Here is a 72,089-nt window from a genome sequence, read left to right as displayed (position 1 = left end):
TGAGGCTCAGCTGGTAAAGAATCCACCTGCAGTGTGGGAGATCTGGGTTCAATCCCTGGTTGGGAAGATCCCCTGGAGAAGGGAAAGGCTACCCACTCCAGTATTCTACCTGGAGAATTCCGTGGACTGTATAGTCCATGTACTCACAAAGAGTTGGACAAACTGAGCGATTTTCACTTTCACATGTTCTTGAGGTTATTTGTGCCTATTGCACATTTGATAGAAATATTATATAATACTTTGTTTCTTTACCTTTTCTCTCAATTCTGTGTCTAGTGATGTCATGTTGGTAGTTTGAAATTTTTCATAGTAGGAATTTATACCACAGAAGAAGGCAAATACAATTAGTTGTTTGTTTGTTTCTTTTTAACCTGGAAAGCCAAATGTTAAACATCCTGAAGACCAACATGCTCCTGCACGAGCCAAAAAATAAAAATTAAAAAATAATGTGGACTGTTAGAGATGTAAGACACTATCAAGGAAGAGCAAGAGAAAGGAATCAGACCCAAAGAGGTATGAAGTTTCTGCTAACTATGGACCTCTACTCCTGAAGCTGCATTCTGACTAGTTCAGTTCAGTAACTCAGTTGTGTCCAATTCTTTGAGACCCCATGGATGCCAGGCTTCCCTGTCCATTGCCAACTTCCAGAGCTCGCTCAAACTCTTGTCCATTGAGTTGGTGATGCCATCCAACCATCTTATCTTCTGTCATCCCCTTCTCCTCCTGCCTTCAATCCTTCCCAGCATCAGAGCCTTTTCCAATGAGTCAATTCTTCACATCAGGTGGCCAAAGTATTGGAGCTTCAACTTCAGCATCAGTCCTTCCAATGAATATTCAGGCCACTTCTGAAGGAGCATCCCCCTCCTCCCCAGTCAGAACTTCCCCTACACCTGAACCAGTCTGCTTCAGTGCTTTTCAAGGAGGAGATCTATCACTGGGCCTCCTTACAGCCAAACACCTGGCTTTTAGGGTCTCTGCCAATTACTTGCCATTTTGACTTGCCTTGACATGCTACCCCATCATTACTTAGCACAGGTTGTGGATCCTGTTTCTGGCACAGCTACAATGGTTGCTTTCCTCTTCTACTTCATGCTTGGTTTAATCTCAGATTTTTTTTCTGATAATAAATTCTTGCTATTTCTATCCTGATCTTTCCAGGTGGTTCAGCAGTAAAGAAATCGCCTGCCTTGCAGAAGACTCAGGAGACATGGATTCCATCCCTGGGTTGGGAAGATCCCCTAGAGTAGGAAATGGCAACCCACTCCAGTATTCTTGCCTGGAAAATTCCATGGACAGAGGAGCCAGCAGGCTACAGCACATAGGGTGGCAGGGACTGGACGCAAATGAAGTGACCAAGCACATCCCTAGGCCAGTGGGAACTTTGTCTTGCTGCACTCAGGTCCTGGCAGCCTGAGTGTCTCACCCTAACCTTTACTGTTTTGGATAGTCCTCTTGAGGCCCTTTCCTAATCTCTTTCCATTGCAGCTACCAAATTATAAACAAAGTTTTTATGGAAGGCAAAGGAAGGTTGGCCTCAAAACAAAAAAAAAAAATAAAACAAAAAACCTTTAATGGCAGCTTACCAAAAGATTAACTTTCATGGTTACATTTAAGTTTGAAGAAAGTATTTTTATGAAAATAGAATGACATTTTCAAGGGGCTTAGAAGAAATTAACTGTTATAAGTTTTAAACAACTTAGTCTAAGCATAAACAGCGGAAATGAATATATGTATTGTATTAAAGGCAATTCACAAAAGATTAAATTAAAGAGATGCATAATACAGAAGCCAACAGGAACAAACTCACTTAGCTCTTGACACAAATTATTAAGCATCATCTCTTTCTTGTGACCTGATCTGTACACTGTCATGGATCAAGGGAGATTAGCCACGTGGCTAGAGTGAGGAATTAGATGTTCTTGTTCTGAAGGAAACCACCAAAGCGGAGCACATCACTCACATGTAATTATAATGGTTACAATGAGAAGCCCTTGAACTAACAAGGAAAATCATGTAATATAAGAAGTCACTATTTTAAATAAATATCCCAAGTTGAGAAAAGGGAGGAAAATTTTAGGAAAACAGCTGTAAATAATTCAAGTACAGAAAACAATTAAGCAATTGCATTAACAGCTTATTGATAAGAAAATAATATTGTACTAAAGTTTTATTATTTTTCCCCATTGTATGATCTAAAAAGTTGACTTTTATTCCTCTTATTTTCCTTACTTATAAACTGTTTATAAAATAATAAATTAGCTAAATAAAAAGATATTTTTATGCAGTCTTTCAAATTATTTATATTAGAATTTCTATAGAACTAGGATTTGGGAACTTTTTAAGGTACACTTTTTGATTCTAAACACTTAACACTTCCTGTTGTGTGACAGTAGCAATAATTTACTGTATATAACACCTTGCATTAGCCAACAAGCTAAAGAAATATGTCATAGCTTCAGCCTTGACATAGTGAAAGCACAGTCATAAAAAGATAAAAGGAGTATTGCAGTAGCCTTAAGTATTTAACTTTTAGGAAGCATTGGTTTTGTGTGTCTGTACCTGCCAAGTGATGCTGCTGTCTTTCAATATTGATTGGAGCCATAACACTGATAACAGTTACGATGTACAGCTGCCTACAGTATGTCTAGCATATTATTAAATAAAAAGTCAATATTATTTTTATTCTTGTTGGGTTCCCTTTGCCTAACTTGGAGCACCATCCAAAGAACAGATATTTCATGCTTTGTAGTATTTTTGTCCTCATTTTAAAATAATCCCTTGCACATATGCTATCTATGCCTCTATAAGAATGTGCTTTAGCCAAAGTAACTTCACGGACAGGACCCCCATCTGCCTTCAGTCTGGTATGTTGATAACACTCCACCTCTTCCATGGATGGTTATACATGTGCATGTCCTCTCCCTCCAAACTGTGTACATTCTTACAAATATCTGAAACTAAGAATAATCTTGAGTTTAAGCTTCAAGATATAATTTAATATCGATCCATAAACATAATAAATGAGAAAAGGCAGTGCCCATTGAAAATTAAGATATTAAGATTTATGTGAGTCTATCTACACGCTAAAAGAAACTTTTTTTCCTCCCTTTTTCTCACAGTCTGTAGCACTAATCAATTTTTCAAAGATCAGCAATTAACAGTGTAATTGTTTTTTATTTATAACATTCTTTGTTTCAAAGGGGATTTAGAAAGCATACAAAGATGTGTAGATAGCAATAATGGTATTAGAACAAAGTGAAGTCACTCAGTCATGTCCGACTGTTTGCGACCCCAGACTGTAGCCTACCAGGCTCCTCTGTCCATGAGATTTTCCAGGCAATAGTACTGGAGTGGGTTGCCATTTCCTTCTCCAGGGGATCTTCCCAACCAGGGCTCGAACCCTGGTCTCCCGCATTGTAGACAGACACTTTACCGTCTGAGCCACCAGGGAAGTCCTATTAGAACAAAGGTAAAGTTAAAGCTAAGACTTCTTGTTGGGAGACTTCCCTATAGCTCAGATGGTAAAGAATCTGCCTGCAATGCAGGAGACCTGGGTATGATCCCTGGGTCAGGCAGATCCCCTGAAGAAGGAAATGGCAACCCACTCCAGTGTTCTTGCCTGGAGAATTCCATGGACAGAGGAGCCTGGTGGGCTACAGTCCATGGGGTCTCAAAGAGTCAGACACAACTGAGTGACTAGCACACAAAGTAAGTTAATAAATAAAGGGGAAAACAAGAATAAGAAAATAGTACATATGTCATAATCAATTTAGTGCATCAGAGTTTAATAATCTGGAATAGACTTGAGATGGCTTTAAGGTAAGAAGAGTCAGGGAAGCAATGGGTGAATGAGTCACTGTGTGTTTGTGCAGAATGTGGTGAGTATGTTTGGTATTTGATTTTTCTGTTCCTTCCCCCTTCATAAATCTTCTCTACAATGGCAGATCCTCAAGGCTAGATATATAGTCAGTCCTTAGATATCTGCAGAATGTCTATACTGTGCCCTAGGACCATGTAAGAGTGATTCAGTAATGATGCAACACGATTTCACTTTCCATTCTGGCTGTTTCTGTTTCCTTTTGTTTCTTTTCTCCTCTGGATGGTTTCTGCCCATTTTACCTAATCATTATTATGTGAACTAGAATCAGCAATCCCCAGCCTCTTTGGCACCAGGGACTGGTTTCATGGAAGACAATTTTTGCATGGACTTGGGGGCGGGGATGGTTTTGGGATGATTCAAGTGTGTTACATTTATTGTGTATTTTATTTCTATGATTATTACATCAGCTTCACCTCAGATCATCAGGCATTAGATCCTGGAGGTTGGGGACCCCTGAAAAGGAAAAAATCCACTATTATCACAGCACATACATTACACCAGGTAGAAAACCAAAAAAAAATTTGCTGTAAATCTTACAGTGAAACCACTGAAGAAATAGTTCTTCTCTAGAACACCCTGCCGTTTCATATCACTCTAAAGAGATAAGCGTTTTCTTAATATTAGGAAAGACATGTAGATTTCTACTCTCTCCCCTTTAAGTTCAAAAGGAACTCTCTCCTATAAGTTTATATTTTATGTATAAATAAATACATAAGTGTTTATATACATATGTACATATATTTTTGTTTTCTTTTTCTCCTTTCCCCATCAGGACTTCTGAAGTATAAAAATCAAATACTATTTCAAAGAAAGAATTCTTGACAGCAGCATATTCACTAGCTTTCTTAATGTCACCTCTAGCTTTTCCATTTCTTGAATTTTAATGGTGTCTGTGCTATAAAATATGGGATTTTTCAAAAGAGTACAAAATAATGCATTTCTCTCCAAGAATTGTCACTGCCTTGGCCATTTTTCTTTCCATCATCTTAGGAATGCATGAGTCTTTTTACCCACAGGAATTTCCCTACCTGCTACCTGAAATAAGGTAATTAAGGGTTAGGTTCTCCTAGGAGCACGTTGAAGGATTTTTAAATTCTTTGAAAATTGGTTTCACACTCAGTCACCAGATTTAGTCCCTCTTTCCTTTTGCCCCCTTCAGGGGGCTATCTTGAGTTCATTTCAGTGAAGTCCCTGAAATCTTGGGCCATTTTTAAAATTACATTCAGGGGAACTGGTCAGAGTCTTATTTTCAGAAACTTTTATAAGAGGAAAAAAAAAACACTGTATTATCTTTACCAAGAAGAGCTTTAAAAGTGAGCTACTTTTCAATGAAATAATAGGGGAGGAAGGCCTAGAATATAAAATGGTTTTTGTTGCGTTGCCTGGATGTAAATAGCCTGAGCATCCAGTTTTGTTTGTTTATAATATAGTGAGTGGCCAGAAGATGTATGAGCATCTTTCAGGATAGATGGAAGCACAATAAAGAAACTCATTAAGCTGTTTTAGCCATTTTCTGGTGTTAGCTGAACAGATTCTCAAAGCTCAAACTAGAGAAACCATTTTATTTGTTCTTAGTTCCTGAAAAAAAGCTTTCCATAGCCCTGCCAGTGACTCTAGCTGTGTCTGTGTCTGCAAACTGGTTTTGTTGTTTTATCTTGGTTTGGTTACTTAAAAAAAAAAACAAAAACAAAAACCAAACCTTAAAATCCTTTCTAAACTTTCCTGTTTGCTCTGCATGACATAACATCACAAAAAGGCAGTCCAACTACTGAGCTTCTTCAAAATGCATTCTTAGATAATAAAAAAACTTTAAAAAGATAATTGAAAAGTGAGGGGAAAAAACCAAACTATTTTATAGACCCAAAATATCTTAAAAAACTGGAAATATGAAAATAGCCATATAAGGTAGTTTACATCAGATTAAATAGCTGTGAGTTAAAGTTCAGTTCATATAACATATTGTAACCATATCAGAGAGGATATAGTTTTCATTCAAAAGCTGCTCAAATCTTCTTGTTATAGGTTTTATTAAGACAAGGTAGTAGTGTTTCTTTGTAAAAAATGCTGTGAATTGTAGCATTTAAAAATTTTTTGTCCTTGCTTTTCTTTTTCTTCGTCTCCTTCTTTACATCTCCCTTCCTCCCTCTTTCCTTGCATCCCTTCCACCATTTACATCTCTGACTATTTCAATGCATTTGCAGGATTCCATCCCAACCTTTCTTCAGAGAGGGGAAGAGGTCCACTTTTGAACAGTACGCAGGCTTAATGTTTTAAGAAAAAGACCCAATCATTGATGATGGCCTCAAAATGTACTTTCTCCCCTCAGGCCTGTGCATTTTCACTGTAGGAACAGCTGTTACATAGTGCACTTTTCCAGAAAGGTGCCTAAAAGATGCCAGTGCCTTTTTAACCAGCACCTGTATAAATGAGCAAAATTTGGATCTGAAGACTGGTGACCTGATGAAAATATTTTTGACATATTTACAGTATACTTAACCCCATATGGGTCCAGGAGAAGCAGATTTTCTAAATGGCCTACCTTATTTTCAGAAAACACAGACAGCACCCAAGTGACTTAGCATGACCACCATGATGCCATTTTGGCCTCAGCAATATCTCCAGTCTGGATAGCTGCTGCTAAGTCACTTTAGTCGTGTCCAACTCTGTGCGACCCCATAGACGGAAACCTACCAGGCTCCCCCGTCCCTGGGATTCTCCAGGCAAGAACTCTGGAGTGGGTTGCCATTTCCTTCTCCAATGCATGAAAGTGAAAAGTGAAAGTGAAGTTGCTCAGTCGTGTCCAACTCTTAGCGACCCATGGACTACACAGCCCACCAGGCTCCTCTATCCATGGGATTTTCCAGGCAAGAGTACTGGAGTGGGGTGCCATTGCCTTCTCCACCAGTCTGGATGGGGGGAAATAAAATTCTTTTAGTTTCTGGCAACATGACCCATAGAGAGTTAGAAGAGAATTTTTGCATTAACCTTTTCTTTTACTTACATATAAGGTGCAGGTGTAGATGATTTGATGAAAAGAAAAGGGAAATATGGTCTGGGTAAACATTTACATTTTAATTTTCTCTTAATTTCTTGAGGCCCATTATGTGTTTATCAAGGCGTGTAACAGCTTTAAGTTAACAATGCAACAATGCATCGTTAAATGTACACCAGATGTTCCTTTTCTGGCACCTATTACTGAAAGCCCTCAACTTGCCTGTCAAGGAGAGGGAAAAAAATGTGTGTTCTCCTTTAATAACGAACACTAACCCATCAAAACAAGAAGCAATAACAGAAAGGCTCTGACACATTGCTTTGATAAAATACTGCCTGGAAACTCATTAGTGTAACAGACTGCAGATGAACCAGCGTACCCACTCCTCAGCCATATTCTTGAGGAGCTGAGTAATAAAGACACTCAGCAGAAGGTTAAGCCTAAGAATTGAACCGCTGATGGGGTTTCAAATGATGGGCACATCGGGTGCCCTTGTGAATTACAAATAGAGAGGACTTGGGAGCTAGATGAAATTGACAGCGATGAGTATGCACAAGCCCATTCAGAAAACGGGTAATGTGTGTTTTGGAGATCGTAAAGTACTATGTTACGAAGAAAGTTGGAGCAGATGGCTAGAGGGGCATAAATGTTCTAAAATGTGGTGGGTTTTTTTAAGGATCTTTTTATGGAAGATATGCAGTTGGATCTTGGAATGGATTGAAAGTGGAGGAGTTATAACTAGTTCTTTGCTTTTCGTGTCTGATTAATTTACCTCCCAGAGGGAAGTTACTTAAGTGGGCTTTCATAGATCCACCGTAGCAAACCTTGTGAAAAGTTGGCACATTTCCCCTGTGGTTGATAGATTCATGGATATTTCTACATATCAAATCTCAGCCTGGAAAACTGGGGTAAGGGGGGAGGTGGAGAAGGGAAGTGGATGGAAATAAATGCACAAGTGAAACGTGCTGTTCTTTCATTGAACCAAATTAATTGAGACACATTGGCTTTCCTGTTTTGTAGGCAATTATAATGACTTTTGGATTGCAAATGTCTTCTAAGTAAAGTAGAACTGAAATCTCTTAAAATGCTGAAATATTCCATACAGCTTGCTTTCTATGAGGGAAAGCATTCCCTTTTACCCAAACTGAAAAACTCGGAGTTTATTCAGGGAGAAAGAAAATCAGAAATAATAAAGTTAAAAGGAGCTGTAAAATTGCTTTGAAATATGTAAAGCACTCATTTCAAGGCTGAAGCTTTGCCCAGCTACAATTTATGGATAAAGTTCAGAGCTCTAAGATGTTACAGCATGAAAGTGGTACTGGCAGTGGAATATTTGGGATTTCACTTCTCTTCTTTAGTTCTGTCCTCCTCTTTTCCTCTATAAATGAAAACAAAGTGCATCAAAGTTCCTTTAACATTGTATTAGTGAATCGAAACTCAGAGCTCCACAATGAAATGCAGAAATCCTCTGTTGGGCAATATCCAAAGGTCGTTTATCCAGCCTTTCAAAGTGCTATTTAGTTTGTGCCAGATAATGCTGGGCCCTCTATGAAAGGAATCCAGGAATTGAGTTGGTGATAACAGGAATCGTGCCACCCACAGGACCATTCGGCATGAGGCATGATGGCATGCTTAATGATAAGTTATATCCTCCCACAAAAGAATTTCTGAACCTGCCATTTGAGAGCCATCCCTTTGAGCTATGATTCCTGTAATTGAGAAAATGAAGCTCTGCCTCCCACTGAGTGATCTGTTGAGTCTTTCAGTGCCGAGGTGAAAATAAAGAAATGAATACAAATAGTTAGATTACAAGTATAGCTGTTTCTGTAACAAAATTAATAAAAGCAACTGACCCAGGTGTTTGGATCATTTCCAAATTCTGTTGGTCTGAATGAAGTTGAAAGACTATTATTCTGAGCACTAGGAACTAGAATGCTAAAAGAATTGCCTTGAATAAAAATGAATCCTGAGTATTATATATGTGTGTGTGTGTGTGTGTGTGTGTGTGTGTATTCCTCTGTAGGAATATATATAGCTCACATACATACAGAAGAAGCATAAGTGAACAAATTGATGAATAAACTGAACACATCCAAGAAACCACAAATTAGATCTAGAAAGAGAACACTAAAGGTATCCATTACTCTGACTTATATCACAATAGATTAGTTTTGGTTTTGAGTTTTATATTACTGCCATCATGCATTGTATTTTGTATGTACGTGTATCTGAACTCCTTGATTCCATGTTATGTTCAAGAGATTCCTCCAGGTAATAGCTTTTATTTTCGTTGCTATAAAGTTCCCATCAAATGAATATATTATAATCTATCTATTCTAATGTTTAAGGATATTTGGGCTGGCCTTAGTATTAAGGTACTATGAACAATGCTTCAAGAGCACTCTTACATATACTGGAATTGCTAGGAGTAGAAGGGCTCAGTGACGGAATATGCACACGCTCAGCTTTAGTAGATAACACTATACCATTTTGCCATGTGTGCAGCAGTGCACAGTTCCACCATCAGTATATGAATACCTGTTACTCAGCATCATTGTATGATCCATTTGCTTAAGTTTTAGCTATTCTGATAGGTAGGTGTGTAACACTGCTCATTGACTTAATCTACTGATGATTGATGCAGTTGAGTATCATTTTTTGTGTTTACCAGCAATTTGAATATTCTCTCTTATGTAATCCCTCTTTAATTTTCTGACCAACTTTAAAAATTGCATTGTCTTTTTCTTACTGACATATGGGAATTCATTATACTAAATATAGTCTACATGTGTGTCCTTATTTATATGTACTACAAATACCTTTTCTTATTATGTAGGTTGCTATTTTACTTTTTAAATGTGTTTCTGATGAAAAAATATTATTCATTTTAACAAGGTCATTTTTTCACATATAGTGTTTTTGGTGTCCTTTTCAAGAAATCTTTGCCTCCTCAAGATCATAAAGATATCCTCCTGTGTTATTATCCTGCTTGACAATATGTTTATATTATAAATGCTTGATAATATATTTATATGTTATATAAAGCTTTAACATTTTACTTTCATATTCAAACTAGTAATCCATCTGGAATTGATATTTGTAGATGACAGAGACATTTTTCTCATATAGATATTCAATGTGCCCAATATTGTATGCTGACAAGATTATGTTTTATATACTGCTAGGTAGTACCTCTCTAAATGTCTGTATATGATTAATTACAGAGTGTTGTGTATGAAAAATTTTAGTGATAATTTATTGTCCTTCAATAAGGATTTACTTTTCTTTTGGGAGTTATTTGCAGAGGAGTCATTTACTTTTCAAACAAGGACTGAGCCTATTTAAAACTGAGCTCCATCCTTTGATCAATTTCCATTTCACCCTTAATCATGGGGGATAGCCCCTTCAAGCGTCCAGCTGGATGTCTGGAGTGTTTGGCGGGGTTCCTCATTCTTGGTTAGCCCTGAACTGCAAATTTCTGTGCCCTCAGTCTCATTAGCCTTCCAAAATTCTGCTTGCCTTCTCCACCTATCGGCTGGCACATTAAAATTGCCAAATGGTTTGCCAAACATCACACTCATCTCTCTAATCTTTCTTTCTCTCTTGGATCACAGCCTCTCAAATTCTTTTTTTCAAATCAATTTTTCAATCTTTATTTTTCCTTCAATTTTCTACTTTATCACACTGGTAGGGCTCAACTTTTGCAAGTCAGTCTACCAGAAGTTTCCAACATATTTTAATTAAAAAATGTGTTTTAAACCTTAAGATTTTATCAGGCTTAACCAAATCAAAAACTAAAAATTATACTTTGATTTGTATTAAAGAATTAAATGCTAATCTTTCTCTGAATTTTGACAAAATTTGTGTAAATACAACCAGTAAAATGTTAAAGCAATGACCTTTATTTTTTTAATAACTTCAGCAGATGTATTTTGGTTATTAACATGTGACAAATATTCCTCCAGGAATTGTGGCTTCAGTAGTGCACAAGAGGGTTCCATCTCTCACATAGCTTAAGATTTTCTAACGCTGGTGAGCTGAAAAGTCCATATGGTTTTAGCAGAGAAATGGCTGTTGCTGCTGCTGCTGCTGCTGCTAAGTCGCTTCAGTCCTGCCCAACTCTGTGCGACCCCATAGACAGCAGCCCACCAGACTCCCCCGTCCCTGGGATTCTCCACGCAAGAGCACTGGAATGGGTTGCCATTTCCTTCTCCAATGCATGGAAGTGAAAAGTGAAAGTGAAGTCACTCAGCCGTGTTCGATTCTTAGCAACCCCATGGACTGCAGCCCACCAGGCTCCTCCATCCATGGGATTTTCCAGGCAAGATTACTGGAGTGGGGTGCCATTGCCTTCTCCAGAAATGGCTGTTACAAGGAGGGAAATATAATGGAATCCATCTTTCCTTCATTGTGCAGTCAGTCTCAGCTTCGAACCAACTACTAGTAACTGTAAAATCACCCTGTCATCTTTTCAGAATAGGCATAGTGTGGAGGTGCCTAGATGGGTCACATACAGGCCCAAAGCAGAAAGGTGATTACCCCATTTGCAGTGAAAAACTCTGACTTGATTAGAAGGGGCGGGGTAGGGGGGGTGGGGAGAGATGGAAAAAAAAAAAATAGAACATTCTGTTGACCATATTATCAAGCAGAAAAATTTAACAAAATCAATTGAACCTAATTCTATACTTAGGTGAACTTTAAATAATTAAACCCATAGAAGCAGGCTTATTATTATAAGAAGAACTACATCAAGAGGAAATGATGCCCTGACAGACAACATGCAAAAAGACTAGTATGTGCCCCACATTAAAGGTTAAGCCAAAACTTAATACAGCAGCTAAAGAAATCTGGGCCAGACCAGGAAACCATTAGAAATTAACATCACCCCCACCATACAACTGGGGGCTTCCCTGTTGGCTCAGGGCTTCCCTGGTGGCTCAGACGGTGAAGCATCTGCCTGCAATGCAGGAGACCCGGGTTCAATTCCTGGGTCGGGAAGATCCCCTGGAGAATGGCTCAGACAGTAAAAAATCTGCCTGCAAGGCAGGGGACCCAGGTTTGAACCCTGGGGCAAGAAGATGCCCTGGAGGAGGGCATGATTACCCACTCCAGTATTCTTGCCTGGAGAAGTCCATGGACAGAGGAGCCTAGGGGGCTGCAGTCCATGGAGCTGCAAAGACTTGAACAAAACTGAGCAACAAACACTTTCACTTTCACACCATACAATTATGGTGTGAAATATTCACAAGGAAAGCTCAATACAATTATATTTGCGTAAATCAGTTCAGTTCGGTCGCTCACTAATGTCCAACTCTTTGCGACCCATGGACTGCAGCATGCCATGCCAGGCTTCTCTGTCCATCACCAACATCCAGAGCTTACTCAAACTCATGCCCATTGAGTCGGTGATGCCATCCAACCATCTCATCCTCTGTCATCCCCTTCTCCTCCCACCTTCAGTCTTTCCCAGCATCAGGATCTTTTCAAATTAGTCAGTTCTTTGCATCACGTGACCAAAGTATTAATGTTTCAGCTTCAGCATCAGTCCTTCCAATGAATATACAGGACTGATTTCCTTTAGGATGGACTGGTTTGATCTCCTTGCAGTCCAAGGGACTCTCAAGAGTTTTCTTCAACACCACAGTTCAAAAGCATCAATTATTCAGTTCTAAGCTTTCTTTATAGTCCAGCTCTCACATCCATGCTAGACAGAACTTTGTTGGCAAGGTAATGTCTCTACTTTTTAATATGCTCTCTAGATTTGTCATAGCTTTTCTTCCAAGGAACAAGCGTTCTTTAATTTCATGGCTACAGTCACCATCTGCAGTGATTTGGGAGCCTAAAAAAATAAAGTCTCTCACTGTTTCCATTATTTCCCCATCTATTTTCCATGAAGTGATGGGACAAGATGCCATGATCTTAATTTTCTGAATGTTGAGCTTTAAGTCAATGTTTTCAGTCTCCTCTTTCACTTTCATTAAGAGGCTCTTTAGTTTCTCTTCACTTTCTGCCATAAGGGTGGTGTCATCTGCATATCTGAGGTTATTGATATTTCTCATGGCAATCTTGATTCCAGCTTGCACTTCATCCAGTCCAGCATTTCACATGATGTACTCTGTATATAAGTTAAATAAGCAGAGTGACAATATACAGCCTTGATGCACTCCATTCCCAATTTGGAACCAGTCTGGAACCATGTCCAGTTCTAACTGTTGCTTCCTGACCTGCATACAGATTTCTCAGGAAGCATGTCAGGTGGTCTGATATTCCTATCTCTAAGAATTTTCCACAGTTTGTTGTGATCCACACAAAGGCTTTGGCATAGTCAATAAAGCAGAAGTAGATTTTTTCTGGAACTCTCTTGCTTTTTCTATGATCCAACAGATGTTGGCAATTTGATCTCTGGTTCCTCTGCCTTTTCTAAATCCAGTTTGAACTTCTGGAAGTTCACAGTTCACATACTGCTGAAGCCTGGCTTAAAGAATTTTATGCATTTCTTTGTTAGCATGTGCTACTGCTGCTGCTGCAGCTAAGTCGCTTCAGTTGTGTCTGACTCTGTGCAACCCCATAGATGGCAGCCCACCAGGCTCCCCCGTCCCTGGGATTCTCCAGGCAAGAACACTGGAGTGGGTTTCCATTTCCTTCTCCAATGCATGGAAGTGAAAAGTGAAAGTGAGGTCACTCGGTCATGTCTGACTCTTAGCGACCCCATGGACTGCAGCCTACCAGGCTCCTCCACCCATGGGATTTTCCAGGCAAGAGTGCTGGTGTGGGGTGCCATTGCCTTTTGAATGCAATTGTGTGGTAGTTTAAACATTCTTTGGCATTGGCTTTCTTTGAGATTGGAATGAAAATTGACCTTTTCCAGTCCTGTGGCCACTGCTGAGTTTTCCAAATTTGCTGGCATATTGAGTGCAACACTTTCACAGCATCATCTTTTAGAATTTCAAATAGGTCATCTGGAATTCCATCACCTCCACTGGCTTTATTCATAGTGATAGTTCCTAAGGCCCACTTGACTTTGCATTCTAGGATATCTGGCTCTAGGGTTGTGATCACACCATTGTGGTTATGAAACATTAAAGAAGGTGGCAGAGTAGAAGGGCATGCATTCATCTCCTGCAAGAACTCCAAAATTACAACTCACTGCAGAACAACCATGGACAGCAGAACATTGGATTCCACCAAAAAAAGATACTGCATGTCCAAGGACAAAGGAGAAGCCCCAGCTAGATGGTAGGAGGGGCAAAATCTCATTTAGAATCAAAACCCATACATGCCAGAGACACTCAGAGGGCTCAAACAAAACCTTGTGCACAACAGGAAACCCCACAGAGACTGAGCCAGACCTGCCTTTGAGTGCTTGAGTGTCTCCTGTGGAGGTACGGGTCAGCAGCGGCCTGCTGCAGGGGCAGAGGCTCTGGGTGCAGTAGACCTGGGTATGGCATAAGCCCTCATGAAGGAGGTAGCCATTAACCCTACCATAGAGCCACCAGGGCTTATACAGGACTGTGGAAACAGACTCTTGGAGGGCACAAACAAAACCTTCTGCACACCAGGACTCAGGAGAAAGGAGCAGTGACCCTACAAGAGACTGACCCAGACTTGCACGTAACTGTCCAGGAGTCCCCGGCAGAGGTAGTGGGTTGATGGTGGCCTGCTGCAGGGTCAAGGACACTGAGTGCCCTTTTGAAGGAGGTTGCCATTATCTTCATTTCCTCTACCACAGTTTGGCCTCAGGTCAAACAACAGGGAGGGAACACAGCTCTGCCCATCAACAGAAAATTGGATTAAAGATTTACTGAGCACCACCCATCAGAACAAGACCCAGTTGTCATAAATAATTTACTTATGTAAATAATTCTACTTATATTTACTTGTTGTAAATAATTATTGTGTTGGGAGTTAACTTTGTATTTTTTTCTTCCATAAATTATTTTTTATTCTCAATGACATCTTTTTATTCTGTTCATAAAGTCTCAAGTTAAAGAACCACTCCAACACATTATTATTAACTAACACACCAGCAGTTGTTAACTTGAAATCTGCAGACCCCCTTTAATAGCTATGGGGTTCCCTTGTGTCTCAGATGGTAAAGAATCTGCCTGCAATGTTCAATCCCTGGGTTGGGAAGATCCCCTAGAGAAGGGAAAGGCTACCCATCCCAGTATTCTGGCCTGGAGAACTCCATGGGCTGTATAGTCCATCGGGTTGCAAAGAGTCAGACACAACTGAGTGACTTTCACTTAATAGCCATGGCAAGTTAAAATCTTATATTAAATTTTGTGTAGATATGTAATTAAGTATTTTCCTGGGGAGAAGGTTTAAAGATTTTACGTGTTTCTTGGAAGAGTCCATAATCCCCCAAAATTTAAGGACCACTATTATTCCATCAGTATGTGAATTGAGATGCCCACAGTGAATGAAACAGGGAAAGTAATTTCTTTACAGAACCCTGCATTCACAAGGTTTACATTTAAGAGATTGCACCGAGCTTTACCATGGAATATGATAACATACACCATACTAAACCTCATTGGAACTCTTATTTCAATCAAGCCACCTCAAATAGCCTGCTATTGTAGCAGTTTTTTGTTTCTGTTTTGTTTTAATAAACTTGGGTTTTTTTCCTGTCTTATATCAGCAACTTTGGTTTACTGAAAAAAAAAATCAAGATTGGGATACTGTTATTATAAAGGAAAATTAAGACTTCTTCCAGTAGAATTGTTATCTATAAAAATTGTTCTTTCACTGAATTAATATTGTAAAATGGTCATACTGCCCAAAGCAATCTACAGATTTAATGTGATCTCTGTCAAATTACCCATGAGATTTTTCACAGAACTAGAACAAATAATCCTAAAATTTGTATGGAATCATAAACAACCCAGAATTGCTAAAGCAATCCTGAGGGGAAAAGAACAAAGCTGGAGACATAATCCTCCCAGTTTTCACACAATAATACAAAGGTACAATAATCAAAACCATGTGTTATTATCTTAAAGACAGATATATGGATCAATGGAACAGAATAGAGAGCTCAGAAATAAACCCACACACCTATGGTCAATTAACCTTTGACAAAGCAAGCAAAAATACACAATAGAGAAAAGACAATCTCTTCAGCAGATGTGCTGGGAAAGCTGGACAGCCATGTGTAAATCAATGAAGTTAGAACACACCCTCACACTGCACACAAAAATAAAATCAAAATGGCTTAAAGACTTAAATATAAGACATGACACCCTAATAATCCTAGAAGAGAACATGGGCAAAACATTCTCTGACATAAATCATACCAATTACTTTTAGGCCAGTCTCCCAAGGCAATAGAAACAAAAGCAAAAATAAATAAATGGGACCTAATTAAACTTATAAACTTTTTCAGAGCAAAGGAAACCATAAACAAAACAAAAAAACAACTTATAGACAGGGAGAAAAATTTGCAAATGATATGAATGACTAGGGCTTAATTTCCAAAATATACAAACATCTCATACAACTCAATTTAAAAAACCCAAACAACCCAACTGAAAAATAAGCAGAAGACCTAAATAGACATTTCTCCAAAGAAGACATACAGGTGACCAACAGACATATGCAAAGATCTCAACATTGCCAAATATTTGAGAAATGCAAGTAAAATGACTATGAGATATCACCTCACACTGGTCAGAATGGCCATCATTAAAAAGGATGGAGAAGATGTGGAGAAAAGGGAACCCCTCCTACACTATTGGTGGGAATGTAAATTGGTGCAGCTTCTATGAAAAACAGCATGGAGGTTCCTTAAAAAGCAGAGTTGCCATATTATCCAGAAATCCTGAGCATATACCTGGGGAAACTATTATTCAAAAAAACACATGCACCCCAGTGTTTATAGCTGCACTATTTGCAATAGCCAAGACATGAAAGTAACCTAAATGTCTACTGACAGATAAATGGATAAAGAAGACGCAGTATACATACATACTGGAAGAGCCATAAAACAGAATGAAATAATGCCATTTGCAGTAACATGGATAGACCTAAAGATTATCATAATAAGTGAACTAAGTGAGAAAGATAAAGACAAATATCATAAAGTGTCACTTACATGTGAAATCTAAAATATGACACAAATTAACTTATTTTATGAAACAGAATCAGGCTCACATAGACATAGAAAACAAGCTTACTGTTACCAAAGGGGGAAGGGGATGGAGAAGAGATAAATTACAAGATTAGCAGATACAAGCTACTATATATAAAATAAATAAACAATAGTGTTCTTTTGTGTAGCACAAAGTATATTCAGTATCTTATAATAACCATAAATGGAAAAGAATATGAAAAAGAATGTGTACATATATGTATAACTAAATCATGGTGCTGTACACCAGAAACTAACACAACATTGTACATCAACTATACATAAATTTTAAAAAGTTCTAATATACAACTTTTAAAAATTGTTCTCCACTGTTAATTTTTAAAATAATAATGAACTATAGTTTTATTTTTAATTTTTATTGGAGTATAGTTGCTTTACAATGTTATGTTAGTTTCTATTGTACAGCAAAGTAAATCAGCTATACACGTATATATATCCCCTCTTTTGGGGGCTTCCTTCCCATTTAGGTCATCACAGAACACTGAATAGAATTCCCTGAGCTATACAGTAGGTTCTCATTAGTTACCTGTTTTATACACAGTATCAGTGTATATATATATATACACTGTGTACACACATATATATATCAATATCAATCTCCCAATTCATCCCATCCCCCTCTTTGCCCTTTAGTATCCATACATTCTCTATATCTGTGTCCCTATTTCTGCTTTGTAAATAAGATCATCTATACCAATATTTTGATATTCTGTATATATGTGTTAATATATGATCTTTGTTTTTCTCTTTCTGACTTACTTCACTCAGTATGACAGTCTCTAGATCCACTCATGACTCTACAAATGAGCCAATTTTGCTCCCTTTTATGGCTGAGTAATATTCCATTGTATAAATGTTCCACATCTTCTTTAGGCATTCCTCTGTTGATGGACATTTAGGTTATTTCCACACTCTGGCCATTGTACATAGTACTGCAGTGAATGTTGGGGTACATGTGTCCTTTTGAATTATGATTTTCCCTGGGTGGGATTCTGGGTCACATAGTAGTTCTATTTTTAGCTTTTTAAAGAATCTCCATACTATTCTCCATAGTGACTGTACCAATTAACCTTCCCACCAACAGTGGGAATGTACAATGTACACCATCTCCAGTATTTATTATTTGTAGATGTTGTGTTGATAGCCATTCTGACTGATGTGAGTGATACCTCATTGTAGTTTTGATTTGCATTTCTCTAATAATTAGTGATGTTTGAATATTTTTTCATGTGTTTTTTGGCCATCTAGAATAGTTTTATTTTAAAGCCTATAGTCTACTCAATAGAAGTGTTTAAAGTTCATGTTTTCTTCAAATATGGCATCTGTTAAATTTTACCACCATTGAGATTTTATCATTACACTCCCTGCTGTTAAAATGTTGTTTGTAGTTTTCCAATTCTTTTCCATTAAAAAAAAAATAACCAATTTGAGTAAAACTGGTGAAAAAGTAATTATGAGGTCAAATTAATTTGCATTCTGTTGGTACATGAAGCCACATTATGGATACCAAAATTCAGATTAGAGGACAGTTATCCCCAGTTGATACCACTATAATATGGCATTAAATTATTTACAAAATTAGCTGTTGGCTAGACATTTTATGATACTTATGAAAGGAGAAATGTGGAATTACCTAATTGTAGTTGCTTCTGGTGTAGTAATTTCACTTGAACAGATATTCCTTTAGGCTGCCACACTGCATTTTAATTAGAATCCTTCATTTTTGGACAGTGGCTGTGGAATAACTCTGCCAACCTTGAGTTTCTTAATCATCACTTCCTGATAATGAACAAATCAACAAAAGGGAGTAGTTTTCGTTTCCAAGCCTGAATCTAAATGTGACATTACTTCCATGTTTAATTGCAATCCATTCAGTTTTAAAAGACCATTCTGCAGAATAGCTCAGGCTGAATAGAGGCAATTTCTGAAAACATTCTTTACATACAGTCAACATGCCCCTGAAAACGAATGGCAAAGCATAGGATTATGTGATTGGTATTTTGAAAAGCACTTAATCCATCCATCTTGCCTTTCAATTATTTTTTAAAGGAAAATTACTTTCATAAATATAAACAGATACACTCTGGAAATATTTAAGATAAAATTATAAAATAGCATTAAAATTATACCTATAATCAAGTCTCAGCCCCTTATGTAACCTTACCATTGATTTGAAGAACTTCCTTTATTACCTGACAAGCTTGTTCATTCTGTACATTTATTTCGATTTGGTTGGGCTTTCAGCCATGCCTGTAATGTTGCTGAGGAGTAAAATATCTTTCATAACCAGAATCATAAATCTTTCTTATAACCATGAGACTATATCTTTATGGCCATAGATCATTTTAGTTACTGTCAAAAAGTGCCATCATATCACATTACAAATTAGAAAACTGAAAGAGTGCGTGGCTGACAATACCTATTATGTGTAGACAAGAAAAATAATTTTCCTTGCTCATAACCAACATTTCTAATTACAAATTCTTTTTAGACACACAGAACCTGGATATGTGCTTTAGCCAAATTTGGAAAGCATAACTAGATAAATGCGAGAAAAACTGATATTTATGAGAGAGTTCTCAAATGGAGAAGGTTAAAAAAATGTGAAGAAAATGAGAATTCGCCCTTTTATTTTATAAGGGATGAGAGGCAAGGATTTTCTGAATTCAGCCTTCCATACTAAGGTTGGAGCACAGATTCAGCAATGAGATAACTCTTGTTTCTTCTTGGCAAGAACCAGTGATTGTCTAGATGTCCAATATATGACCTTTATGGATATTTTGAAAGTATGGTCAATATTAAGTTCCTCTTCCTAGAAAAAGCAAATAGAAATTTGGATAAATAGAATACATTTGGATAAATGTTTTATTTTGATTAATAAAATGTTTAACTTTTTGGTCGCTTTATATAAACTCTCCTCTGCGCTCAACCTTATATGATAGTAGTTATACTTTTAAAGCACCTTACTTCCTTAGAATTCATAGTACCTTCTATATCCTAATTTGCCATTCGAAGTGAAAACTGATTGTCATAAAACCACAGAAAAGAGTGAGCCATGGCTTTTCATATGTGCCCATTTCCCCTAAGATATGTCTACATGGAAGGGGTTTAAAATAACTGAGGACTTGGAGGGAGGGCAATGGAAAGAGAAGGGGGACTTGGGATGAGTTTTCACACCCTTTGTCTTTTCATCTTTGAATATGTTTCCCACCTTTCCTTGCCTTGTGTTGCAGGGGCACTGACCTGGGAAATACTGTTAGGAAGGCTCCTTTGCAAACGGCTTCCAGCTAGATTTAGGCAGTGGGAGATACCTGAAGAAGACAGGATGCAAAAGAAAGCGAGAAGCCAGGGCCTGCCGTCCCCTCTCCCATGCCGTGGTGGCTCCTGGAGCAGCAGCTGCTCCTGCTGATTGGGTCCTGCTTCCTGTGGGTGGATCCACTGTGATTCCAGCTTCCTGGGTGGCCCTTGCTCTGGGCTTTGATACCCCATCTCTTTGCTTTGTCTCTCCAGCACTAGGAGAGGTGGCCACACCCTGAAGCTGCTCACCTCTAGGTCACCTCACCTTTCTCTGCTTGCTTTTTCAGTTCCTCTAACACCTTTGATACTAGGACATCTCCTTTTATTTCCCAGGCTGCTGTTAAAAATATTAAGTCTGCTTCCCTCTATGTGCTCCCAACTTTACTATCGTTATTGAATCAAAAGGACTTTGCAAACCTAGCAGAGAGAGAGGAAAAGGAAGAGACTCAAATTTGATATGGATACATACCAGTTTTAAGGAAAAAGATAGTAAAAGTAAAACTAACACTTAACCAACACCACACACACACACACACACACACACACACACACACACACACGCACGCACACACCACATTAATGGGAAAAAAAAAAAATAGCCACTTAATCTTCTCTGCACAACTGGTCCTTCCTGACCTCTGCTTTCTTTCAATTCAGAAGCTCAGATAGATGGATTCTGAATAGTTCTAGTATCGCCATTTATCCATCTAGGTCCTTCAGTCCATGCATAAGTGAATTCCTCTCTCTGGCTACCACAAGACAGAAGGAAGATCCAACGTCGATAGTGACGGGCCCTGGTTGTAGCAGGAGGTTAATGAAGCCCGGGGACATGTGCTCGGAGAGCCTGAAATTCCCACTGAGAGTTAATTTTGTTTGCCCATTTCCTAATGGTCTTTGTGGTCATTAGGCTTACTGCTGTTTGGCACTTGATGCATTTTCTTTTTACTTTTGGCTTTTGTTATACAGGGTTTAGAGCTGAAAACATCTACTTCTTAAAACTACTGAGTGATTTTCTAATGGTCACAGTATGTGGGAACTGGACACTCTACAAATCTTAATGTCATTTGGCTCAAATCATACTCATAATTTATAACCAATCTTGCTGTTCTTTCTTGATGTTCTTTCTCTGTGTGTGTGTGTGTGTGTGTGTGTGTGTACATGTATGTATATGCCAAGAATGAGAGTCAAGTCTGGTGTTTTAAATTAGACTTTCATTCTCTATTAAAGGACACACATTGACCTGAAATTCATAACCATCATTATGATGCAAAATAAGCATTATTTTGATTTTGCATTTTGATTCAAATTAGAAAACCAAGCACTTGTTGTAATCTGGACCCCATGTTTCTATCTCTATGGTGACTGTATTTCCCAAACCAAGATCTAGTACATGTGTTATGGTAAAGAACTGCCTTTAAAAATGTTGTTAACTCTTACCTATATAATCATTTATATGAGTATAAATATTCAATCATGTTTTATGCACATTTTATAATTTTAAAAAAGAATAACATTTCATAAATAAAAATAAGTCTAGAAAGCCACGGCTCACTCTTCTGTGGTTTTAGGACAACCAGTTTTCACTCCAAATGGCAAATTAGGATATAGAAGGTACTATGAACTCTAAGGAAATAAGGTACTTTAAAAGTATAATTACTATCATATAAGGTTGAGTGCAGAGGAGAGTTTATATAAAGCGACCAAAAAGTTAAACATTTTATTAATCAAAATAAAACATTTATCCAAATTTTATCCAAATGTATTCTATTTATCCAAATTTCTATTTGCTTTGACTTGCACTGTGTCTTCTCCTTGTTCCTCCAGGGAATGATTCTATTTCTTGGCCTTGTTTAATCTGTAGATGAATTAGGCAAGAATAGAATGGTCAGTGGTTCATTCAGAAAACAATAAAATTCTTTGCTCATAACACTAGGTTAGTAGGCATTTAAGAATCTAAATTCAAATGCAATGAAACTGGAAGCTGGAGTTGGATTCCATAAAATATCCTCCTTGGTCTGAACTGCACTAATAAGCTCCCAAGAGTTAAAAAGAAGAAATCACAGTACATAGTCTTTCCCCCTACCTAGTTATAAACCAGCATTTCCTCAAACTAGATTAAAATCAGTCTAGTAAAAATAAGGCAAATGCAATCTACATCTTTTGTGCAAACAAGCTCTTCAGCTGAGTTAAAATTGAAGGAGGCAGTTCCTGGGTAGGACATGAAGGCTGTTGAGAAAGGAGTCAGTGGCCAGGGGGAGCCCCAAGATGTAATAACCCATTTAGGATTCACCCATTTAGTGTGAATCTAAATGGAATGTGCCTTGTAAGTGCCCTGTTCAGCTTCATCTGGGATATTTGTGTGAGAAAGAGACAGATCCCAGAGGTCAGAAGAAGGCAAGCATCAAAAGCCATAGGGAGGTGTGAGGAACTCGCTTTCAGGAGTAGAACTTGAAGACGGTTCTCTATGGTTCCTCAGTCCCAGCTAGAAAGAAAAATAGAAACTATGCATCAGGAACTTCAACCCTGATAAGTGGTATGACTTAAAATTGTCATTTCTCCAGGTCTGTTCCCTATTAATCTGTTCTTCTGATAATAAATCTTTGAAAGGAAATCCTGCTTCTTTTTTCCTAGGACAATAGGAAAGAGAATTTAGGGAGATTGCATCTAACTTGGTATCCTAGTTTGGGGGTAAAAGAATTCTAAGGATAAAAGAGGAAAGAAATATGGTAAATCCTCAGCAGTTGGGCTTCCCTGATGGCTCAGTTGGTAAAGAATCCATCTGTAATGCGGGAGACTGGGACTCGATCCCTGGGTTGGAAGATCCCCTGGAGAAGGGAAAGGCTACCCACCCCAGTATTCTGGCCTGGAGAATTCCATGGACTATGGGGTCGCAAAGAGTCGGACGTGACTGACCATCTTTCACTTTCACTTTGGCAGTTAAGGAAAGGTGCTAAGAAGGGAGGGTTTCCCAGGTGGTGCTAGTCGTAAAGAACCTGCCTGCCAATGCAGGAGATACAAGAGACATGGGTTTGATCCCTGGATCAGCAAGATCCCCTGGAGGAGGACTTGGCAACCCACTCCAGTATTCTTGCCTGGAGAATACCATGGACAGAAGAGCTTGGAGGGCTACAGTCCATAGGGTGGCAAAGAGACAGACATGGCTGAAGCAACTTAGCATGCAGGCATGCACACATGCTGAGGAAGAAAGTTACAGACTGAAGACAAGGCAAAGAAAAGAGCCCAGGTGTTGAACTTAGGAGTCTCATCAGTAGCCCCTCAGAGCTCACTTTCCATGGTCCCTGACTCCACAAACGCAACAATGCCAACACAGTCTATAGAGAAAATATTTTCTATTAGCAATTTGGTTATTAGGTCATTCAATTTTATTTTCTAATCTACCTCCCCTGCCCCATTATAATCCCATTAAGAGCAGAAACTGCCCCATTCTTTTCCTTTACAACTCTGTGCTTTCAGTAACTGTGGTGCTCACATACTTTTCATAAATATAGAAAGGATACTTCTCATCTACCCTTACAGCTCAACACCATTTGCAAAAGTAATGGACAAAAGAATGTCCCCAAAGGAATGGAATTCGAGCAAGGTTTGGAATAGCAAATGCTTGGTACATTATGTTAAAAAAGAATTTCTCTCTCATCACTGAAAGTAACTTCCCAAGAATTGGAGACACACTTTACTCAGATAGGGGCTTCCCTGGTAGATCAGATGGTAAAGAATCTGCCTGCAATATGGGAGACCCTGGTTTGATCCCTAGGTGGGGAAGATCCCCTGGAGAAGGGAATGGCAACCCACTCCAATATTCTTGCCTGAAGATTTCCATGGACAAAGGAGCCTGATGGGCTGCAGTCCATGGGGTCACAAAGAGTTGGACACAACTGAGCAACTACACTTTCACTTTTCTTTTTGCTCAGATGGAGAATTCCTGCTTGTATCTCTAATTTGCATTGAAGGCTCTAGTCTCTGCTTAAATTTTTTCAAATTAGTCTTCAGTACAGAGTCATTTTCAAAGAGATGACTTTTTTCTTTTGTTATCCCAACATTAATATTATGAAATTTTTCAAACAGAAACATTGTGAAGTGAATACTCATTTACACACCATCTGGATTATCCATTATTATTTTACTGTGCTTTCTCTGTCACATACCTGTCTATCTATGTTTCCTTCCAGCCATCAATACACCCACTGCTTTATGCATTTCAAGATGCAAACATCAAAACTTCCTCCCCCAATACTTCAGCCTGTATATCATTAACTAAAATGGAATGTTTATTTACAGATTTTAATGTAAAAAATGCACATGATAAGATGTATAAATTTTAGAAAAATCTGATTTTTTAATCTGCTGAGTTTTAATAAATGTCTCTATGTATGTGATCCTAATTTCTATTAAGATATAGTATTCCATATTATATTAAATTCTGTCCAGCATTACCATCATCCCAGACAGTTCCCTCATGCCTTTGCCAATCAACTCCTACCCACCAGTCTGCCCCACAGTCATCAACTCTTTGATTTTTTTTTTTCCAGTTCAGTTCAGTCCCTCAGTCACGTCCAACTCTTTGCAACCCCATGAACCACAGCACGCCAGGCTTCCCTGTCCATCACCAGCTCCCGGAGCTTATTCAAACTCATGTCCATTGAGTCAGTGATGCCATCCAACCATCTCATCCTCTGCTGTCCCCTTCTCCTCCTGCCTTCAATCTTTCCCAGCATCAAGGTCTTTTCCAATGAGTCAATTCTTCACATCAGGTGGCCAAAGAATTGGAGTTTCAGCTTCAACATCAATCCTTCCAATGAATATTCAGGACTGATTTCCTTTAGGATGGACTGGTTGGATCGCCTTGCAGTCCAAGGGACTCTCAAGAGTCTTCTCCAATACCACAGTTCAAAAGCACCAATTCTTCGGCAGTCAGCTTTCTTTATAGTCCAACACTCACATCCATACATGAGTACTTGGAAAATCATAGCTTTGACTGGATAGACCTTTGTTGGCAAAGAAATGTCTCTGCTTTTTAATATGCTGTCTAGATTGGTCAGAGCTTTTCTTCCAAGGAGCAAGCATCTTTTAATTTCATGGCTGCAGTTACCATCTGCAGTGATTTTGGATCTTTCTTAGGTAAGAATATTTGTCACGCTTGCCAAAGAATCACGCAAAATCTGGTTTTAGTGATGAACCTTTGTGGCTAAACTTTAGGGACATTTGGCTTCGACACAAGAGAAACTTAACATTTCTAAATAACAAATTATTGTAGATAAATGAGTAAAACAATGAAAGGAAATCATCCTACTGCTTAAGTCATCCTCACCTCCTGCCCATTCATATCTAATAGCCTGGATAAAAAATACAGTACCCACCATCTCTGCTTGATAAATCAGTGATCTCATTTGTCTCATAATGAAGGGTCAAGGAAGCAGGTCTTCAGTTTTTTAACATGGTCCCCATGTGATTACAGGTCTCGGAACACAGGACAAAAGAGAACAGGTTTTGATATTACCCATGAGCTCTTTTCAGTTTAGTCTCTCATACTCCTTAGTAATATTTGGTGCCCTACATAATATTATGTAGGAAAAAATGTAACTACGAGAACAACACCTTGCCAAGGGTTCACCCCTCCTGGATTGAAGGTAAGAACCAAGAAAGGAGCATTTTCTTCTTCCAGGCTGGGCAGGAAGTTGCTGTTATCCTGTTCTCAGTAATGGATCCCTAAGAGCTTAAGAAACTGAATTGTACTCCTAAAATGGCAACTGCCTATAGGAAGTAGCTTTCTGGCTCATTGTTTTGAAAATTAAATGGAAAGTTTCTGACCTCTGTGGCATCTTTACACCCATTCTTTTCTCTGGTGTTTTCTCTGATGTTTATTGGGTTTTTTTCTGTTAGTAATTATCTTCCTTTCTCTTTATCCTATTGAATCACTTTCTAGGTTCTCTTTACCAAGTCCTTCCACACACACTCCTACCCCCATGTCGCTTTCCCTCACATCATTGCAAGATTTACACCCAACATTGAACTTGTTGCTTCTTCACGTAAATCCCCACCCCTCCCATTCTCCTTATCTCTCCAGTTACCCGCTTCACTTCTTATGCTTTTTGTTTCTCTTTCTTGCTGTTTAATGATTTTTTTTTTTCCTGCTGATAAGCTGTGCTCAAAAGACCAAGAGGCCTGAAGCATTTACAGGACTGCTCACTGGGCTCATTGCTCATCATTCATGTTCCAGAGCAGATGGAACTAGGATTTCATCATGCTCACACAGGGCAGCTCCACCGTGATGTGCAATTCATATCACATACCCGCAGCTCTTTGGTTAATGAATCTATATGTTTCCTATTTTTATTTCCCTTTTGTAAAGTTGGAATTTCATATTTTAGAAAATATTTTTCTGTTGGCAATAGAAAGCAACAGAAAAAGCAGAAGTAAATCCAGTGGTTATTCACTTTACACAGCCAAATCAAATATTTTTTTGTGATTAATGCTAGGGGAGTGGAATCATAATGATAACTGACATTTTTTAAAGCATGCTTCTTTGTATCAATAAATGCCATCTTGTGCATTGGCCCATTTGATCTCATAGCATCCCTAGCCATTATTTCAATGGTTCTCACTTTAAGTCAAAAATGTCTGTAGGTATTAGTGAGGGAGTGCATCAGGACAGCTACCTGTAGTTGAAAGAGAAGCTCAGCAGGAGAATACCTTTTTATTTTTTTTTTTGGTTTATGCAAAATTTGCCATGTTCTTTCTCCACTGAATTTTCTCCCTGGGATCAGTAATAAGAATATAAAACTTTCTACGAGGCTAGGATCTTTTTTAAATACCCTGCAGTGGTCAGGAAGTTGCTACTACAATAATTCATCAGATACCAGTACGTGGTATGCTGAGACTTTTAGCCACATCCACAGCCATCATGAATATACAGGCATTCCGCTCTTGACCCTGAATGTGTGCTCCTAGAAAAATTGTATGTAGATCAAATTATTGCACTTGAAATCATATTGTAAAACACACCAGGGTAATTTGCTCTTTAAAGAAACCCTGTAGTTTGTTTTTGTGTAAAGAATTCTTCCATGATGCAAATAATCCATATTTTATTTGTAAATTTAGAACTTTAGGTATGAGTTTACATAAAGTGAAGGACACATCAATTTTAATGGACTTAAGTAGATGGTGATCTGAGACACACTTTTCTCTACCACCCAGGGGACCCCAGCAAATGTTCAGTGAAACAAAGGGACAAATTAGTCCCTCTGGAACAATCGAACTCTGCCATTATCCTTAATATGAGTTGATATGAGAACAGGAGGTCCTTTCCCCTCTCCCACGGTGATTTTACCTTTCCCAGTAATTGTTTCCTCAGAGTAAACTTGAGTTTTATATTTGTGAAAAGCACAAGGAATTCTTTTCTAACAAACCACACGAGCATAAGATACCCTTGAACTAAGCATAGAAGGGTACACAAGTGCTTTCCCTGCATTTCCTGAAACGAGCTTCAAAATGTTACCTCTAGTCTCTGAATGCTCCTTAAGCAGGCTGTGCCTTTTTTAATTTATGACCTTGGAATCAACTCTAAATTCCCTCAATCCTTTGCTCCCATTTTAATTTTGTGGACAAACAACCGCCATGCCTTTGGATTATTTATTCCCTTTTGGTTTTCACCAATTTATACCACATCTCACTTTCATTGAAGAATTTTCTGTCTAAATACTAATAAACATTCACCATCCTTGCTGAGAAATGCTCACTGCTGAGGAAAGTGTAGGGTAAGGCAACTTTTGTGTTAGGGGTTATCTCATCTCCAATGTAGGTGAATGTCCTTCCCAAGGAGCCAACCTCAAGAACTTTAGAGCCACTGTTCTTAGCGAAGGGAGGAACTTCCCAATTATCCACAATTGTGTGTAGAAACAGCTGAGGAAGGAGTAAATGTGTCTCAGCTCCCGGGATCCTTTGGAGCTATGCTGATTCTTATGGGAAAATCGATCAAGACAGAGACCTCAAGTGTCCTGCTATTAGGAGATACTGTTGGCTACATTGAATTGTTTCCCAAGCCATGAGAGTTAAATACTACCTTAGTCCACAGTCAGAGATGACTTCCATGAAGATTTTATAAATTCCCAACTTTCAGTAATTTCACAAGTTTGCTCCCAATTCCTCCCCTTCCAAACACAATTAAAAGGCAGAGATGTGGAAATAATACAAAACAGAGAAAAAATTAATGAATTTTTGTACTTTTTACCTTTTTTCTTAGCAGGTCTCTCACTCTATCTTGTTCTGTGACCTCAGCCTATCCTTTGCTATTATAGCTAGACCATGGCCAAAATCTTTTGCTCCCCAAGCCACACCTCTAAAATTCGAAATTCTAGACTTGATAAAATGTATAGGAAAACACATTGTTCACCTTTTCCATGGATACCTTTAATTGGGAGGAGTGTGGTTTGTAACTGGTTACAGACTGTGAGAAACCTTAGATGTGTTTTTTTTTTTTTTTAAATAAAAAGATATAACTCAGTTAGTTTGGAAGGAAAAGGAAAAGGTACTGCATCAGTTCAGTTCAGTTCGGTCACTCAGTCGTGTCTGATTCTTTGCGACCCCATGAATTGCAGCGCACCAGGCCTCCCTGTCCATCACCAACTCCCGGAGTTCACTCAGACTCACATCCATCGAGTCAGTGATGCCATCCAGCCATCTCACCCTCTGTCGTCCCCTTCTCCTACCCCCAATCCCTCCCAGCATCAGAGGCTTTTCCAATGAGTCAACTCTTCGCATGAGGTGGCCAGAGTTATAGAATTTCAGCTTTAGCATCATTCCTTCCAAAGAACACCCAGGACTGATCTCCTTTAGGATGGAATAGTTGGATCTCTTTGCAGCTCAAGGGACTCGCAAGAGTATTCAACACCACAGTTCAAAAGCATCAATTCTTCGGCGCTCAGCTTTCTTCAGAGTCCAACTCTCACATCCATACATGACTACTGGAATAATCATAGCCTTGACTAGATGGAACTTTGTTGGCAAAGTAAGGTCTCTGCCTTTTAATATGCTGTCTAGGTTGGTCATAACTTTCCTCCCAAGGAGTAAGCGTCTTTCAATTTCATGGCTGCAATCACCATCTGCAGTGATTTTGGAGCCCCAAAAAATAAAGTCTGACACTGCTTCCCCCACTATTTGCCATGTAGTGATGGGACCAGATGCCATGATCTTCGTTTTCTGAATGTTGAGCTTTAAGCTAACTTTTTCACTCTCCATGTTCACTTTCATCAAGAGGCTTTTTAGTTCCTCTTCACTTTCTGTCATATGAGTGGTGTCATTTGCCTATTTGAGTTTATTGAGATTTCTCCCGGCAGTCTTTATTCCAGCTTGTGCTTCTTCCAGCCCAGCATTTCTCATGATGTACTCTGCATATATACTCTTCTTGATGGACTCCTTTTCCTATTCGGAACCAGTCTGTTGTTCCATGTCCAGTTCTAACTGTTGCTTCCTGACCTGCATATAGGTTTCTCAAGAGGCAGGTCAGGTAGTCTGGTATTCCCATCTCTTGAAGAATTTTCTACAGTTTATTGTGATCCATGCAGTCAAAGGCTTTGGCATAGTCAATAAAGTAGAAATAGATGTTTTTCTGGAACTCTCTTGCTTTTTCCATGGTCCAGCAGATGTTGGCAATTTGATCTCTGGTTCCTCTGCCTTTTCTAAAACCAGCTTGAACATCTGGAAGTTCACGATTCACGTACTACTGAAGCCTGGCTTGGAGAATTTTGAGCGTTACTTTACTAGCATGTGAGATGAGTGCAATTGTGTGGTAGTTTGAGCATTCTTTGGCATTGCCTTTCTTTGGGACTGGAATGAAAACTGACCTTTTCCAGTCCTGTGGCCACTGCCCAGTTTTCCAAATTTGCTGGCATATTGAGTGTAGCACTTTCACAGCATCATCTTCCAGGATTTGAAACAGCTCAACTGGAATTCCATCACCTCCACTCACTTTGTTCGTAGTGATGCTTTCTAAGGCCCACTTGACTTCACATTCCAGGATGTCTGGCTCTAGATGAGTGATCACATCATCATGATTATCTTGGTCATGAAGGTCTTTTTTGTACAGTTCTGTGTATTTTTGCCACCTCTTCTTAATGTCTTCTGCTTCTGTTAGGCCCATACCATTTCTGTCCTTTATCGAGCCCATCTTTGCATGAAATGTTCCCTTGGTGTCTCTAATTTTCTTGAAGAGATCTCTAGTCTTTCCCATTCTGTTCTTGTCCTCCATTTCTTTGCATTGATTGCTGAGGAAAGCTTTCTTATCTCTTCTTGCTATTCTTTGGAACTCTGCATTCAGATGCTTATATCTTTCCTTTTCTCCTTTGGTTTTTGCCTCTCTTCTTTTCACAGCTATTTGTAAGGCCTCCCCAGACAGCCATTTTGCTTTCTTGCATTTCTTTTCCATGGGGATGGTCTTGATCCCTGTCTCCTGTACAATGTCACGAACCTCATTCCATAGTTCATCAAGCACTCTATCAGATCTAGTCCCTTAAATCTATTTCTCACTTCCACTATGTAATCATAAGGGATTTGATTGAGGTCATACCTGAATGGTCTAGTGGTTTTCCCTACTTTCTTTAATTTAAGTCTGAATTTGGTAATAAGGAGTTCATGATCTGAGCCACAGTCAGCTCCTGGTCTTGTTTTTGTTGACTGTATAGAGCTTCTCCATCTTTGGCTGCAAAGAATATAATCCATCTGATTTCGGTGTTGACCATCTGGTGATGTCCATGTGTAGAGTCTTCTCTTGTGTTGTTGGAAGAGGGTGTTTGCTATGACCAGTGCGTTCTCTTGGCAAAACTCTATTAACCTTTGCCCTGCTTCATTCCATATTCCAAGGCCAAATTTGCCTGTCACTCCAGGTGTTTCTTGACTTCCTACTTTTGCATTCCTGTCCCCTATAATGAAAAGGACATCTTTTTTGAGTATTAGTTCTAAAAAGTCTTGTAGGTCTTCATAGAACCATTCAAGTTCAGCTTCTTCAGCATTACTGGTTGAGGCATAGACTTGGATTACTGTGATATTGAATGGTTTGCCTTGGAAACGACCAGAGATCATTCTGTCGTTTTTGAGGTTCCATCCAAGTACTGGATTTCAGACTCTTTTGTTGACCATGATGGCTACTCCATTTCTTCTGAGGGATTCCTGCCCACAGTAGTAGATATAATGGTCATCTAAGTTAAATTCACCCATTCCACTCCATTTTAGTTCGCTGATTCCTAGACTGTCAAAGTTCAGTCTTGCCATCTCCTCTTTGACCATTTCCAGTTTGCCTTGATTCATGGACCTGACATTCCAGGTTCCTATGCAATATTGCTCTTTACAGCATCGAACCTTGTTTCTATCACCAGTCACATCCACAACTGGATATTGTTTTTGCTTTGGCTCCATCCCTTCATTCTTTCTGGAGTTGTTTCTCCACTGATCTCCAGTAGCCTATTAGCCACCTACTGATCTGGGGAGTTCCTCTTTCTGTATCCTATCATACTGAATCACACAGATACAATTCTTAAGATAATGTCAGCTCTCTGGCGGCAAGTTAGAACCAGGGACTGTGCAAAGCTTAAAGGTCTTCAGTTTATTGCATAAATTCCTTTAATATTAAACTTCTATATGAGTGATATTAATCCTCGAATCAACTCTCCACATTTCTCAATATAGGAACTTAGGAAATGTTGTATTAGGAGAATGAAGTTATAAGTTAATTTCTTTCTTTATATTTCTCTATTTTTTTCAACCTCCACAAGTAGGTAGCATATGTAGCTATATGATTATATGCAATTATATCTACATTTATATGCAAATATATATTATATTTATAAATAAATATTGATAGCATGTTCTATCTATATACTTATTTTTGAAAAATGTAAAAATTGTGAAAGGAAAAAGTGTTTCTTTATTGCATATCAAAATCTAAATTTCTTCTTCATTGTATCTCATCATATACATGTCTCTTTATGGATCACTATTGGATTTTTGCCTTCTGTCCGCTGCATCTCTACCCCTCCTTCATATATAACATTTATTCCTATCTCCTTTAAGCCACCCACATTCTGCAGCTGAATCTCAAAATTCACCATCTCCAAACAATCTTCCTCTATTAGTCGCATTCCAATATTCACTTTGACAAACTTCTGTACTCTGCACTCACATATACTAGCCCATATGTTGCTTTTTTGATGTAAAGACTTCACTAAGGCATAATGAATGGGCTTTCCTGGTGGCTCTGATGGTGAAGAATATGCCTGCAGTGTGGGGGACCCGGATTCAGTCCCTGAGTTGAGAAGATCCCCTGGAGAAGGAAATGGTAACCCCCTCCAATATTCTTACCTGGAGAATTCCTTGGACAGAGAAGCCTAGACAGCTACCATCCATGGAGTCGCAAAGAGTCAGACACGCAAAGAGTCGGACATGGCTGAGCAACTAATACACACATAATGCACAAATAGACAAGCACATAAATCCTAAGTGCACAGCTGGACAAAATTTCACAAAGTGAAACTCAGGTCAAGAAACAAAGCACTGTCAGCAAGCCGGAAGCTCTCATCATGGTCCATTCCCCTGACTTCCCTCCCACCCCCACCAGGAGGAATCACTCTTTTGAATTGAAATTCAAATAATCACCACAGATTATTTTCCCCTGTACAATGTGTACTCTTTTATGTCTTGCTTCTTTCACCCAACGTTATAATTTTAAGATGAATTCTTGTTGTTCCATACGGCAGTACTTTGTTCATTTTTGTTGCTCTATAGTATTTCATTGAACAATGATTCCTAGTTTTGAAGTTTGATGGACATTTGGTTCACTTCAGTTTGGAGCTCCTATGAATAGTACTGACATGAATGCTGTTATACATGTGTTGTGGAGAACAAAATAACTTTTAAGTATATCTAGCAGTTGAATTGCCAGATCATGTAAGTACCTGGGCTCAGCTTTAGTAGATAATTTCAAAGAATTTTCCAAACATGCTATGTTGCTTTTTATATTCTCTCAAGATGCAGTTCCCTGCTGGTCAGCCATGATTAGGCAGTCACTGTTGACAATCAGCCTGGTGGACAACCATACCACACCTAACTCCCGTGTGCAGCCTGTGGAGGTACCGCCTGCTTGTGTCTCTGTGAGTGCATGTGCGAGTGTATCTTCAGGGTATATACCCCCCCACACACATCTAAGGGCCAGCATAGCCCTACTCATGAGAAGGCACCTCTTTTTTGTCCATGGGATGTACTCCTGAAAGTGAAAGTGTTAGTCGCTCAGCCATGTCTGACTCTTTGTGATCCCATGGATGAAACCCACCAGGCTCCTCTGTCCATGGGATTTTCCAGGCAAGGATACTGGAGTTGTTTGCCATTTCCTTCTCCAGGGGATCTTCCTGACCCAGGGATTGAACCCGGGTCTCCTGCACAGCAGGCAGATTCTTTACCAGCTGAACTACCAGGAAAGGCTAACCCGCCATAAACTTCTTGAGAGAAAGAATCTTATACTATTGAAGTTTTTAGAATTTCTCCACAACTCATCCACCCCACTTTGCACCTTTCTTTAGTTTAGATGTTAATAATGTTATATTATTACACCTGACTATGGTTAGTTCAGTTCAATTGCTCAGTCGTGTCCGACTCTTTGTGACCCCATGAATCGCAGCACAACAGGCCTCCCTGTCCATCACCATCTCCCGGAGTTCATTCAGACTCTCGTCCATCGAGTCAGTGATGCCATCCAGCCATCTCATCCTCTGTCGTCCCCTTCTCCTCCTGCCCCCAATCCCTCCCAGCATCAGAGTCTTTTCCAATGAGTCAACTCTTCACAACAGGTGGCCAGGAGTTTCAGCTTTAGCATCATTCCTTCCAAAGAAATCCCAGGGTTGATCTTCAGAATGGACTGGTTGGATCTCCTTGCAGTCCAAGGGACTCTCAAGAGCCTTCTCCAACACCACACTTCAAAAGCATCAGTTCTTCGGTGCACAGCCTTCTTCACAGTCCAACTCTCACATCCATACATGACCACAGGAAAAACCATAATCTTGACTAGACGGACCTTAGTCGGCAAAGTAATGTCTCTGCTTTTCAATATGCTATCTAGGTTGGTCATAACTTTTCTTCCAAGGAGTAAGCATCTTTTAATTGCATGGCTACAATCATCATTTGCAGTGATTTTGGAGCCCAAAAATAGAAAGTCTGACTGTCTCCACTGTTTTCCCATCTATTTCCCATGAAGTGATGGGACCAGATGCCATGATCTTTGTTTTCTGAGTGTTGAGCTTTAAGCCAACTTTTTCACTCTCCATGTTCACTTTCATCAAGAGGCTTTTTAGTTCCTCTGCACTTTCTGCCATAAGAGTGGTGTCATCTGCATATCTGAGGTTATTGATATTTCTCCCAGCAATCTTGATTCCAGCTTGTATTTCTTCCAGTCCAGTGTTTCTCATGATGTACTCTGCATATAAGTTAAATAAGCAGGGTGACAATATACAGCCTTGACGTACTCCTTTTCCTTTTTGAAACCCGTCTGTTGTTCCATGTCCAGTTCTAACTGTTGCTTCCTGACCTGCATACAGTTTCTCAAGAGACAGGTCAGGTGGTCTGGTATTCCCTTCCATAGTTTATTGTGATCCACACAGTCAAAGGCTTTGGCATAGTCAATAAAGTAGAAATAGATGTTTTTCTGGAACTCTCTTGCTTTTTCCATGATCCAGAGGATGTTGGCAATTTGATCTCTGGTTCCTATGCCTTTTCTAAAACCAGCTTGAACATCAGGGAGTTCACGGTTCATGTATTGCTGAGGCCTGGCTTGGAGAATTTTGAGCATCACTTTACTAGCATGTGAGATGAGTGCAATTGTGTGGTAGTTTGAGCGTTCTTTGCCATTGCCTTTCTTTGGGACTGGAATGAAAACTGACCTTTTCCAGTCCTGAGGCCACTGCTGAGTTTTCCAAAGTTGCTGGCATATTGAGTGTAGCACTTTCACAGCATCATCTTTCAGGATTTGAAACAGCTCAACTGAAATTCCATCACCTCCACTAGCTTTGTTCGTAGTGATGCTTTCTAAGGCCCACTTGACTTCACATTCCAGGATGTCTGGCTCTAGATGAGTGATCACACTATTGTGATTATCTGGGTCATGAAGATCTTTTTTGTACAGTTCTTCTGTGTATTCTTGCCACCTCTTCTTAATGTCTTCTGCCTCTGTTAGGCCCATACCATTTCTGTCCTTTATCGAGCCCATCTTTGCATGAAATGTTCCCTTGATATCTCTAATTTTCTTGAAGAGATCTCTAGTCTTTCCCATTCTGTTCTTGTCCTCTATTTGTTTGCATTGGTCACTGAAGAAGGCTTTCTTATCTCTTCTTGCTATTCTTTGGAACTCTGCATTCAGATGCTTATATCTTCCCTTTTCTCCTTTGGTTTTTGCCTCTCTTCTTTTCACAGCTATTTGTAAGGCCTCCTCAGACAGCCATTTTGCTTTTTTGCATTTCTTTTCCATGGGGATGGTCTTGATCCCTGTCTCCTGTACAATGTCACGAACCTCTGTCCATAGTTCATCAGGCACTCTATCTATCAGATCTAGTGCCTTAAATCTATTTCTCACTTCCGCCGTATAATCATAAGCGATTTGATTTAGGTCATACCTGAATGGTCTAGTGGTTTTCCCTACTTTCTTCAATTTGAGTCTGAATTTGGTAATAAGGGGTTCATGATCTGAGCCACAGTCAGCTCCTGGTCTTGTTTTTGTTGACTGTATAGAGCTTCTCCATCTTTGGCTGCAAAGAATATAATCCATCTGATTTCAGTGTTGACCATCTGGTGGTGTCCATGTGTAGAGTCTTCTCTTGTGTTGTTGGAAGAGGGTGTTTGCTATGACCAGTGCATTTTCTTGGCAGAACTCTATTAGTCTTTGCCCTGCTTCATTCCATATTCCAAGACCAAATTTGCCTGTCACTCCAGGTGTTCCTTACTTCCTACTTTTGCATTCCTGTCCTTTATAATGAAAAGGACATCTTTTTTGGCTGTTAGTTCTAAAAGGTCTTGTAGGTCTTCATAGAACCATTCAATTTCAGCTTCTTCAGCATTACTGGTTGGGGCATAGACTTGGATTACTGTGATATTGAATGGTTTGCCTTGGAAACGACCAGAGATCATTCTGTCGTTTTTGAGATTCCATCCAAGTACTGGATTTCAGACTCTTTTGTTGACCATGATGGCTACTGCATTTCTTCTGAGGGACTCCTGCCTGCAGTAGTAGATATAATGGTCATCTGAGTTAAATTCACCCATTCCAGTCCATTTTAGTGTGCTGATTCCTAGACTGTCAAAGTTCAGTCTTGCCATCTCCTGTTTGACCACTTCCAATGGCATCACTGACTCGATGGACGTGAATCTGAGTGAACTCCGGGAGTTGGTGATGGACAGAGAGGCCTGGCGTGCTGTGATTCATGGGGTCGCAAAGAGTCGGACACGATTGAGCAACTGAACTGAACTGAACTGAATTTGCCTTGATTCATGGACCTGACATTCCAGGTTCCTATGCAATATTGCTCTTTATAACATTGGACCTTGATCTATCATCAGTCACATCCATAGCTGGGTATTTTTTTTGCTTTGGCTCCATCCCTTCATTCTTTCTGGAGTTATTTCTCCACTGATCTTCAGTAACGTGTTGGGCACCTACTGACTTGGAGAGTTCCTCTTTCAGTATCCTATCATTTTGCCTTTTCATACTGTTCATGGGGTTCTCAAGGCAAGAATACTGAAGTGGTTTGCCGTTCCCTTCTCCAGTGGACCACATTCTGTCAGACCTCTCCACCATGACCAGCCTGTCTTGGGTTGCCCCAAGGGCATGGCTTAGTCTCATTGAGTTAGACAAGGCTGTGGTCCTTGTGTGATTAGACTGACTCCTTTTCACAGATAGGCTGTATTGGTTAAATGTCTTACACTAGGGGACCTCTTCATCCTTACCTGGGCTCATAAGTTTATTGACACCAATTGTTGTTCAGTGTTTTTATGGAGAAGACAAGCCTCTATATTTTACAGAAAGTGAAAGTCGTTGTCATGTCCAACTCTTTGTGACCCCATGTGCTATACAGTCTATGGAATTCTCCAGGCCAGAATACTGGAGTGGGTAGCCTTTCCCTTCTCCATGGGATCTTCCCCACCCTGGGATAGGACCCAGGTCTCCCAGATTGCAGGCAGATTCATCTGCTGAGACACAAGGGAAGGCCTGCATCCTCCTTAAAAGTGCATTTTTTTCTTTCCTTCACTTTAGGCTTTAAACAAGTGGAATGGAAGGTCCTGTTTGATGAAATGATACCATATTATGTGGTTACAGTAAGTGCATGTAATGTACATTTATATCCCCAACATTCTTCACATGCCTCATATAATGAGCATCTCAGCATTAAAATTCTCACTGGTAAAATTCACAGCGGGGTAACCATTTCCCTTATATATATATATCAGGGCAAGCATGATTGAGAGGCTTTTGCATTCTATTCTGCTTGAAGTAATTTTTATTTACGAAATAAATAGAAAGATTCTCCTCAAAGTAATAGATTTTCTAGAGATTACATAATATTTAAGGGAATAAACTAATTTGCCATTCTAATATTTTGCTTCCCAGAAGAACATATTGGAATGTGGAATTTATTCAAGGCAGAGAAAGGGCAGCCTCACACACTTGGGACTGTGCTGGCCGTTTGTGCTTGACTCTGGGCAAGCTCCTTAACCTGTCTGTATCTCAGATTCCTCCCAGGGCACAGATGGGGGTGTTATTCATCCTACTCTTTCTCACAAAGTGTTGGATGAATTACAAACAATGCTGTAATGAACATTCTTAGGCACGTTTATTCATATAATAAGTATTTATTGAGAACTTAACCATGGACCATGTATGTACTAGGTCCTAAGGAAACTGTAGAGAAGAAAAACAACCAAAAAGCCTACCTTTGTGAACTTACATTCCATAAGTAAGTAAATAAATTAAATGTGTGTTATGTGCTCAGTCATTCAGTCATGTCTGACTCTTTGCAATCCCATGGACTGTATGTAGCCTGCCAGGCTCCTCTGTCCATGGGATTCTCAGGGCAAGAATACTGGAGTGGGTTGTCATTTCCTACTTCAGGGGAATCTTCCTCACCAGGGACTGAACCCATGTCTCCTGTGTCTCCTGCATTGAAGGATTCTTTACCACTTGAGCCACCTGAGAAGCCCCAAAATAAATTAAATGTACATTATGTTAGTGATAAGTGCTAAGGTTAAAAAAAAAATAGGATGGAAAAGGAGGTAGAGAATAGAGGAGCCAGAAAGACCTCCTTGAGATGTTGACATTCAAATAAGTACTGGAGGAAAATGAAAAAGGAGCCATGGCAATACCTTGAGGAAGAGCAGTTCAGACAAAGCAGCAGGTGCTAAGGCCCTGTGCTAGGAATGTGCCCAGTGTGTTCTAGGAACGAGGAGGCCAGCACAGCTGAAGTGGACAGAGTAAAAGGAAGAATAGGAGAAAATGGAATCAGAGAGGTAAGCCAGAGCAGACCGCAGAGGCCACGTGACCATGAGCACAGGTGTGAGGGTTTCTCCAGGGTATATCACCCTGGAGTAGTATTACTGGGATATAGATATGACCAGTGTCCGCAGCATCTGCAGTTTTCCTAGATGTTGTCAAATTGTTCCTAAGCACACAATTTTATACTTTCATAAGCTTTTGTTTGAATTCCTGCTCTGCATCTTTCCAATTCTTATTTTTAGCCTTTTAAATCTTTGGTCATTTGGTGGATATGAAATGCTGCTACTGCTGCTAAGTCGCTTCAGTCGTGTCCGACTCTGTGCTACCTATTGTCATTTCAGTACGTGTTTCCTTAACCGCTAATGAGTGTGATGATCTTTCCATGTGCTTGTTGGTCATTCCAGATTTCTCCTTTTTTATACTTTCATATATTCATTGGCTGCGCTGGGTCTTCGTTGCTGCACAGGCTTTTCTCTGTGAAAAGAGAGCGGAGGCTACTCTCTGGTTGCAGCGTGCAGGCTTCTCATTGTGGTAGCTTCTCTTGTCACGGAGCACGGGCTCTAGAGTGTGTGGACTGCAGCACGTGGACTCAGTGTTGCGGCTCCCGGGCTCTAGGGCATCGGCTCAAGAATTGCGGTGAACAGGCTTAGTTACTCCACAGCACGTGGGGTCTTCCCGGACCAAGAGTCACACCTGTGTCTCCTACGTTGGCAGACGGATTCTTTATCACTGAGCCTCCTGGGAAGCCACAGATTTCTCCTTTTCTAAAGTTTGTTCACATTTTAATTTTCTATTATGTTGTTTGCTTTTTCCTATCCACATGAAACTTTTCTATATGTCTGAGCAGTCATTCTTGTCAGGTAGATATACTGCTTCTCTATTCTCCATGCCTGTGACTTCTCTGCGTTTGTTCTTATGGTGTGTGTTAATGCACAGAATTAAATTTTAATGTATTCAAAGTTGCCAGTCTTTTCATTTATGGTTTATGTTTTTGTCTTCTTTAAGGATTTCTTTCCTACATAGAAGATATTTGTTACCGCTATAGTTTCTCCTAATGATCTAAAATTTTAGTTTTTACATAAGAGAATTGTGTCTCCCTGGAATGGTTTGAGGTGAAGGTTTATTTTTCTTTTGCCATGTGACTCACCAAGTCTCAGTTCCACTTTCCTCTTTAGATGAAGTGGCAGCTTTATAATTTATTAAGTTTCCATATAGTTGCGAGTACCTTCCTGGATTTTTCAACCTTTCCGTTGGTCAAAATTGTCTTTCTCTACAACAGTACCATATTATCTTAGTTGCTACAACTTTTTAATAAATCTTGGGCAAGGGAACAGTTTTCCCCACCTTTGTCAAAATTGTCTTGGATATCATTGACTTTGCTCTCTCAAGAAAATTTTAAATGATTTTGTCATGTTCTACAAATTATTTTGTCATTTTGTCAGGAAAATCTCTTGGGATTTTTATTGGAATTGCATTGAATTTAAGGGCATCGATATCTTTATGATATTGGGTCAATTTATTATAAATGTGACATATCTTTTCATTTACTTAGGTTTTTTTGTTTTATTCATTAAAATTTTGTAGTTTTCACAGTATACTTAATGTACATATTTTGTTGGTTTTATTCTTAGGAGTCATTTTTGCTGATGATTGTAAATGGCACTTCCTTTTATATTTTTGTATTTTGTCACTGTTGGTTCCTGGTGAATAAGGAGTACATTTTTGTTACATTGATCTGATATCCAGTAAGCCTATTGAACTCCTTTATTAATCCTAGTAATTTTACTATAGGTACTCTTGGGTTTTCTATGTACAAAATTATATTTCCTGAGAATAAGAACAATTTTCTTTCTTCCTCTGTAACTCCTATTGATTTTATTTCTTTACCTCATTCTAATCCTTTGACTCAGTATAATTTTGAAGCAGAGGTGATGGTATTTTTGTTCCATTCCTAATTTTAAAAGAATGAGTCTAACATTTCACTACTATGTACTTACTATGGAGGCATTTTATTGATGCCTCTCATAAGCTTAATGAAACTCCTCTCTATTTTTAGTTCACTAAGAATCTTTATCATGAATAATGAATTTTATCACATGCCTCTTCAGCTTTTATAGAGACGATCATATAATTTTTTTAATTGGGTTATAGTTGCTTTACAATGTTGTGTTAGTTTCTGCTGTACAATGAAGTGAATCAACTATATGTACATGTATATATATATATATATATATATATATATATATATATATAGCCCATATCCCTTTTGGACCTCCCTCCCTCCCACCCCACCGCATCCCACTCCTCTAGGCCATCACAGAACACTGAACTGAACTTCCTGTGCTATACAGCAGCTCCCCACTAGCTAGCTGTTTTACACGTGGTAGTATGTATATGCTAATTCCAGTCTCCCAGTTTATCCTACCCCCTTTACCCCTCCATGTCCACATGATTTTACTTCTAAATTTGATAAGGTAAATTTTACTGGTGAATTTTTTCATTGTCATAATGCTCTTTCTAATTGATTAATGGAATTGATTTGTTAATATTTTAGGTCAATTTTCTTCTTAATATTCCTGTTTGAGGGGAAAAAATGTATTTTTTAATTGGTGGGGACAAGCCTATGTATGTGTGTATGTCTGAAATATCAAGGCTATTAACCATATTGTTAAGTTTTTCTATATCCTTTCCAAATTTTTATCTGCTTCATCTATCAATTACTGAGAGTAATATATTCAGATCTCCCTCAACAATTATGAATTTGTCATTTTTTTCCTGTAAATATGTAAATTTCATCTATGAATATTTTATTAGGCATATACAAGTTAGAAATGTTATGTCTTTTTAGTGGAATGAGGCTTTATGTGTGATTCTCTTTAGCTATAAGATTTTTTGCCTTAAAAACTATTTTATCTAATATTAATTTTGCAGCAAAATTTCCCTTCGGGTTAGAATTTACACTGTGTATTCTCTTGCATCTTTTTCCATTCAACATCCCAGTGTCCCAGTGTTTTAGATGCCTCCCTCAGAGCTTTGGTGGATTTCTTATAAACTAATCTAACTCCCCACCAGCACGTTTAGACTACATAGATTCACTGTAATTATCATTAAATTTAAGTTCTTCCATATTACTTTGTGTTAGTTTTCCTGAAATTCTCTGTATTTTTACTCCCTTCTCTCCTTATTATTTAGATTGAATTTTCTTAATTCTATTTTTTCTTCTTTCCTCATAATGTTTACTTTAAGAGTCCAAGTTATTCAATAATTTTATACTTGTCTTAACAATGATAAATTTTGATCATTCTCTTTCCTCAGTATTTTATTGATTTTTAATATTTGCCCCCATTTTTCTGCACCAGAAGCTAATCATTAATATCATTTTGTTTATTGTTTTATACAGTCGGTGTTTACATACATTTAACTTTATGTTTTCCAATTACCATATTCATTAGTCCTTCCCATACCTCTGTTTGTTCTTCTGGGCTCAATTTCATTTTTCAGAGGGCTCATTCTTTGAAAGTTCATTTAGTGATTGCCTCTCAGATTTTTTGTTTTCTTTTTCTTGAATGATAGGTTGATAGATATTTTCTCTTAGCATTCCAAGCCATCCTCTAGCTCCTGTGTTTACTATAGAAAATTCTGCTATCACTCTAATGCTATGCTTTTGAAATAATTCATCTTTTCTCCCTGCTGCTTTTATCTTTTCTTTTGTCTTTTATTTCTGCAGTTGCATTTTTGCACTTTGATGTGTCTACATGCGGATTCATCATTATTTATCTGCTAGGGATTTGTTGCATTTCATAACTTTGAGTGTCCAATTTGTTTATCAGTTACGTAAAACTGTCAGTATCTTTTTGAATGTCAATTGTCCCCCATTTTTTCTACTTTCTCCATCTGGCACTCCAGGTAGAGATTTTGTTACCTCCTTTTCCTTATAGATGAAATTTTTTAGTCTAGCCTTTCACTGAAGCATGAGCCTTCCATGATCCTGGCTTTTTGGAAGGATCTCAGTTTCAGCTCCTAATTTTGGGTGGACCCAAGGCTTTGCCTCCTTTTTCTTACCTACCCCCACCTTCTGCATGGTATGGTATGCCTGCATGCTCAGTCACATCCGATTCTTTGTGACCCTATGGACCGTAGCCCCCCAGGCTTCTCTGTCCATGAGAGAATCCTGGCAAGAATACTGTAGTAGGTTGTTATTTTCTCCTCCAGGGGATTCTCCCAACCCAAGGATCAAACCTGCATCTGCTGCATCTCCTGCTTTGGCAGGTGGATTCTTTGTCACTGAGCCACCTGGGCAGCCCCACTTCGTGCATACATTTGTTCAATTACATGCTCTCATTGACAAACATTGGCAGATACCCTGAGAACAGCCTCATCTAACCACTGCCATTCTGCTTATTTTTGCCCCTGAGGTTTTTCCCTAAGAAGATGTTTCTTGCATTTAATATAGCACATCTATGTGCTTTGTAGCTGAAAGGTTCACATATAAAATCTAGACTATGATATCACTGGAAACGAAGCTCTAGCCTTTTTAATTCAGAGAAGGCGATGGCACCCCACTCCAGTACTCTTGCCTGGAAAATCCCATGGGTGGAGGAGCCTGGTGGGCTGCAGTCCATGGGGTTGTGAAGAGTTGGACACGACTGAAGTGACTTAGCAGCAGCAGCAGCAGCAGCCTTTTTTGTTATAGTTTTAAAGTTTCTCAGCTCTTTCCATTCTTAGTCACATGATAAAATAACAAAATTTTCATGATTCTAAAGCACCTTTCAGATCTACAAAATGTTATTAGAAATTGCTCTTCCCTACCATCAGCTAAGGATTCATCCGCAAACTCCCCTCAACAGAAGGAGTGGGGGAAAGAAAAGACAAAGTATCAGGTGGGCCTGTGTGATTACCCTCTGCTCCCTCTCTTGCCCTGTTGCTGAAGTTCACCCTAAGTGTTGAATGCCATTCATTTTGTCAAATAATTCCACTAACATTTCTGAGCACCCAAATTTACTGTGCTTAATTTGCTGAGGAGTCACCCATCTCAAAGTATGAATATCATAAAATTCCAGAGAAAAGATGTCTCTTACTCTAAGGAACTTAGAAAAAGTATAGCTATCTAAGCCTTCGCATTACTGACAATTACTTTCTTGTATATGAATGAATAGTAGAATTGGAATGAAGCAGCTGTACCAGAGATTTCTCTTGGACTACCTATCCACATCTTTATGGAAAAGAATCAGGAGATTTGTCCTTGAATTCTCTCTCAGGACTGCTGGTCTGTTTCATTCACTGTCCTACCTTGAAGGCAGCTAGAAGGGAGACAAGATCTCATCCCTTTGCAGATAATTATTGTATTAGCTATTCTTCACTGGGAAGGACCAGATGAACAGCAGATTTCTCCACAGAACATCCTGGATTGTCCCAACAACAGTTAAAATTTTGGTAAAAAGTCACCAGTACGTACTGATCATTTGAGAAAGAAGTGTTTAAGACAAAATATTTAAGCAACTTTTCATATGGAATAGAAAGTGAAAAAAAAGAAAAGTTTCACCCAACATCTAGAGCAGTGTTCCTCAGTATTTAATGAGCATATGAATCACAAAGGGTTCTTGTTAAAATGAATGTGCTACTTCCGGAGGTGAGCTGGGGAGGGGAAGCACTGAGATCCCACCCAACAAATTCACAAGTGATACAGATGCTGTAAGTGAACCTCACTTTAAGAGACACAGACCTAGATGACTGAAGCATATGGGTTCTATTTGAATCATCTAGATCTGGGCTATTTATATTTAATACAGCAGCCACCAGGCACAAGTGGCACCTGAGCACTTGAAAATGGCCAGTCTAAGTTGAGATGCACTGTAGCTATAAATATACACTGAGTTTTGATGATGATAAGAAAGAAAAATGTGAATTAGTTTTTAAATTTTGGTTTCACATTGAAATAATACTTTGAACATATTGGGCTAACTAAAATACATTACTAAAATTAATTTCATTTACTTTGTTTGATGTGACCATTAGAAAATTTTAAGCTCAACATGTGACTCATATTTGTGGCTCATATTGTTCCTATATTCGTTTCCTACTGCTGCTGTAAGTTAAATATAAGTTACATCATGAGAAACACTGGACTGGAAGAAACACAAGCTGGAATCAAGATTGCTGGGAAAAATATCAATCACCTCAGATATGCAGATGACACCATCCTTACAGCAGAAAGTGAAGAGGAACTAAAAAGCCTCTTGATGAAAGTGAAAGAGGAGAGTGAAAAAGTTGGCTTCAAGCTCAACATTCAGAAAACGAAGATCATGGCATCTGGTCCTATCACTTCATGGGAAATAGATGGGGAATGAGTGGAAACAGTGTCAGACTTTATTTTGGGGGGCTCCAAAATCACTGCAGATGGTGATTGCAGCCATGAAATTAAAAGACGCTTACTCCTTGGAAGAAAAGTTATGACCAACCTAGACAGTATATTCAAAAGCAGAGACATTACTTTGCCGACTAAGGTCTGTCTAGTCAAGGCTATGGCTTTTCCTGTGGTCATGTATGGATGTGACAGTTGGACTGTGAAGAAGGCTGAGCGCCGAAGAATTGATGCTTTTGAAGTGTGGTGTTGGAGAAGACTCTTGAGAGTCCCTTGGACTGCAAGGAGATCCAACCAGTCCATTCTGAAGGAGATCAACCCTGGGATTTCTTTGGAAGGACTGATGCTAAAGCTGAAACTCCAGTACTTTGGCCACCTGTTGTGAAGAGTTGACTCATTGGAAAAGACTCTGATGCTGGGAGGGATTGGGGGCAGGAGAAGGGGACGACCAAGGATGAGATGGCTGGATGGCATCACAGACTCAATGGACATGAGTCTGAGTGAACTCCGGGAGTTGGTGATGGACAGGGAGGCCTGGCGTGCTGCTATTCATGAGGTCGCAAAGAGTCGGACATGACTGAGCGACTGAACTGAACTGAACTGCTGCTATAACAAATTATCGTAAATGCAGTGGCTTAAAACAAAACAAATTTGCTAGTTTTCAGTTCTGAAGGTCAGAACTCCTAAAATCAAGGGGCAAGCAGGGATCTAAGAAATACTCTGTTGCCTTGCCTTGTCCAGCTTTTGAAGATCTCTCACATTCCTTGACTTGCATTCCCTGCCTCCATCTCCTAAATAGCAGCACAGTATATATATATATATTTTTTAATCTTTCATCCTTTTATTCTCCCCCAGAAATTTGACTTACAGGACAAAATACCAAATAAAAAATTCTCATCAAAACAAAAATAAAGACCAGAGTTTAAAAAGCAAAAATGGATCCTCAACTTCACCACCATGACTTAAATATTTTTTCTGCTACTTGATTTCTTGTTTATACATGTAAATACATTAATAGATGTGAAACTGTAGGAGAGACACATTATGATCTTTCATCTACCATCTGTTTGTTTCCAGCTGCATTTCAGATGCACAGAGTTGGATTGATATAATCAATCATCTACGGCTGCCTTGGGGAACATCAACTTCATCAATTAATCCATGGTCCCTCCTTATGAAGTTTAGGTTCTCAGTTAGTTCCCTTCCTTACAGATCCTTGTGCTGTGCTCCACCATAGACATCCAGGCTTGTACATTTAAGGCATTTCCTTCCAGTATAGATTCTCTGCCTTTATTGATAGCACAGTATCTTTTAAACCTCTCTTTCTCTCTCTCTCCTTCCCTACCTTCCTCTGTTCTCCTTCCGGTGCTCTCTCACATACATATGCTTCCTCTTCTGTCATCACATCTCCTCGCATTCTGATTCTCCTACTTTTTTTTTTTAATTTTTCTTTTATATTGCAGTATAGTTGATTTACAATGTTATGTTAGTTTCAGGTGTACAGCAAAGTGATTTTATACATATACATATATTTATTCCTTTTCAAACTATTTTTCCCATTTAGCTTAATAGAACATATTATTGAGCAGAGTTCCCTGTGCTATATAATAGGTCCTTATTGGTTGTCTATTTTAAATATAGCAGTATGTAAATGTCAATCCTAACCTCCCAATTTATAAGGATGTTTGTGATGACAGTGGGCCCCCCTAGGTAATCCAGGATAATCTCCCTTCTCAAGCCCCTTGGCTTCATCACATTTACAGTGGGGCTCCTTTTGCTGAGTAAAATACTCAAACTCCAGAGATTAGGATGTGACTGTCTTGATGGGGGAATGTCATTTTGTCTACCACCGTTTCCGGTGAAGAGCACTGATCTAGATTTAGTTTTGCATTAAATAACAGCCAGTTGTATTCCTTAGTCACTATGCAAACAGAAGCAGGAATATAAGATGAGGAATTTAATTATTTTGGTATCACAATTCCAAACATCAGGTTAAAAAACCCTAAATTTATTTTGGGGTGAAGTACTTCCAATTTTTGCACAGATTCAAAGTCAAATAAGGTTTTGTGGTTGGAAATACAGGCAAAAAATGCAGACGCCTGGATTTTCCTTCTAATTCAAGAGATTTTTGTGGCCGTTACTTAATTCAGCCTATTAACTGACAGATGAAGATTGATGAATATAAAGGATAAACTCTGGAGAGATGAGCTTAAATCCAGTTATATCATAATATGTCTGAAAAACTTTGAATATTTGGGGGAGCTCATCTGCCTTGTATTCATAAATATATTTTACAAGTACTTGCTATATGTGAGGCAATATGGGAAACTAGAATATATCTGGACTCTACGAGCTCATAAGCTAGTGAGGAAATAAGACATGAATCACTAATGGTCAATATCCCAAATAGGAAATAAATATCACTTGCATGGTGGTAATAATAAGGCTTCAAGAAAATGGAAGAACTGCCGGCAAGGTCTTCTTAGCTCAAAAGGATCAGGGAAAATTCACTGGAACAAGTAGAATATGGCTTGGGTCTTTAAGAATGGAAATTGATCTGGATCCCTTAAGCACAGGATTCCAAACAATCCTATGACTCTTCTGTTAAGAGGCACGTTTTTAAATACTGGGGTTGACAGCATTGAGTTTCCTTTTTTTTTTTTCTTTCTTTTTCTTTCACTTCTTAAACATTAACCTTGAAGGTTAAATCAATGGAGGAAGTGAAGGACACATAAAATGAGAGCAAGGGAAAAAAAGAAAAAATGGAAATTATTGCAGTATTTTACCCACATACTTCTTGTCTACAATACAAAATAATCCGTGCTTAGATTTGAGGAATACTTTCACAAACTAGCTTGTCAGAATGACATAAAATGGCCAATTTTCAGGATAGTGAAGGCATATAGTCTAACTTACTATACATTTCAAAGCATTTAAGATTTCTGCTGTGTTCTAAGTGTACATTCTTGCAGCAAATTTCCATATTCATAAATTATACATAGATCCACATTATCTATCTTATCTATGTATTCATCCATCCATCTATTAAATAGCAACTTTATCCTGAGGGCCCTACCAGGATTCCAATTTGAGGAACCGGTGGGGAACAACCTGATAATCCAAAGCCCTGTTTTGTCATGATTATTAGTTAAGCATCCGTAAATGCCAGGTGGTTATGAGGCCTCTTGCTTTGGCTTGTTCTGGAGCTCATGTGCCTTGACAGCAGTTTGTCCCCACCCAAAGAAGGAGCAGGTGTGGACAACGTCTGCGCTAAGCTGTGACAATGAGGGCGGACCCACAGAGCCAGAACTGCTTTAGACACTCCAGAATAGAATTACAACTGCTGGCTCTTTACAAGGCTATTGAGATGGCTTATAAAATATTTATTGGGTGAAATATAGAATGTCTCACAAATGTTATCAAATATTTTCAGCAACAACAAAAATAAAATAAGGCTACAGTGAAGTCATAGTGTTAGTCTCTCTGTCGTGTCTGACTCTTTGGAACCTCATGGACTATACAGCCCACAAGGCTCCTCTGTCCGTGGGATTTCCCAGGCAAGAATACTGGAGTGGATTGCCATTTCCTCCCCCAGGGGATCTTCCCAACTCAGAAATTGAACCCAAGTCTCCTGTATTGGCAGGCAGATTCTTTACTACTAGCGCCATTTGGAAAGCCTGTGGTAGTAGCACACCTCTCTGAAAACCTGTTTTTTTTTTTTAGAATTTCAGCCTGCTGCTCTGAAAAACTTGCCTTGGAGTATGCCTCATCCCTCTTCATTGCCTTTATTCTACAGTTCACATCAGTAGCTGAGCAATGTTCATAGCCTTTCCTTGTAGATAAATATTAAAAACTATTTGGAGAGAGCTTTTGCTTCTGGGAATATGCTGGAGACCTGAGTTCAATCCCTGGGTTGGGAAGATACCCTGGAAAAGGAAATGGCAACCCACTCCAGTATTCTTGCCTGGAGAATCCCATGGAAGGGAGGAGCCTGGTAGGCTATAGTCCATGGGGTCACGAAGAGTCGGACACGACTGAGCGACTTCACTTTCTTTCACTTTCACTTTTGCTTCTGGGAATATGGGATAGATGTTCTTTTCCCTATCCCTCCCCATAGGTGCAACTACAAATCCTGGACCTTATATATAAAATGAACATAAGAAGACACTGGAAGGAGGAGAAAGAAGGCAGAATGGCTAGAGACCCAGGGAGCCACAGAATTACACAGTGCTGGGTTTCCTGGATTTTCGGTTTCATATCCCATACTTAGAGCTGAAGAGACCAGCCAACCAGAAACACCATTGGGTGAAGGGAGGAAAAAAGCTTCAACGAAAACCCTGCTCTGTCTGGCCAAAAGCACAGTGAGGTGGAATCTTGTAAGACAGAAACATTCATACAATACCAATCCACCCGAGCCTAACACTACTGAGAAAACTATAGCCCCAAATCCCATGGATGGAGGAGCCTGGTAGGCTGCAGTCCATGGGGTTGCTAAGAGTCAGACATGACTGAGCGACTTCCCTTTCACTTTTCACTTCCATGCATTGGAGAAGGAAATGGCAACCCACTCCAGTGTTCTTGCCTGGAGAATCCCAGGGATGGGGGAGCCTGGTAGGCTGCCGTCTATGGGGTCGCACAGAGTTGAACACGACTGAAGCGACTTAGCAGTAGCAGCATGCCTGCCCATGCCAGTAAAGACCCAGTGGGGAGTCTTTGCGTCTGCCCTCTTGAGGCTGCAGTGAGGAGCTTCTAACTCCTCACTCTAACTCTGACCTCCTAACTCTAACCCCAGAGTGTTAGTGGAGGTGAAGTAAAGCACTGGACTTTCATCCCCATCGACAGGAACCGGTGACATGTCCTCCACTTGGAGTTAGCAAAGAACACCACATTATGGAGAAGCTGGGGCTTCCACTCCACCTCCTAAAGAATCAGTCTAAAATTTATATGCAAAGGAGTTCAAATATCTAAAACAATTGTTTAACAGAAAAGCAAACTGGGAAGAAACAGTCTACCCAGTATTATCTAGCTATGGTAATCAAGACTTTGTGGTACTGGCAGAATGAGAGGCATATACATCAATGAATATGACTCTACAGTTATCTCAAAATGAAAGGTTTAACTTTTAAAAAATTATTTGTGCTACAGTCAACTTGTTCCTGGGCTTCCCTGGTGGCCTAGAGGTTAAAGCATCTGCCTGCAATGCGGGAGACCTGGGTTCCATCCCTGGGTTGGGAAGATCCACTGGAGAAGGAAACGGCAACCCAGTATTCTTGCCTGGAGAATCCCATGGATGGAGGAGCCTGGTGGACTACTGTCCACTGGGTCACAAAGAGTCGGACACAACTGAGCGACTTCACACACACACACACACAACTTGTTCCTATAAGGCTCTTTTTTTTTTTTTTTTGTCTTTTTATGAACTTGTATGCTATGGAAAATGTTGCAGAGGAGTTGGGTTTTCTCCCTATACAAAAAATCTTCACCAGTTGAAGAAACCATTATTTAAATACACAAATTGTGAATCATGCTTATGTAACACAGCCTCATATTTTAAAATGTTTTGAATATTATTGGTGAGGTCAAAGTCCAGATGCAAAGCCAAAATTGTCAACTATCCGGTTTTAACTTGGCTTAGTTATTTAGATTTTGCTATATGACAAAATAAGAACAATTTGTAAATTCAGAAATGTGTTCTATTTATAGTTGTACTCTGAAAATTAACCAGAAATTAAGTGAGAACCAGAGTCAACACTACCTGTGTTAACAAATAATGAGATTGAGATGGTCAGGGCTACATTATAAAATGTACATATGATACATATGGCACACTTTTATTTTAAGAGAAAAAAAGCATACTCTCAAAATTCATGGCCATTATTCTTTTTTACAGTTTTTATTTCTTTATTTATCTTTGGTTGTGCTGGGTCTGTTTTGCTGCTCTGGAGTTTCCTCTAGTTGCAGCGATTGGGAGCTCCTCTCTAGTTGCAGTCCTCGGGCTGGGCTTCTCATTGCAGGGGCTTCTCATTGCAGTGGCTTCTCTTGTTGCAGAGCACAGACTCTAAGGCAGGGGGCTCAGCAGTTGCAGTGTGCAGGCTTAGTTGTTCTCTGGTGAGTGGAATCTTCCTGGGCCAGGGATCGAACCCACGTCCCTTGCATTGGCGGGTGGATTCTTGACTGCTGAGCCACCAGGGAAGTCCCGTGGCCATTATTCTTAACTGATGGGAACTAATTGTAATTCAAGACAGCTCACTAAAGACAGCTCATTAAATGCAAATTAGCATTCATTAATATAGTTGGTGATTGTTCCTTTCTGATCAGGGCCCTATATTCAGCATTAATCAGTAAGCACACTATCCAGTTGGTTACCTCAGTTTTTACTTTTAATGTGTTATTTCCTTGATATGGAAAACAGTCAATTTATTTAAAAGCTGTGCATCCTCCAGCCATATTCCTGTTAAAATTGTGTTGATTTTGACCTTCATATATCAAAGTGAAAGTGTTAGTCATTCAGTCAAGTCTAACTCTTTGTGACCCCATGGACTGTAGCCCACCAGGCTCCTCTGTCCATGGAATTCTCCAGCCAAGAATACTGGAGTGGGTTGCCATGCCCTTCTCCAAAGGATCTTCCCACCCAGGGATTGAACCCAGGTCTCCTGCATTGCAGGTAGATTCTTTACTATCTGTGCCACCTGGAAAGCCCTCATATGTAGATTATACTAATATCAAACTTGTGTGCAGCACTTTAGGATTTAAAAGCACAGTCACATAAGCTATCACATGTCCCTCCAACAAGCCCCTTAACTGGAATCATTGTACAGATTTTCCAAGGAGTATAAGTGACTTTCCAAAGCTTATACAGCGATGAGACCCAGCAAAAACTCTTAAAGTATACGCCATGGTCCCAAGCTGAGCAACTTTTCCCAATCACCAAACTGACTTCCTGTAGGTGACTATCAAATTCACAAAGCAGTCCCACTGATTGAATAATGCTTTCATTAGCAATGGATACTCCTCTGGGAATACCTTCACAAAAAGCAAAAAATAATATTTTAAAAGCAGTGATCACTATTTCTTTTGATGAGTACGATATCAGCTAAACATTATGGATATATATTTATTTGAAACATGAGCTTTGCCAAAATGAGTATAGTTGCTTTGACTTCAGCTGGCAAAAGGAAACTATCTCCAAACTGAAAACAAAACAAAGTGGAGAAAATGGAAGAGAAATGCGTAACTGAAAGTGACTTGGTAATTGCTCCAGAATATGAGACACTGCTTTATAATTTATATCTCCCCAAGGCCTGATATTCCTTAATCAGGCACACTCAGAAATCAGCATCTCTGAGTCAATGAACGCTTTGGGCTGCTCTCGATCCTCCCTGGTAGGAACGACCAGCAAGTGTTTGTCAAAATGAAATGATTACCTTAGTTTTACGCGTGTTTTTAATCATTCCCCAGTTGTCCTCTCTTGCCCATTGGAGCATGTCTGTGTCCTCATTATTTGCATCTTTCACATGTCAATTGCCTCCTTCTTCTCTTGCTGAGTACCTCTTCTCTGAGGTGTCCCAGTAATGCATAATTGCCCATGTCCAGGCTATAGATCAAACTCCAATCTAATTTGCAAAACCAAGTAAATACAAAGTAGGTTGTGCATAATTCAGACCTCATCTTGCAATGATTAAGTTATCTGATTCCAGTTTGCACAAGTTTCTGCTTTCCACTTAATATTCTCCCCACCATCTCTTCACAACAAATACTTGCCAGGTAATTTTGGTTTTTCAAGTACTGCTTCAGCTTCTCTTTAACAATAGTCGCAAAAATATTTTATTATTTAGAAGTCTAGGGGATTAGTTGCCTCTTTTTCTTTTTTTTTTTGTATGAATATTTTATTTATTTTTTTTTAGTTTTTTTTTTTAAATTTTAAAATCTTTAATTCTTACATGCGTTCCCAAACATGAACCCCCCTTCCACCTCCCTCCCCATAACATCTCTCTGGGTCATCCCCATGCACCAGCCCCAAGCATGCTGCATCCTGCGTCAGACATAGACTGGCGATTCAATTCTTACATGATAGTATACATGTTAGAATGTCATTCTCCCAAATCATCCCACCCTCTCCCTCTCCCTCTGAGTCCAAAAGTCCGTTATACACATCTGTGTCTCTTTCCCTGTCTTGCATACAGGGTCGTCATTGCCATCTTCCTAAATTCCATATATATGTGTTAGTATACTGTATTGGTGTTTTTCTTTCTGGCTTACTTCACTCTGTATAATCGGCTCCAGTTTCATCCATCTCATCAGAACTGATTCAAATGAATTCTTTTTAACGGCTGAGTAATACTCCATTGTGTATATGTACCACAGCTTTCTTATCCATTCATCTGCTGATGGACATCTAGGTTGTTTCCATGTCCTGGCTATTATAAACAGTGCTGCGATGAACATTGGGGTACATGTGTCTCTTTCAATTCTGGTTTCCTTGGTGTGTATGCCCAGCAGAACTCTTCAGGCCAGGAGGGAATGGCAAGACATACTTAAAGTGATGAAAGACGATAACCTACAGCCCAGATTACTGTACCCAGCAAGGATCTCATTCAAATACGAAGGAGAAATCAAAAGCTTTACAGACAAGCAAAAGCTGAGAGAATTCAGCACCACCAAACCAGCTCTCCAACAAATTCTAAAGGATATCCTCTAGACAGGAAACATGAAAAGGGTGTATAAACCCGAACCCAAAACAATAAAGTAAATGGTAACGGGATCATACTTATCAATAATTACCTTAAACGTAAATGGGTTGAACGCCCCAACCAAAAGACAAAGACTGGCCGAATGGATACAAAAACAAGACCCCTCTATATGCAGCCTCTTTTTCTTAAACTGAGTGCCAGCCTGATGAGAAGACGCTATGGCACTCCACATCTTTAATCTTCCCCTCTTGAAACGAGTAGAGCCATGTTCTATGTTAGACTGTAATAAGTTGGGCCAGTTTTGTACCCTGTGGAAAGGCTTTTAGTGATACTTAACATTATCTTTTTAGAGGCCCAAATCTGTGTTTGTATCAGAGTTGTTCACAAATTCTTTTTTTTTTTTTAATTTTTAAAATTTTAAAATCTTTAATTCTTACATGCGTTCCCACCTCCCACCTCCCTCCCCACAACATCTCTCTGGGCCATCCCCATGCACCAGCCCCGAGAGAAAAATGTGATTATAGCAGAGCTAAGGAGCCGCCATTGTGGCTGAGAAGTTAATCAGAAACATGTTCAGTTTTTCTGGCCTAACCTGAGCTAGAAGGCAAGGCTCATGCTCTTCACCTGATTGGAAAGACGAAATTGAGGCTGGACCTTCAGAGTGGTCTCTGGATGAGTAATCCAGTCTGGAGTTCCCTAGGGCCAGGATTCCTAAACTGTGGTCTCTGACACTAATTTGTCAGGCACTGCCGTTTCCTATTTCATGGGATCTTCCTAACTCAGGGATCGAACCGACATCTCTTGAGTCTCCTGCATTGGCAGACAGGTTCTTTACCACTAGTGCCACCTGGAAAGCCCCTTAGAAGCCCAGGAGTACTATTCAGTTCAATTCAGTTCAGTCACTCAGTCATGTCCAACTTTTTGCAATCCCATGAACTGCAGCATGCCAGGCTTCCCTGTCCATCACCAACTCTCAGAGTTTGCTCAAACTCATATCCATTGAGTCAGTGATGCCATCCAACCATCTCATCCTCTGCCATCCCCTTCTCCTCCCATCTTCAATCTTTCCCAGCATCAGGGTCTTTTCCAATGAGTCAATTCTTTGCATCAAGTGGCCAAAGTACTGGAGCTTCAGCTTCAGCATCAGTCCTTCCAATGAATATTCGGGACTGATTTCCTTGAGGATTGACTAATTTGATCGCCTTGCAGTGCAAGGGACTCTCAAGAGTCTTCTCCAACACCACAGTTCAAAAACATCGATTCTTTGGTGCTCAACTTTCTTTATGGTACAACTCTCACATCCATACATGACTACTAAAAAAACCATAATGTTAACTAGATGGGCCTTTGTTGGGAAAGTAATATCTCTGCTTTTTAATATGCTGTCTAGGTTGGCCAGAGCTTTTCTTCCAAGGTGCCAGAAGTCTTTTAATTTCATGGCTGCAGTCACCATCTGCAGTGATTTCGGAGCCCAAAATAAAGTATGTCACTGTTTCCATTGTTTCCCCATCTATTTACCATGAAGTGATGGGACCAGATGCCATGATCTTAGTTTTCTGAATGTTGAGTTTTAAGCTGGCTTCTTCATTCTCCTCTTTAACTTTCATCAAGAGGCTTTTTAGTTCCTCTTCGCTTTCTGCCATAAGGGTGGTGTAATTTGCTTATCTGAGGTTATTGATATTTCTCCCAGCAATCTTGATTCCAGCTTGTGCTTCATCCAGCCTGGCATTTCTCATGATGTATGCTGCATATAAGTTAAATAAGCAGGGTGATAATATACAGCCTTTATTAAAATATGTGTGAAGAGGGTAACTATCTTCTGGGTGATAGGTTCTCAAAGTGTGGTCCCCAGACCAGTAGTATCAACATCACATGGTAATTTGTTAGAACTGTTGGAAATTCTGAAGGTGGGGTCTTCAAGATCTGAGTTCTCACCAGCCCCAATATATGATGAAGTGTGGGGATCATAGCTCCGGAGAAAGGGTGAATAACTCTCCTCAGACAGTCTGACCTCATTGCCTTCCATCCCCTGGCTCCCTCAGCTCAGCCACACTGACCACCTGGTAACACCCTAGGGACCTTGGCACAAGCTATTCCCTCTGCTTCAAACACCTTTCCCTCACACATTTGTGCAGCCAACTCCCTTACCTTCTTCACACCCTTGTTCAAATTTTACTACTCAGTGAGGGCTACTCTAGTAACTCTGTTTTAAATTATATCTTGTTCCTCTCTACCCCCACCAGTACTTCTTTCTCCCTTTCACCTGCTCTTTTCATTTTTCTAACGCATGTCACATGTCTTTTTTTTTTTTTGTAGGTACTTTTTATTCTTTTTTTTTTTTTTATTTTCTTAAAAAACACCAAAACCTTTTTGTACTGGGGTATAGCCAGTTAACAATTTTGTGATAGTTTCAGGTGAATGGTGAATGGACTCAGCCATACATATACATGTATCCATTCTCCCCCAAACTCCCTCCCATCCAGGCTGCCACATGACATTGAGCAAGGTTCCATGCGCTATACAATAGGTTTTTCTAGGTTATCCACTTTAAATATAGCATTGTGTAAATGAACTCAGATGACCATTATATCTACTACTACTGTGGCAAGAATCCCTTAGAAGAAATAGAGTAGCCAGCATAATCAACAAAACAGTCCAAAATGCAGTACTTGGATGCACTCTCAAAAATGACAAAATGATCTCTGTTCATTTGCAAGGCAAACCATTCAATATCACAGTAATCCAAGTCTATGCCCCAACCAGTAATATTGAAGAAGCTGAAGTTGAATGGTTCTATGAAAACCTACAAGACCTTCTAGAACTAACACCCCAAAAAGATGTCCTTTTCATCATAGGGGACTGAACTGCAAAAGTAGGAAGTCAAGAAATACCTGGAGTAACAGGAAAATTTGGCCTTGGAGTACAGAATGAAGCAGGTCAAAGGCTAGTAGAGATTTGCCAAGAGAATGCACTGGACATAGCAAACACCCGCTTCCAAGAGCACAAGAGAAGCCTCTACACACAGACATTACCAGATGGTCAACACCAAATTCAAATTGATTATATTCTTTGCAGCCAAAGATGGAGAAGCTCTATACAGTCAGCAAAAACAAGACCAGGAGCTGACTGTGACTCAGATCATGAACTCCTTATTGCCAAATTCAGACTTAAATTGAAGAAAACAGGGAAAACCACTAGACCATTCAGGTTGACCTAAATCAAATCCTTTACACGATTATACAGTGGAAGTGACAAATAGATTTAAGGGATTAGATCTGATAGACAGAGTGCCTGAAGAACTATGGATGTAGGTTCCTGACACTGTACAGGAGACAGGGATCAAGATCATCACCAAGAAAAAGAAATGCAAAAAGGCAAAATGGCTGTCTGAGGAGGCCTTACAAATAGCTGTGAAAAGAACAGAAGCTAAAGAAAGGTAAAGGAGAAAAGGAAAGATATACCCATTTGAATGCAGAGTTCCAAAGAATAGCAAGGAGAGATAAGAAAGCCTTCCTCAGTGATCAATGCAAAGAAATAGAGGGAAACAATAGAATGGGAAAGACTAGAGATCTCTTCAAGAAAATTAGAGATACCAAGGGAACATTTCATGTAAAGGCAGGCACAATAAAGGACAGAAATGGTATGGCCCTAACAGAAGCAGAAGACATTAAGAAGAGGTGACAAGAATACACAGAAGAACTGTACAAAAAAGATCTTTGTGACCTGGATAATCACGATGGTGTGATCACTCACCTAGAGCCAGACATCCTAGAATGCGAAGTCAAGTGAGCCTTAGAAAGCATCACTACGAACAAAGCTAGTGGAGGTGATGGAATTCCAGTTGAGCTATTTCAAATCGTAAAAGGTGATGCTGTGAAATATGCTAGCAAATTTGGAAAACTCAGCAGTGGCCACAGGACTGGAAAAGGTCAATTTTCATTCCAATCCCTAAGAAAGGTAATGCCAAAGAATGCTCAAACCCCCACGCAATTGCATTCATCTCACAGGCTAGCAAAGTAATGCTCAAAATTCTCCAAGCCACGCTTCAGTAGTACATAAACTGTGAAATTTTAGATGTTCAAGCTGGATTTAGAAAAGGCAGAGGAACCAGAGATCACATTGCCAACATCTTCTGGATCATCGAAAAAGCAAGGGAGTTTCAGAAAAATATCTATTTCTGCTTTATTTACTAGGCCGAAGCCCTTGACTGTGTGGATTACAACAAACTGTGGAGAATTCTGAAAGAGATGGAAATACCAGACCACCTGATCTGCCTCCTGAGAAATCTGTATGCAGGTCAGGAAGCAACAGTTAGAACTGGACATGGGACAACAGTCTGGTTCCAAATTGGGAATGGAGTACATCAAGGCCATATATTGTCACCCTGCTTATTTAACTTATATGCAGAGTACATCATGAGAAATGGTGGGCTGGATGAAGTACAAGCTGATATCAAGATTGCTGGGAGAAATAGCAATAACCTCAGATATGCAGATGACACCACACTTATGGCAGAAATCGAAGAAGAACTAAAGAGAGAAAAAGAACTAAAGAGAGAAAAGGGAGAGTGAAAAAGTTGGCTTAAAACTCAGCATTCAGAAAACTAAGATCATGGCATCTGGTCCCATCACTTCATGGCAAATAGATGGGGAAGCAATGGAAACAGTGACAGACTATTTTGGGGGGCTCCAAAATCACTGCAGATGGTAACTGCAGCCATGAAATTAAAAGACGCTTGTTCTTGGAAGAAAAGTTATGGCCAACCTACACAGCATATTATAAAACAGAGATATTACTTTGCCATCAAAGGTCTGTCTAGTAAAAACTATGGTTTTTCCAGTAGTTATGTTTGCAGTCTCTTGGACTGCAAGGAGATCAAACCAGTCCATCCTAAAGGAAATTAGTCCTGAATATTCATTGGAAGGACTGATGCTGAAGCTGAAACTCCAATACTTTGGCCAAGAACTTACTCATTTGAAAAGGCCCTGATGCTGGGAAACATTGGAGGTGGGAGGAGAAGGGATCAACAGAGGACGAGATGGTTGGATGGCATCGCTGACTCAATATACATAAGTTTGAGTAAACTCCAAGTTGTTGATGAACAGGGAGGCCTAGTGTGCTGCAGTCCATGGGGTCACAAAGAGTCGGACACAACTGAGCAACTGAATTGAACATGACCTTCCCCAAAAGTTCTTAACTATCCCTTCCCCTGGCAACCATGAGTTTGTTTTCTAAGTCTGTGAGTTTTTTTCTGTTCTGTAAGTAAGTTCATTTGCATTATTTCCTTTTAGATTCCACGCATAAGTGGTGTCATATGCTATTTCTCCTCTGTCTGACTTACTTCTCTCAGTTTGAGTTTCTAGGTCCATCCATCTTGCTGCAAATGGCCTTATCTCATTCTTTCTAATGGCTGAGTCATATTCCATCGTATATATATACCACATCTTCTTTCTCCATTCCCCTGTCGATGGGCATTTAGGTTGTTTCCATGTCTCGGCCGTTGTAAACAGTGCTGCAATGAACGTGATATAAGACAATGTATCACGTCTTACATGTTAGATAATTCACTCGTGCATTGTTCTTCTTTCTTGTTGTCTATCCATTTGTACAGAGTATAACCTCCACAAGGGCAATCTTTGCTTTATTGCCTGACTGCCAATGTCGACTAAAAAATATAGTCATGGCCTGAAAGTAGAGTTATTTATTGGGTGGGAATATTTAGGACTTTGAACCCAGGAGACTGCATCTCAGTAGCTCTGAGAAAACTGCTCCAAGGAGGCAAGAAGGGAAGTCAGGCTATATACAAGTTTGTATCAAGGGAGCAAGGATTCTGAACATCAAAGATCAGGTATCAAGTTAAGGAATTTAGCATTTTGCCTATGGAAAGATGCAAGCCTCTGGGCTCACTGAATTTATTCCTCTCATATGAACCTCAGCTATCTGGGGCCAATCCTGTTTCCTTTCTCACCTTGAAGAGTGGCAGCTAGCTGCTTCTTGCCATCCCCCCAGCTTCGCAGCAATCACTGTTGATGGGGGTGGCAGCATCTGTTGGATCACAGTTTGGGGAGTCCTCATTCACATTTAGAGGCCAGGAATCACTGATAACTTTGACATTTATTGTCTATTGATATGGCAGGAGATATTTTCATCTCATACCTAGAATAATGTTTAGCACATAATAGGTACTCACAAAGTAATTATTAAGTCAGTGTATGAAAGACCCAGAAAAATCCATAACCCAGAGATAGGAAAACATTGTCCCAGAGGCAAGCTGGTAATGTTCTTTCATGAAAAAAATCTCTTCTTATAGCCTGTGTGCTTACCACTATCATTGTGCTGTTGCTTGAATCTCAGAGTGTGCCACTTGGGAAAGGCGGAAGTAAAATTATAGCAGAGGTCCAAGAATAAAGGTGTGCAGAAGTTAGAAATATTTGTGCAATTTCTTTGTCTGATTATTTGCCTTTCAGATTATGATTTCTGAAATTTTAAAAATACGTATATATTAATTCACTTAATCCTCCTAAGAAGCTTATAAGGTAGATACCTCACTTAATCCTCCTTTTATATATAGAAACTTGGGCATAGAAAGGTTAATATTTTGCCTAAGTTTACACAAAAAATAGATGGAAGAAATAGGATTTGTTACTGAACCAAACTTGGGTCTACCCCCCTGTTGTGCAGCAAAGCCACTTTACTGACACCAAGTTGTGGTAAAGTACAGCACTTATTTCAGGACCCAACAAGAACAGGGAGCTCCTGCTCAGAAGAACTGAGCTCTCAGATAGTTTTCAGGGAAAAGTTTTTGAAGGCAAGGTTTGAGATGAGGACTGCAGGGTGCGTGACTTTCTTCTGATTGATTGTGGGTGAGGTAACAGGTTGATATTTCGAACATTTCAATTATCAACCTTCTGGTTCCAACCAGCCCGGCGTCTGTGTAGCCACCATCCTCCACCTGGGGAGGGGTCTTATTTTTCCTGCAGAACAACTCAAAAAAATATGTCAGATTGTTATGTATATCCCTCAAGAAAAGCTAAGACTCAGGTTTATTGCTGAACTAAGGGGACAACAGAGGATAAGATGGCATCACCGATTCAATAGATATGAGTCTGAGCAAACTGCGGGAGATAGTAGGGGGCAGAGGAGCCTGACATGCCACAGTCCATGGGGTCACAAAGAGTAGAACATGGCTGAGCAATTGAACAACAACATTTGTTTATAGACTGCTTTTCCTTTGTTTTTGCATTCTCTCACTTCCCTACTTAGGAACTGCTTGAGTCTGCTCTTTGGAACTCAGAGCAGGCCTAAGAGACTAAATCCTTTTCCTAGAATCAAGAATAGCAGGGTACACAGGGGCTTTCATATCCTAGGAGAGCTCTGCAGGGTCCTGCTCTGTTTCAATCCCTCCTCTTTGATACTCCTCAATTCTGAGAAGAATAGAGGGAAGGACAAGAAAGAAAATAATAAAAAACTTGGCAAGGATAACTTGGTTTTAGGGGGACTCGATTTCAATTTAAACCAGAATTTTTGGTCAATAGTTGGGCTTCCCAGGTGGCGCAGATGGTAAAAAAAAAAAAAAATCTGCCTACAGTGTGGGAGACCCGGAACAATCCCAGGGTCAGGAAGGTCCCCTGGAGAAGGATATGGCAACCCACTCCAGTATTCTTGCCTGGAGAATTCCATGGACAGAGGAGCCTGGCAGGCTACAGTTCATGGGATTACAAAGAGTCAGACATGACCAAGTGAGTAACACTTTCACTTTTCTTTCACAACTCTTACAGTTATACTATATCAACGTAACCTCTTAAAGATAATGAGTTATACCTATGTGTTAGCATTTAAAATGTTTTATTATTTTTTTATATGTAATTCTATCTTCCCTGCCAAGCTCAAAAATCTTAAAAGGGGGCACTATTTCTTTTTATCATCTCTACCTACCCAGTGCTTAGCATAATGTTATTGGATGGATGGAAGGATGGATAGGTAAATGGGTGAGTGAACAGATGGACGAACGGAAAAGGATACAAGTTCCAGGCTGGCTGCTCCATTCAGCCCTAAGATAAACAGTTCCTTGAAACCCCAGAAATGAATTAATCAGCTTTGATTTTTTTCCGCAACTTAAATCTGTCAAGTAAGCCTGAGGATTTGTAATTGAAAAAAAATGTGTAGGTGATCAGATAAGGGAAACTGAATGATAAGGACATCTGTCTCCTGGTACTTTTGGCAGCAGAATGTCTATTCCCTCAACCATCCTGCTTCCTTCCCCAGAAGATAAAGCGCAGCAACAGCAGGGGAAGCAAAAGGTTGCTGGTTTTCCTCTCTGTGGGAGTTTGGAAGGATGAGCCAGCTTAGCTCCACGACTGGACCCCAATTTCCATATGTAATCAGGATCTGATAATAAAAGTAAATTTTACAAACTATGCCTTGAATTGAAAGAATGCAAAAGGAATGCAAATCGCACGTGGCTCCCTGACCAACCCAGCGAGACCTCTAATCCAGTTCTTCCTTCCTGCCTCAGTCTCAATTCATAAAATGCTGTTTTCAGCGGGCATTCATTAACATTTCGATCTAAGTTCTTGCAAATAGATAGCATCTCAGCAGAGCCCCTGAGGATGCTGTCAAACTCAGCTTTCTGCTCAACGGGACAGATGGTTCCCAAGGCTGGCCTCAGCTCCTGCCTCTCTCTGCTCCTGGATCGAGAGAACAAGAACTGTTCCCATTTCCACCTTGGTCCTGAGGCTGGTCCAAGGCCCTCATCTGCAGACCCCGAGGCTGCTCCCCGCCGCTGGAATGATGAGACCCTTCTATCACAAATTCCAAATATCCTTTTCAAAAGACTTCAGTAACTCTTCTCAAAATAAACAGAGCAGCACTGGCATTTAGGAAATTTACTGGGCAGCAGCTAACTTTAGAAAGGCGGTTATTTATCCTCATTAGAGTGGCCGCCCGCACATCAGCAGAGAGCGAGCATCTCTCCACACCTGAGGAATCTAAGCCCACACGTGCTGTTTCTAAGTCACCAGTTCCTGAATGCCAGTCCAAGGGCAAAGGCCACTCAGCTCCATCAGAACCATGGGGGAAGCTCTTCTAAAATATAGATGCCTGAGCCAGCCTCTGGAGATGCTGATTTATTAGGTTAGAGGTGAAATCCAGGAGGCCATCTGCATTCTAAAGCACTGCTCTGGTGAAACTACCACACAACCCAGTTAAAGGACTGCTTGCAAGACTTTTGAGGCGTGTGTCATCTTAAAAAATAGCTGACTTTTTTAAAATGAAAGTATCTTTATTATGAAATGTGTTACACCCTCATGTTAACACTTCAAAAATCCAGAAAACATAAATAAGCCACTAAATATTACTCAAAAAATGTTATTACCCAGAGGTAATTGCTATAAAGATTTTGGAGAACATTTTTTCCAAACAACTTGACATGCAAATATGTATAATTTTAAATAAGTGTTATTTTTCTTAGATGCATTCTACACATGTGTAATAATTATTCTATTAACCAGAATTCTGTATTCTAACACCAGGCTTTGGTAAAAGTTTTCTTAGAAGAATTAGAAATAATGTAGGTGTTTGCATGAGACTTCAGACCAAAGGGTGTACACTGTGAAAAAACTGTTAGATGGTAAATGTTTACTAGTATTCTCTCTTGTTCCGTGTCAGCATTTTTCAAATAAGTACTAGTCAAAGTATCAGTAAGTGAACCAGAAACCTTCAAATATTTATAAGAGTCTTAGGGCAGAGGAAAGAGGAAATAAATGTTAGTGCTGGTGAAGGAGGTTTTGTTGCCACATAAAATAATCGGATTTCAAATTTGAATTCCAGATAAAATACTTTTTTGGTGTAAGAATACTGCAATTTGTTTATCTGAAGTTCGAGTTTAACTAGGCATCCTATATTTGGATTGGCTAAATCTGGTTTCCCTAAAAGGAGGGGACCCAAGCTTTGCTGGGGCAGAGTTGGCCCATGGTAGGGGCAGAAGGTGAGCAGGTACAGGGCCAGATTCCAGGTCCAAAAGCAAGGTCATGGCAAAATCCCACTAGGTAGGTCTGACGTGTCTTAGAGTCTGGCTCAGCTCTGCCACATTGAGAAGTCAAGCAAGAGCCCACCCCTTACCCCACCTCCTGCTCAGTGTACAGTAGGATCCAGCATGATCGGAGCCGAGCCGCCAGAATCTACCGTTCATCCACCCCAGTCAGCATCCTAACCCGTGCTCACTCCTGTTTTTATTGTATCATATCTCCCTCTCCCATGCACCCTCTCCAGCTGAACAATTATTTACTTCAGGAAAGTTTCCCTTATCAACAACTTGTTTAGTTCTAATTCTTCTAGTTTCTTTCCTCTGGAAAACATAATTTTAGGTGGGAGTATCATTTCTTTCCCACATTTATCATTGTCTCTCTCATCAATTTTCCTTCCTTTTTTCCCTTTCCCCCTGCATCCAAATTTGCCCAGGACTTGACTTTATAACTTCAGTTCTGTCTCCAGGATGGATTCCATTCTGCTATTGGTACTTAGCATCCTTACAATCTTGAATTATCTTACCCATAACTCTTTTTATCTCATCCTGTTTTCTTTGTTTTCTGTTCTGGTTTCTTAGAGACTATATCTTTTGGTATCCTTCTGAAGACCCCAAATGTTATTCCAAAATTTTCTTCTGGGTCCAAGAGCCTGGCAAAGTACTAATCAATAGAAACTGAATGTAGATTACTCTTGGCCCAGCTTTCCATCTGTTTGGGAACTGGACAAACCCCTTTCTCACAAACAGTAAAAGCAGGTAGTTGTGCCTATCTGCTATCCCTCTAGATCCACTGTAGCCAATTCCTCTGGTCTGAAATGGGAAGTTTCAGGGATAAATTCTTATCCCTCCGCTTCCTGTTTCTTGACTTGCTGAAAAGAAGGAATCCATAAAAATCTGTAATCCCCAATGTGCTATGTTACTAGGACTCTTCTTCCTGCTTTTCCTGTGGGTAAAGTATGTCCCAACATGTGTTTGCTGCAGTCTTTCCATCACCGTCTTTTCTCTGCCCGGTGCACCACCCATGGAGATTCTAATTCAGTAGGTCTGAGAACACAGATGTAGAAAGACCCAGTTGTTAGCATATAGATTGGTATAGACCCTCATATCTAAAACAGAAGACCCCAAAGACAAAAGAGTTGAAAGCACTTCCCCTCACCTTTCAGATGACAAGTCATAAGTAAGACCTCAGTCTAGTTCTCTGAGCTTTATGGTTGGATTCTGGTTGTCTAATCAGTGATGGCTTTTGCTGATGGGCTTGGCTGGGGGCTCAGATGGTAAAGAATCTGCCTGCCATGCAGGAAACCTGAGTTCCATCCCTGGGTCAGGAAGATCTCCTGGGGAAGGAAATGGCTGCCTACTCCAGTGTTCTTGCCTAGAGAATTCCATGGATAGAGGAGCCTGGAAGGCTACAGTCCATGGGGTCACAAAGAGTCAGACACAACTGAGCAACTAACACTTTCCTTTTTTTATTTTGCTAACAGAACAGTTTTCCATCTTTTGATGAGTTTTCTGTCTTCATGGGCATTTTCAACCTGAGGAAGCTAACCAGATTCCATTTGAATGCAAAACTCTGAGGATATTTTAGCTTGTTTTATTTTAAGAGAGTCAACTTCATATAATGAAATTTCACTGATTGGAGTATTATTAATTTGACCATTGTCAGAAACAACAGAAGCATCCCCTGCCTTGGTAAATAAGTCAGAAAGATGATAGAGACAAAGGTGCTTGGCTGTGCTCCGTTAGATAGTAGTACCATCTTTAAACTGATCCTACCCTCATGCACTGTAACATAAAAGCCCAGAGCATAATAGAAAAATCAGCTGGGGAACCTGAGGACGCAGGATGCAGCTATCAATGTGAAAACATCTAGGTTTTAGTGGTTTTGTGCTATATCCAAATGCCCTCAAGTTAGAAGTGTTTTTAAATCTCAAATACTTAATAATTCTATCCTGAACTATAAATCATAGTTTGGATAAGCCTTCCAAATGTCTTAACACAGTTTAAGACCCTTTCACACCTGGATTTTTCCTTTCCTCTCCTTCCCTGTCCTCAGAATTCCTACCACGTGCCCCTTCCTCACAGTAGCCCCAAGTCTCTCCTCTCTGCGATGGCATCAGTCCCTTTCCAACCACTGTATCTTTGCACAAGCTGTTTCTCTCTGTGCATGCCCTGTGCCATCCTGTACCCGGAGGCACCCCATGCATCCTTCGGGGCCCAGGTCCCTAGTTTGTGTCTCTATGAAATCTCCCTTGCTCCCCAGGCAGTTTGGGGTTCCCTCCAGTTTGTCCACTTAACACTTTGAACCAAAGCTCCCTCATAACAAAGTCATGGCCAGTAGTCCCTATGTGATAGTGGATACACATGCGACTAAATGAACAGAGAAGAAACAAGGTGAGACTGGGGCTTGTGCCCACTTAAACAGCAAAACAGTGTCTGCAGCCTCCCCTGCTCTTCCAGAATGCATCATCTGGCCTGACTTCGTGTATTTTTTTTTTAATGGGGGCAACAAACGAATAGTTACCGCATATTAGGGTCAAAAACTTGCTCTGGACCAAAGAGTCCAGCCTCTGTCACTTTTGTCTGTGTGCCCTAGAGAAAGATTCTGCCCTTATATGAGCCCCAGTCTCTTCATCCACAGAACAAGGATGATAATGGAAATGCCCTTATAGGTCTGTTGTGAAAATGAAAAGAGACAGTATTTTGAAAACTTAGAAATATTCCTAGCACATAGCAAACGTTCAATAAAAGTTAGCCATAAATATCAATCCATTGGAGAAGATGGACAAATTGAATGTACCAGATAGGTACCTAAATGTCACTTGGCTAGACTTTGGAGTTGACCAACAATGAACCAAAAGAGATGACACGAGAGAGACCTCCATGAAAAAACACCCCTCACTGACTAGCAGGCTGCCCTCTTTACAGGGTACCTCCCCAACCCAGCCTGCCAGGAGGACTAATTTGATTTAAGCCCCTACTCCCTAGAAGTCTACTGTTCCAACCCAGACTGTTCCAGACCCTGGGAAAGGATAGGGATCTGGGAGGAAGCTGCTTCCATCACCAACAAGCTGTGTGAGGCTGGAAAAGCAGAGCAATCTCTCTGGGCTTCCAGAGCCTCATCTGTGATACTCTTCCAGTAACAGTGAAGTGAGGTGAAGTCCCTAAGAGACCTTCCTCAGCAGATCAGGTGAGTCCAGACGAAGCAGGTAACTGGGGCTCTCCTGGACAGACGGCCCCTCCCTTTCCCCCGCCTCCCTGTCTGGATGAAGAGATCTGAAAGGGAAGAACAGAGGCACATTTGGAAATGCTGTGCCATTCTCAGCAAGAGTCAGAATGGAAAAAGCAGGGGGTTGTGTTGTGGAGTATTTGCATAGATAGTGTCTCAGGGCATCTGTTTCCAGGATGTTTGTCTCTGAAATAAGGGAAGGCAAAAGCCGGAGGGCTCCATCCAGGGTTCCTGGCTCCACTAGACAGATCTGACTCTGTCTTGATTGCCTCTGTGGCCATCTCTCCTGTCAGCCCCCTCCCCTACCCCTGCCCAACAAAGTAAACTCCAATATTGCTCACAAATTCACTCTGGAGGTGCCCAAGGAATGCCCTCTACTGACCCCTAGCTGCTTCCTCTCTGAAGAAAGGCACAGTGACACTTTTCCAGGAGCTCAGGATGCAGCTGCCTCCATCTCTTTAGTCAGAGTACGGCTTAGACGTTAATTCATGGGTGTCCTGGGTTTACAAGGCTGAAGAAATGGCAACCTTGTAAAAAAAAAAAAAAAAGGAAAATGGCCAAACAAAAGCTGGAGGCAGGCTTTAATGGCTGCAAAATAAATTAAGAAGAGAAAATCACCAAGTAATTTTTTCTGGGTGTGTTTGCTTTGTCTTTGAACATTTTTTTTCTCGTGTTATGTCATTGGGTTAATTGCCTTCTGACACTGAATGACAGTAAGACATGTTTGCTTGCTAAGATAAAGCCAAGTTAATTGAAGGAAGTTAGTAATGAAAATATTGGACTCAGTCCATCCCAGGTAGAATATGACATTTGAAATTATAGCCAAAGTGACTCCTACAGTCACACATAATGTTTCCAAGAGCTTGGCTTCCAAGAAACCAGCCATCAGAGTTCTGTGTCCATCACAAATGAACGGCATGGGTATCTATAAACCATAAATCCTGAACATCACTGGAGGATAGAAAGCTATGGTGCTCATCTCTAGAAAATTCATTAGCAATGTCTTCAGCATAGAGGGAAGCCAATTGTTTCTATATTTAACCATAATTTTATTTCTGAATATAAACTCAGATGGCTGAGTGCATTCATTTCTGAAATATGTTTAACCCAAATACACAAATTGTTCAGTCTGTTCAGTCCTTCGGTAATGGAAACAGTGCCTGATAAAGCACACAGCCTGGTTGTTCACTTAACTGGCTGTTGTGGTGTTAGCTCTGTAGAGATGAAAAATGGGGATGGTGTCAGGTCTCCAACCCTGCCTCTGCTAAAGAGTATTAGAGCCTGATTCTTTTAAAATACTAAAAATCTCCCAATTTCTGAAGGGCTCTTTGGCCACCATCTGTCATAAATTCAAGGGGAAAATACCACGATCACCCTGTCAGTGACAAAGCAAATGGGATTTAATTAGTCACTGGCTGGAGCATGGTCTGCTGGTGGTGAGAATTGCCTGCCTGCAGAAGCACCTGGGGTATGAGTGGTCTGCACTGCTGACCCAGTGTGACTCAGCCAGCAGAGAAGGACCAATCCTTGAACTACTGACCTTCTGTCCTCCACCTGTCCTCAAAACAAAGGGACAGGTGTCCATGGCTCTCTCACCGAGGGATTCAGGGTGGGAGGAGGTTTAAATGAACAGTTCAGGGGTGTCCTTTCATTATTTGATGAGTGTTATTCCTTCCTTGATGGCAAAGCCAACTACAGAGTAAGCAGAGAGCCCTGCATGAGTCACTTCAGGACATTGTTTAAAGTTTTTCAACTTCAAAAGGATCCACTGCCTTACTCTGATAAAAATTGGCATGAGTCTAAAGTTTTCAGGTCCATGATCAGAGTCAAGTTTAAAAGGGTGAAAGATTTAAAGGAGGGTGAGAGTGAGCTAAAAAAAAAAAAAAAAAGGAAGTGGCATCTATGGCAGGGTCTGCTACTGCTGCTAAGCCGCTTCAGTTGTGTCCGACTCTGTGCGACCCCATAGACGGCAGCCCACCAGGCTCCCCTGTCCCTGGGATGCTCCAGGCAAGAACACTGGAGTGGGTTGCCATTTCCTTCTCCAATGCATGAAAGAGAAAAGTGAAAGGGAAGTCGCTCAGTCATGTCCAACTCTTTGCGACTCCATGGACTGCAGCCTACCAGGCTCCTCCATCCATGGGATTTTCCAAGCAAGAGTACTGGAGTGGGGTGCCATTGCCTTCTCCAGTGGCAGGGTCTAGGAAAACTAAAAAGTGCTCTATCCTGGGGCTAGATAAGGAGAGAAGTGTTCTCAGTCCTAGAGCTGCAGGAGTTCAGAATGGTTACCAGAACCCAGAGATGATAGACATATAAAGGGCTGCCTTGGCAGGAGATGTCATCTGGTGTAGACATATGTGGCCAACCAGGAGTGACCCCGAGAGGGAGCCAGGGGAATGAACACCCACCCCTCTCTTCTCATCCTCCACACTCCTGCCAGTGCTCTCCACTGGCCAAACCCAACCAGAAGTCAGAGGGCAGGGAGGGCTATTGATACGTCGCCTGTAAGCAGGTTAGAGAGGAGTGAGAAGTGGATCCGAAGGAGCAAGTAGGTGACACACAGCACCATAGTGCAGCATAGGTTTATAACTATCCTCTTTCCCTGGATAAGGTCCACAGTCAGGCAGCCGGGATTCAAACTCACAGCTGTTAGAACTTAAAGTTCTCTCTGCCCCACCGAGTAAATGGACAAATTCTGAATGAGATAAAAGACAGACGTAAAGTCACTAAAGCTGTGAATGCCTGGTGGATGGAACAGAAAGATAAGCAGGTTCTGCAGGTTCTGAGAAATGACCAGATAGAGGGAATGGCAGGCACAGAGAATGAGAAAGGATCTAAAAGAGAGGGCCAAGGGCACAGGAAGACTGACTACCAACTCCTGGCACTGGAGAGCTCCCCTTCCCTTCAACAATCATGTAAATTTGGGTCCCAAGGCACTGGACAATAGTCAGAGTTCACCATTAGACCCATGGTAAATAGGTCCCTTGAGATGAAAGTTTAGATTTTTAAGCCAGCATAAATCTTATTTCTCATAGTCACTAGTATATAGAAAGTATACCAGAAGTTAGTGTGAAAAGATAAACTGCTCTGATCCTAAGCTGAAAGGAACATTAATGAGTATCTTTGTAGTCAGGTCAGTGTCTGCATGAAAATCCCCGACATTCAGTTGTCGTGAGCACAAATCAAACACAACACAACACCAGATCCAGAAATCCAGTTAGACTTCATGGCAGGGTGGAAAGAACCCTAGGCTCATTTTTAATTCACCTGGAATTCAAGAACCTGAGTTGATATCTTGATCGTTCAGTTCAGTTCAGTCGCTCAGTGGTGTCCAACTCTTTGTGACCCCATGGACTGGAGCATACCAGGCCTCCTTGTCCATCAACAGCTCCCAGAGTTTACTCAAACCCATGTCCACTGAGTCAGTGATGCTATCCAATCATCTCATTCTCTGTCATCCCCTTTCCCTCCTGCCCCCAATCCCTCCCAGCATCAGAGTCTTTTCCAATGAGTCAACTCTTCACAACAGGTGGCCAAAGTACTGGAGTTTCAGCTTTAGCATCATTCCTTCCAAAGAACATCCAGGACTGATCTCTTTTAGAATGGACTGGTTGGATCTCCTTGCAGACCAAGGGACTCTCAAGAGTCTTCTCCAACACCACAGTTCAAAAGCATCGATTCTTCTGTGCTCAGCTTTCTTCATAGTCCAACTCCCACATCCATATATGATCACCGGAAAAACCATAGCCTTGACTAGACGGACTTTTGTTGGCAAAGTAATGTCTCTGCTTTTTATATGCTATCTAGGTTGGTCATAACTTTTCTTCCAAGGAGTAAGCATCTTTTAATTTCATGGCTGCAATCACCATCTGCAGGTCAGGTGGTCTGGTATTCCCATCTCTTTCAGAATTTTCCACAGTTTATTTTGATCCACACACTCAAAGGCTTTGGCATAGTCAATAAAACAGAAATAGATGTTTTTCTGAAACATCTGGAGATGCTTTTCTCTCACAGTTCTAGATATCTTGATCAGCCACCTCCTAACTTATTTCCTCCCTCTATCAATTGTTTCCTGCTCGACAAAATGGGGAAAATATTATCAGCCCAGTGCATACCAAATAGACTTGCTGTGGAAATCAAATGCGTAAAGTATAGTTGCAAACTGTAAAATATGTACCTTGTCCATTTCCATTTCCAATCCTTCTCAATACCTATAGTCCCATAACCTAGCACAAGGTTGAAAGAGAAAATTTCACCAAAATTGTAAATATAACTGTGACTCATTTTCTTGGCAATTTTCCTGATACATCTGAGTGAAATGCAATAATAAACTAACATCTTTGTCTTTTCTCTGCCTTGGGCTTTTCCCTATCCCCATGATCATAATGAAGTACTAGAGAGCCTGAGGATTCCTTGGTGGCTATTGTAGCATCTTCTTTTGAGTAGACCGTGTCTGAAGAACCGAGAAAACTTGGTTTTCTCATCACTGAGATGAACAGGGCTCCCATCTCCTTCTACTTGCTATCCCGCAAGCCATGAATTAGCCACAGGTGAGTCACAGCATGATGCATTTGCAGCAGTGCGATAGCTCATTTAACCAGCATCACTGAGTGCTCTCTCTGTGCTAGGAACTGTGCCAGGGCTAAAATAAGTGAAGGCAGATGACACAGTGCCCTGCCCAGGAAGCTCACTCACGTCCTAGTGAGTAAGTTGTTGAAATAAACTAGCAGTCCAGGTCTGTGACATGGGTAAAAAACAAGCCTATGAATAGATTTCCGCTGGAGTTGTTTCATCACCTAAAAATAATTTAAAGGAAAATTTCAGACCTTGTTAGTGCATTTTACTTACATGTTATTGACATTCCAGGTGTTTCTCATCCTCCCAGTATTTGGCCAGACATGGTTCAGATCCAGATCATCAGAGTTTTTACATTAAAA

Source organism: Ovis canadensis, chromosome 1 (genome assembly GCF_042477335.2).
Source record: "Ovis canadensis isolate MfBH-ARS-UI-01 breed Bighorn chromosome 1, ARS-UI_OviCan_v2, whole genome shotgun sequence".
NCBI lineage: Eukaryota > Metazoa > Chordata > Mammalia > Artiodactyla > Bovidae > Ovis > Ovis canadensis.
Note: the sequence above shows the minus strand (reverse complement) of the source record.